This window comes from Rattus norvegicus, chromosome 3 (assembly GCF_036323735.1).
Source record: "Rattus norvegicus strain BN/NHsdMcwi chromosome 3, GRCr8, whole genome shotgun sequence".
NCBI classification, from domain to species: Eukaryota; Metazoa; Chordata; class Mammalia; order Rodentia; family Muridae; genus Rattus; species Rattus norvegicus.
Genome location: NC_086021.1, coordinates 27,151,044 through 27,221,281, shown reverse-complemented (window position 1 = coordinate 27,221,281; position 70,238 = coordinate 27,151,044). Strand labels below are relative to the sequence as shown.

The 70,238-nt window shown below is 39.8% G+C and overlaps 1 protein-coding gene and 1 pseudogene across 2 annotated transcripts; both read left to right on the top strand.

Annotated features, from left to right (window-relative positions):
• The first annotated feature begins 26,955 nt into the window (after positions 1-26,955).
• Positions 26,956-28,326, top strand: Hnrnpk-ps4 (heterogeneous nuclear ribonucleoprotein K, pseudogene 4; annotated as a pseudogene).
• Positions 28,327-29,616: 1,290 nt separating this feature from the next.
• Positions 29,617-51,073, top strand: Tbpl2 (TATA box binding protein-like 2). 2 transcript variants are annotated; one of them, NM_001099361.2, is made up of 7 exons: positions 29,617-29,735; positions 31,163-31,626; positions 32,449-32,536; positions 35,374-35,465; positions 37,383-37,550; positions 47,680-47,774; positions 50,403-51,073. In NM_001099361.2, the coding sequence occupies exons 1-7, from the start codon at positions 29,685-29,687 to the stop codon at positions 50,477-50,479; spliced, it is 1,035 nt and encodes a 344-aa protein (NP_001092831.1). In that variant the 5' UTR covers positions 29,617-29,684; the 3' UTR covers positions 50,480-51,073. The 2 variants fall into 2 exon arrangements, with proteins under 2 accessions (NP_001092831.1, XP_063140609.1); XM_063284539.1 differs by having other exon boundaries at positions 29,673-29,735; positions 47,677-47,774; positions 50,403-50,479.
• Positions 51,074-70,238: the final 19,165 nt, after the last annotated feature.

Here is a 70,238-nt window from a genome sequence, read left to right as displayed (position 1 = left end):
CATTCAGAAATGTCAGAGCAGGGGAGGAAGTACAGTGATGGTGCCTTCTTGTCCCCTAGCAGAGCTGGTACTGAGATGAATGAAGCCTAGGGGAGTGGTGTGTGGTATATTCAAGATATAAAGCCATGTAGGAATCAGCAGAGACCCTGATTTCCCCGATCTTTCTCAATCTTTAGACATGAACTGTTGAAGATAAGAATCTTGTGGTAAAGGCCTGTAACCCCAGCTACTCTGGAGGCCAAATTATGTGGGCCAGCCTGGGAAATATAGACTTAATTCATCTAACAAAACATTTTAAGAGTAGAGTACTATACAGCTGACTGAGTGCTTGCCAAACATGTAGGAGGTTCTAGGTTCAATCCCTGATAGCAGATCAACAAATCCACAAACCAACCAACCAAACAATTAACCTCCTTAACTTCTACAACATACATTGTCCTTCCATTCTGTAGCTCTTCCGAGAATGTCAGCTCACAGTGTTGGCTAGATCAGCATTAAAAATACAAACTGCAGTTGAAGCATTTGACATATCCTTTCTCCTTTCTTTCCAGTCACTGGCTTTCGCTGAAGTTTCTAAATTTCCAGTCAAAACTTAATCATTGTTGTTGAAAGATATATTTTATGTTTAATTATATAGGTAGCTACATATCTGTGGGAGCATATGCATCGGACTGCCCATGACAGAAGCTAGAAATGGGTGTTGGATCTCTTGGAGTTGGAGTTGCAAACACTTGTGAGCCACCTGGTGTGGGTTCTAGGGACTGAGCTCAGGTCCTCTGGAAGAACAGTGTCTTCTCTCAATCACTGAGCCATCTGTCCAGCCCTCCAGTCAACACATTTGAGAATTAATCTTTGTGCTTATCTCAGTCTTACTCTCCATGCTGAGGCCATCAGCCTAATATGCAGCAAGTCAAAACTGGGTTAGCTCTTCTGTCACAATGTATATCTTCCCTTTATCCCCAGATCTCATGATTCTGTTTCCGTCTCTTTTAGTTTACTCTAATGGCAGGAGGTATCCCCTAAGACCCTGGAACAATGATATAGAAGTAAAAGATTTGAAACTTCTTTGCTTGGTCATGGGGTATGAAGGGATAGGTAGATTATAAACAAGCATGGGGCACTTTGGGACCAGGTAGATATGTTTATTTGATTGTAAAGAATACTATATGTCCACAGCAAAGCTCCTGAAACTATGACAATATATTACTGGTGTCAGTTATAGCCCAAAGAAGCTGTAATAAACATGAAGAAAAGGCATACACATAAAGTTAAGTTTACCAACCTATGTTCTTAGCAAATCTATATAGACACAGGTATTCTCAATAGTGTTGTCAGAAATACAAAATAATATCCTCTCAGGAAAAATCAGGTCATAATCACACAGATGACAAATATGTTTAGTCTTTGACCACTTTGTTTCCAGAAGAGATGTGAAATACATACAGGTAGAAATACAAAGAATGCTTGTATGAAACAGTTCAGCAAAGTACTATTTGTAAGAGTAAAATAATTGGCAAATGGGACCTCGTAAAATTGGAAAGCATTTTTAAGGTAAAGGACACTGTTATTAGGACAAAACAACAACCAACATATTGGGAAAAGTTCTTTACCAATTGTACATCTAATAGAGGGCTAATATTCAATATATAAGAAGAATTTAAGACATTAAACTCCAGAGAATCAAATAACCCTACTAAAAATGGGGCACATAGCTAAACAGAGAGTTCCCAACTGAGGAATATCAAATGGCCATGAAGCACCTAAAGAAATGTTCAACATTCTTAGTCATCAGGGAAATGCAAATCAAAACAACCCTGAGATTCCACCTCACACCAGTTAGAATGGCTAAAATAAAAAAAAAAAATCAGGTGACAGCAGATGCTGGTGAGGATGTGGAGAAAGAGGAACACTCCTCCACTATTGGCAGAATTGCAAGCTGGTACAGCCACTAGGGAAATCAGTCTGGCAGTTCCTCAAAAATTGGACATAGTACTACCTGTGGACCCAGCTATACCACTCCTGGGCATATACTCAAAAGATTCTCCAATGTATAACAAGGACATGTGCTCTGCTATGTTCATAGCAGCCTTATTTATTTATAATAGCCAGAAGCTGGAAAGAACCCAGATGTCCTTCAACAGAGGAATGGATACAAAAAATGTGGTACCTATAGACAATGGAATACTACTAAGCTAGTAAAAACAATGACTTCATGGAATTCTTAGGCAAATGGATGGAACTAGAAAATATCACCCTGAGTGAGGTAACCCAATCACAAAAAAGCACACATAGTATGCACTCATTGATAAGTGGATATTAGCCCAAAAGCTCAGAATACCCAAAATAAAAATCACAGACCAGATGAAGCTCAAGAAGGAACACAAAAGTATGGCTGCTTTTATCCTTTCCAGAAGGGGGGACAAAAATACTCCCAGGAGGAAATATGGAGAAAAAGTGTGGAGCAGAGACTAAAGAAAAGGCCAAACAGAGACTACCACACCTGACGATCCATCTCATATACAGCTACCAAGGCCAGACAATATTGCAGATGCCAAGAAGTGCATGCTAATAGGAGCCTGATATAGCTGTCTCCTGAGAGACTGTGCCTGAGCCTAGCAAATACAGAGGAGGATGTTCATAGTCAACCATTGAACTGAGAACTGGGTCCCCAGTGGAGGAGTTAGAGAAAGGATTAAAGTAGCTGAAGGGGTTTGAAACCCCATAAGATGAACAACAATATCAACCTACCAGATACCCCAGAGCTCCCAGAGAATAAACTACCATCCCAAGAGTACACAGGGATGGGTCTACAGCTCCAGCTGCATATGCAACAGAGGATGGCCTTATTGGACATCATTGGCAGGAAAGACCCTTGGTCCTGTCATGGCTCCAGTGTAGGGGAATGTCAGGGCAGGGAGGTGGGAAGGATTGGGTAAGTGGGTGGGGGAGCACCCTCATAGAAGCAGGGAGAGATAGCAGGTTTCTGGAGAGGAAAGCAGGAAAGGGGATAACATTTGAAATGTAAACAAAAAATATCCAATAAAAAATTGAATCAAGGGGTTGGGGATTTAGCTCAGTGGTAGAGTGCTTGCCTAGTAAGCGCGAGGCCCTGGGTTCGGTCCTCAGCTCCGAAAAAAAATTGAATCAACAAAAAGAGAGTAAAAGAATAAGCCAATTAAATATCTATGAATGACAGTTTAGCTGATGAGTACAGCACCATTCAACTTCAGAGAAATAAGGACACTTTCAAATTACTGTTATGAAAGGACTGGAGGGATGACTCAGTGGGTAAGAGCAGATACTCCTCTTGCAGGTGAGTTCCATTCTGAACACCCTCATTTGCCCCAGGGACCAAACATGTTTTTATAGGAGTCTTATGCACCTGCACTGACATTGGCAGAGACACACATAATTAAACATAAATTGAAATTTTTATTGAATATTTTACATTTCAAATGTTATACCCCCTTTCAATTTCATGTCCATAAACCCCCTATCCCATTACCCCATCCCCTTCTTCTATGAGAGTGTACCCCTTCCTGAACCACTCACCCCTTTCTGCCTCCCTGCCCCGATATTCTCCTACAGTGGAGGGTCCAGAAATGGAAGGACCAAGGACTTCTCCTCCAATTGGTGCTCAATAAGACCACATTCTGCTACATACGCAGCTGGACTCATGGGTCTGTCCATGTGTACTCTTTGGATGTTGGTTTAGTTCCTGGGAGCTCTGGTTAGTTAGTATTGTTGTATTTATGGGGTTGCAAGTCCCTGAATCTCCTTTAATCCTTTCTATAACTCCTGCAATGGGGACCCAATTCACAGTTCAATGGTTGGCTGCGAGCATTCACCTCTGTATTTGTCATGTTCTGGCAGAGCCTCTCAAGAGATAGCTATATCAGGCTCCTGTCAGCATGCACTTCTTGGCATCAGCAATATTGTGTGGGTTTGGTGACTATATGTATATGGGCTGGATCCCCAGGTGGGGAAGGCTCTAAATGGCCTTCAGTCTCCGCTCCAAACTTTCTCTCCATATCTCCTCCTATGAATACTTTTATTCCCCATTTTAAGAAGGACTGAAGCGACTGAATGAACAGGTCCCACAGCTCCCTGCATGCAAATCCTGTGGGGGAGATAGCTGAACACCCAGAAGTGCAGACAATCCTGAGAACTCAGAGGAGACAACTACTTTCTGCCCATATTTATGACCCAAGAGAAACTGCCTAGTGCTATCTGTCCCCACTGGGTACAGGGACCTAGGAACAGTCAAGGGTAGGACCCTTAGGGTTTCTGCCTGCACCAAGAGCTGAAATCCAGTCACCAGGAGCACTTACACTCCTGGGAGCAGAGGTAAAACCAACTCTTCTGTGTCAAGCAACCCACCTGGAGGTTCAGGTCACACAAACCCAGGAGCAGTTCTCTGTTCCCAGATCTTGCTCTAGGTAAACAGGTCTACAGGAGTGCTGACGCACAAATCTATAGGAGGGTCAAGCCACTGTAAGAGACAGCAAGACAAACTAACACCAGAGACAACCTGATGTCAAGAGGCAAGCATAGGAACCTAAGCAACAGAAACCAAGACTACTTTGCATCATCAGATCCCTGTTCTCCCACCAAAGAAAATACTGGATATCCAAACACACTGGAAAAGCAAGATTTGGATTTAAAGTCACAACTTATGATGATGATAGAGGACTTTAAGAAGGACATAAATAACTCCATTAAAGAAATATAGGACTGCACAAATAAACAAGTAGAGGCATTTAAAGAGGAAACACAAAAATCCCTTTAGGAATTACAGGAAAACACAACCGAGTAGGTGAAGAAATTGAAAAAACCATCCAGGATTTAAAAATGGAAATAGAAACAATAAAGAAAGCACAAAGGGAGACAACCCTAGAGATAGAAAACCTAGGGAAGAGATCAGGAGTCATAGATGCAAGCATCACCAACAGAATACAAAGGATAGAAGAGATAATCTCAGGTACAGAAGATACCATATAAAATACTGTCACAACCACCAATGATGATGTAAAACACAGAAAGCTCCTAGCCCAAAATATCCAGGAAATCAAGGACACAATGAGAAGATCAAACCTAAGGATAATAGGTAAAAAATAGAGAGAAACTCCAAACTTCAAGGTCCAGGAAATATCTTCAACAAAATTATAGAAGAAAACTTCCATAACCTAAAGAAAGAGATGACCATAAACATACAAGAAGCCTATAGAACTCCAAATAGATTGGACCAGAAAAGAAACTCCTCCCATCACATAATAGTCAAAACACCAAATCTATAAAACAAAGAAAGAATATTAAAAGCAGTAAGGGAAAAAGGTCAAGTAACGTATGAAGGCAGCCCTATCAGAAGTACACCAGAATTCTCACCAGAGACTATGAAAGATCCTGGGCAAATGTCATACAGACCCTAAGAGATCAGAAATGCCAATGCAGGCTACCTTATCAAGCAAAACTCTGAAGGAACATAGATGGAGAAACCAAGATATTCCTTGACAAAACCAAATTGATACAATATCTTTCTACAAATCCAGCCCTACAAAGGATAATAGAGGGAAAACGCCAACACAAGGAGTTGCTGTAGGAGGAGGGAAACTACACCCTAGAAAAAGCAAGAAAGTAATCTTCTTGCAACAAAATCAAAAGAAGAAAGATACACAAACACAATTCCACCTCTAAAAACAAAAATAACAGGAAACAACAATCACTATTCATTAATATCTCTTAACATTAATGAACTCACTTCCCCAATAAAAAGACATAGACTAACAGAATGGATATGTAAAGAGGACCCGGTATTTTGCTCCATATAGGAAACACGCCTCAGAGACAAAGGCTGGAAAACAACTTTCCAAGCAAATAATCCCAAGAAGCCAGCTGGAGTAGCCATTCTAATATCGAATAAAAGCAACTTTCAACCAAAAGTTATCAAAAAAAGATCAGGAAGAATGCTTCATATTCATCAAATAAAAAAACTACGAAGATGAACGCTCAATCCTAAATATCTATGCTCCAAATGCAACAGCACATACATTCAAACAGGAAGCCTTACTAAAGCTCTAAGCACACATTGCACTTCACAAAATAATAGTAAATTTCAGCAACCCACTCTCATCAATGGATCATGGGAACAGACATTAAACAGATAAACTAACAGAAGTTATGAACCAAATAGATCTTACAGATATTTATATAACATTCCATCCTAAACAAAAAGAATATACCTTCTTCTCAGTACCTCATGGTATCTTCTCCAAAATTGACCATATAATCAGTCACAAAACAGGTCTCAACAGATACAAGAAGATTGAAAGAGTCCTATGCATACAATCAGATCATCAATGGTCTAAGGCTGGACTTCAATAACATCAGAAACTACAGAAAGCCCACATATACACGGAAGTTGAACAACACTGTAATCAGTGAAAACGTGGTCAATGGAAAAAAAGAAATCAAAGACTTTTTACAATTTAATGAAGGCACAGCATACCAAAACTTATGGGACACAATGAATTCAGTACTAAGAGGAAAATTCAAAGCTCTGATTTCCTCTAAAAAGAAACAGGAGAGAACATACATTAGCAGCTTGACAGCACACCTAATATCTCTAGAACAAAAAGAAGCAAATACACCCAAAAGAAGTAGAAGGCAGGAAATAATCAAACGCAAGGCTGAAATCAATGAAGTAGAAACAAAAAGCACTACACAGAGAATCAACAAAACCAGGAATGAGTTCTTTGAGAAATTAAACCAGAGAGACAAACCCTTAGCCAGACTAACCAGAGGGCACAGAGACAGTATCCAAATTAACAAAATCAGAAATGAAAAGGGAGACATAACAGAATCTGAGGAAATTCAAAACATCATCAGATCCTACTACAAAAGCCTATATTCAACAAAACTGTAAAATCCAGAGAAAACAGACAATTTTCTAGACAAATACCAGGTATCAAATTAAATCAGGATCAGATATATCATCTAAAGAATCCCATAAGTCCTAAGGAAATACAAGCAGGCATTAAGTCTCCCAACCAAAAAGAGCCCTAGACCAGATGGATTTAGTACAAAATTCTATCAGTCCACAAAATAGAAACAGCCTGAGCGCTACCTAATTCCTTCTGTGAAGCCACAGTTACACTTATACCTAAACCACACAAAGACCCAACAAAGAAAAAGAACTTCAGACCAATTTCCCTTATTAATATTAATGCAAAAATACTCAATAAAATTCTTGCAAACGAAATCCAAGAACACATAAAAATGATCATCCATCATGATCAAGTAGGCTTCATCCCACGGATGCAGGGATGGTTCAATATATGGAAATCCATCAACATAATCCATTATATAAACAAACTCAAAGAAAAAACCACCTGATCACTTCTTTAGATGCTGAGAAAGCATTTGATAAAATTATATACCCCTTCATGAAAAAAGTCCTGGAAAGATCAGGAATTCAAGGCCCATATGTAAACATAGTAAAAGCCATATACAACAAACAAGTAGCTATGCATTAAACTAAATGGAGAGAAACTTGAAGCAATCCCGCTATATATAATCAAGGACTAGACAAGGCTGCCAAATCTCTCCCTATTTATTCAATATAGTACGTGGAGTCCTAGCCAGAGCAATCAGACAACAAAAGGAGGTGAAAGGGATACAAACTGGAAAGGAAGAAGTCAAAATATCACTATCTGCAGATGATATAATAGTGACCCCAAAAGTTCCACCAGAGAACTACTAAGCCAGATAAACAACTTCAGCAAAGTGGTTGGGTATAAAATTAACTCAAACAAATCAATAGCCTTCCTCTACTCAAAGTATAAACAGGGTGAGAAAGAAATTAGGGAAACAACACCCTTCACAATAGTCACAAATATTATAAAATACCTTGTTATTACAGTACTCATGCAAGTAAAAGATCTGTATGACAAAAACTTCAAGTCTCTGAAGAAAGAAATCAAAGAGGATCTCAGGAAATGTAAAGATCACCCATGCTCACGGATTTGCAAGATTAATATAGTAAAAATGTCCATGTTGCAGAAAGCAATCTACAGAACAATGCAATCTCCATCAAAATATTAACTCAATTTTTCATAGAGTTAGAAAGAGAAATTTGCAAATCCATTCAGAATAACAAAAAAACCTAAGATAGGGAAAACTATACTCAACTATAAAAAACTTCTGGGGGAATTACCATCCCTGACCTCAAGCAGTAGATCAGTAGAATAGAATTAAAGACCCAGAAATGAACTCACACACCTATTGTCACTTCATCTTTGACAAAGGAGCTAAAACCATCCAATGGAAATAAGACAGCATTTTCAACAAGTGGTGCTTGTTCACCTGGAGGTCAGCAGTAAAAGAATGCAGATCAGCCCATGCTTATCACCCTGTACAAAGCTTAAGTCCAAGTGGATCAAGGACCTCCACATCAAACCAGATACACTCAAACTAACAGAAGAAAAGGTGCGGAAGGGTCTCCATCTCATGAGCACTGGAGAAAATTTCCTGAACAAAACACCAATGGCTTATGCTCTAAGATCAGGGATTGACAAATGGGACCTCATAAAACTGCAAAGTTTCTGTAAGGCAAAGGACACTGTCATTAGGACAAAACAGCAGCCAACAGATTGGGAAAAGATATTTTCCAATCCTACATCTGATAGAGGGCTAATATCCAAAATATACAATGAACTCAAGAATTTAGATTCCAGAGAGCCATATTAAGAAATGGGATATAGAACTAAATAAAGAATTCTCGGCTGATGAATATAGAATGGCTAAGAAGTACCTAAAGAAATGCTCAACTTCCTTAGTCATCATGGAAATGCAAATCAAAACAACCCTGAGATTCCACTGATTTGTTTGAATTAATTTTATATCCAGTCACTATGCTGACGGTGTTTATCAGGCTTAGTAGTTATCTGGTGGAATTTTGGGGGTCACTTAAGTACACTATCATATTATCTGCAAGTAGTGATATTTTGACTTCTTCCTTTCTAATTTGTATCCCTTTGACCTTCTTTTGCTGTCTGATTGCTTTAGCTAGGACTTTGGGTACTATATGGAACAAGTAGGGAGAGAGTGGGCAGCCTGGTCTAGTCCCTAATTTTAGTGCAATTGCTTCAAGTTTCTCTTCATTTAGTTTGATGTTGGCTAGTCATTTGCTGTATATGGCTTTTACTATATTAAGTATGGGCCTTGAATTCCTGATCTTTCGAAGTCTTTTAACATGGAGTGGTGTTGAATTTAGTCAAATGCATTTTCAGCATCTAATGAGATAGATGATCATGTGGTTTTTTCTTTGAATTTGTTTATATAATGGATTATGTTGATGAATTTCTGTGTATTGAACCATCCCTGCATCCATGGGATGAAGCCTACTTGATTGTGATGGATGATTATTTTGATGTGTTCTTGAATTCGGTTTGAGAGAATTTTATTGAGTATTTTTGCATTAATATTCATTAGGGAAATTGGTTTGAAGTTCTCTTTCTTTGTTGGGTCTTTGTGTGGTTTAGGTATAAGCGTAACTGTGCCTTCATAGAAGGAATTTGGTAGTGTACCTTCTATTTCTAGTTTTTGGAATACTTTGGTCAATATTGGTATTAGGTCTTCCTTGATAGTTTGATTGAATTCTCCACTAAACCCATTTGTTTCTGGATTTCTTTGGTTGAAATCCTTTTAATAACTGTTTCTATTTCTTTAAGAGTTATGGAACTGCAGTGAACTAGATTGTTGGGGGGAGGGCGGCAAGCGGGGGAGGATGGAGAGGGGGGAGGGGGATGTTTGCCCGGAAACCGGGAAAGGGAATAACACTCGAAATGTATATAAGAAATACTCAAGTTAATAAAAAAAAGAGTTATGGGACTGTTTAGATGACTTATCTGATCCTGATTTAATTCTTAGGGTCTGTGTGACATCTTCCCAGGATCTTCTGGCTTTCAAAGTCTTTGGTGAGAAGTCTGGTGCAATTCTCAAAGTTCTGCCTTTATATGTTACTTGACCTTTTCCCCTTACTTCTTTCAATATTCTTTTGTTTTGTGCATTTGGTGTTTTAATTATTTGGAGCAATTTCTTTTCTGGTCCAATCTATTTGGAGTTCTGTAGGCGTTTTGTATGTTTACGGGCATCTCTTCTTTAAGTTAGGGAAGTTTCTTCTGTAATTTTGTTGAAGATATGTACTGGTCCTTTAAGTTGGGAATCTTTGCCCTCTTGTATACTATTAGCCCTAGGATTGATCTTCTCATTGTGTACCGGATTTCCTGGATGTTTTGTGTTAGGAGCTTTCTCCTAGTGGGGTCTGGGTATAGAGATTTGTGGGACTGGGTCAGCTCTGGGTCAAAGCAGAAACTGGAAGGGTCCTGTCCCAGACTGCTCCTCAGTTCATGTGTCCTGAGGGCTCCTGGCGGGTCCCTCTGAGCAGAAGTGGTGGTCTTATCTCTGCTTTCAGTTGTGTCAGTGCTCCTTTTGACTGCTTTCCAGCTCTTGGTGCAAGCAGAGACTGGAAGGATCCTCTCCCTGACTGCTCCTAGTTTCCTGTGTACAGATGGCTCAAGTGGGTTCTTTTGGGGTCAGGAATGTGGGCAGAAGTAGTGATCTTCTGTGAATTCTCAGGATTGTCCACACTTCTAAGAACACTGCTCTCTTTCCCAAGGGATTTGGGTAGAGTAGTGTGGGACTAGGTCAGCTCAAGTGTAGGCAGAAACTGGAAAGGTCCTGTCCCCGACTGCTTCTAGGTTCCTGTGTCCAGAGTTCACTAGGCAGGTTCCTCTTGGTCCAGAAATGTGAATAGAAGTGGTGGTCTTTCCTGAGCTCTCAGGATTGTTCAAACTTCTAAGAGTCCAGCTCTCTCGCCTACGGGATTTGGGTACAGAGAGCTGTGGGAATGGGTCAGATCTGGGCGCAGGCAGAAAACAGTAGGGTCTCGTTCCAGACTGCCCCTGGATTTGTGTCCTGAGGGCTCTGGGTGGGTCCCTTGGAGCAGAAGTGATAGTCTTACCTCTGGATAGTCTGTACCTCAGGTGTGTCAGTGCTCCTGGTGACTGGCTTTCAGCTCTGGGCTCAGGGAGAGACTGGAAGTATCCTCTTTTTGACTGCTTCTTGGTTCCTGTGTCCAGAGTACTCTAGTCGGGTTCCTCTTGCCAGGAATATGAGTAGAAGTGATGGTGTTCCCTGGGCTTTCAGGATTGTCTGCATTTCTGAGAGTCCAGCTCTGTCCCCCAAGGGATTTGTGCTGTGAGACCAGTTCAGCTCTGTGTTCAGGCAGAAACTGGAAGCACATAAAGTGAATCTTAAAAGGATACTCCATTGCAGAACTGTCTCCCAGGTGCGTTATCAAGTGGATATACAAGGTTTGGAGACACTAATTATCTCACATTCCTGAAAATATCACATATGTTGTCGTGGTCTGTAAATGTATAAACCTTTAGTGAACTGCACCATTAAGATCAGTGTGCTTTATATATAGTTGCACCTCTGTGAGTTTTTCCTTTCTTAGATAAAAGGTAATAAAAGAACTAGAGAACAAAGCAGATGCAGTCAGTATATAGGTGATCTGTTGGAAGAAAGGACTGGCTAGCTAGAATTTATGAAGTGACAGGAGAGTTCTTTTTCTCAGCCTCCCTCTTTCCCTTCTCCTCCTCCCTTCTTCCCTCTACCCTTCCTTCTTCCATCCTTGCTTTCTTCCTTCCTCTCTACCTTCCTTTTTGTAATGGGAAGACTTAAGCATGTTTAATTGCCAATGGTAATGAGAAGATCAATTAAAGAAGAAAATTGATTTAGATATTTGTGGTGCTACATGCCTATAATCCCAGTGCTTAGAAGACTAAGGCAGAAGGATTATAAATTCAAAGCCAACCTGAGCTACCAGCTAGCCTCAGCTACACAATGAGACCCTGGCTCTTAAACAAAACAAATAGAGTAGGATGTGTTCACATCAGAAAGAAGAGGAATAACCATGAGGAAAGTCCCAGGAAAACTGAGAGTCCAATCTAAGCAGAGTTGTCTGTAGACAGGGAGAGACATCCCCACTGTCCCAGGCACAGGGGCCTAGGTAGGGACAGACATAGGACACTCTTAGGATTAGGAACATCATACACATTTGCTCTCTATAAAAAAGCTAGATCAATATAGCAGGAGGTAGCAAGAGAGTGGAAGTGGAATTGAGAAAAGAGAAATACTTGAAATATTTGAGAAATGGGATGAATATGTTAAGAACTTATTAGGAAGATCATGTGACTTTTTCCATCAAGGTCAATTGGAAGCAAAAAGCTGAGATTTGCTAAAGGGCACAAAAAGAGATAGGACAGAGACAATTAAGGTCATTTGTCAAGGGTGTTAGTAAAGTAACATGTCATGCAGCGTAAGGTGAGGAGATGGGGAAGTCAGGAAAGCAGAGGGCTGGTTAATATAAAGTCAACAGAGGATGTGAAGTACTGTCCTGGAAGATGGCAGGCAGGGTAGGAGGACATGGCCAGAAAAGCATGCAGACCTGCCTGCTCAGTGATGACTCATTGTGACAGCTGGGGTAACAGGAAAGCACCTGTCACCCAGAGGTTAAAAGCTGTGTTTGTCAGCACTCCCTGTATCTACCCAGTCACAGGCTTGTGTAGTAACAAGGCCATATTAGAGTTTAGATGCTTCTTTTATCAAAAAATAAAAAAAAATCCTGCTTTCTGTATTTACCAAGCATCTTCCAAGCCTGTGTCCTGTGTCTCTCTTCCTGTAATTATTTATATCATATGCTAACCTAATGTTCCTCGACATGCATTTCAGCAACTGTCTCATCAGTTCACATACTGAACCTCTCACCTGAATACATGAACAATCATCACAGCACACAGTCCTTTTTAAACCTATGTACTTTAATGTATTTCCAAAAGAAAGGACTGTCTATCAAAAGTATTATGAGAGTATAGACCACTTTAAAAAGGATATCATTAGATTAATACAGTTAGGCTTAGCTTGTCTTCCTAAGAAGGTAAACAAATAAACTAACTAAAACCAAACAAAAAAATAACCCAACCTCCTATTTTGTTGAATAGTTGGGAAACTGGAAAAAATTTAACTGCTAAAATAATCCTAGTTTGTATTAATATGCCTCACCTTGACCATTAAGCAGTCTTCCATTAAAACTAAGTAGTTTTCCAAATTGGTAAAGACATTAAGTACCAAAGGTTCTGATGCTATCCAAAGAGAATATGTATTTCTATTCTTTTTTTTTTCAGTTGCATCTTTCTTTTTATTTATTTATTTATTTTTTTTATTAACTTGAGTATTTCTTATATACATTTCAAGTGGTTTCCGGGCAAACATCCCCCTCCCCCCTCCCCTTCCTTATGGGTGTTCCCCTCCCAACCCTCCCCGCATTGCCGCCCTCCCCCATAGTCTAGTTCACTGGGGGTTCAGTCTTACCAGGACCCAGGGCTTCCCCTTCCACTGGTGTTTTTACTAGGATATTCATTGCTACCTATGGGGTCAGAGTCCAGGGTCAGTCCATGTATAGTATTTAGGTAGTGGCTTAGTCCCTGGAAGCTCTGGTTGCTTGACATTGTTGTACTTTTGGGGTCTCGAGCCCCTTCAAGCTCTTCCAGTTCTTTCTCTGATTCCTTCAACGGGGGACCTATTCTCAGTTCAGTGGAGCACGTGTCTCTTTTATATGTTGAGGCATCTTTTGGGTATATGCCCAAGAGAGGTATAGCTGGATCCTCAGGCAGTTCAATGTCCAATTTTCTGAGGAACCTCCAGACTGATTTCCAGAATGTTTTTACCAGTCTGCAATCCCACCAACAATGGAGGAGTGTTCCTCTTTCTCCACATCCTCGCCAGCATCTGCTGTCACCTGAGTTTTTGATCTTAGCCATTCTCACTGGTGTGAGGTGAAATCTCAGGGTTGTTTTGATTTGCATTTCCCTTATGACTAAAGATGTTGAACATTTCTTTAGGTGTTTCTCAGCCATTCGGCATTCCTCAGCTGTGAATTCTTTGTTTAGCTCTGAACCCCATTTTTTAATAGGGTTATTTGTTTCCCTGCGGTCTAACTTCTTGAGTTCTTTGTATATTTTGGATATAAGGCCTCTATCTGTTGTAGGATTGGTAAAGATCTTTTCCCAATCTGTTGGTTGCCGTTTTGTCCTAACCACAGTGTCCTTTGCCTTACAGAAGCTTTGCAGTTTTATGAGATCCCATTTGTCGATTCTTGATCTTAGAGCATGAGCCATTGGTGTTTTGTTCAGGAAATTTTTTCCAATGCCCATGTGTTCCAGATGCTTCCCAAGTTTTTCTTCTATTAGTTTGAGTGTGTCTGGTTTGATGTGGAGGTCCTTGATCCACTTGGACTTAAGCTTTGTACAGGGTGATAAGCATGGATCGATCTGCATTCTTCTACATGTTGACCTCCAGTTGAACCAGCACCATTTGCTGAAAATGCTATCTTTTTTCCATTTGATGGTTTTGGCTCCTTTGTCAAAAATCAAGTGACCATAGGTGTGTGGGTTCATTTCTGGGTCTTCAATTCTATTCCATTGGTCTATCTGTCTGTCTCTGTACCAATACCATGCAGTTTTTATCACTATTGCTCTGTAATACTGCTTGAGTTCAGGGATAGTGATTCCCCCTGAAGTTCTTTTATTGTTGAGGATAGCTTTAGCCATCCTGGGTTTTTTGTTATTCCAGATGAATTTGCAAATTGTTCTGTCTAACTCTTTGAAGAATTGGATTGGTATTTTGATGGGGATTGCATTGAATCTGTAGATTGCTTTTGGTAAAATGGCCATTTTTACTATATTAATCCTGCCAATCCATGAGCATGGGAGATCTTTCCATCTTCTGAGGTCTTCTTCAATTTCTTTCCTCAGTGTCTTGAAGTTCTTATTGTACAGATCTTTTACTTGCTTGGTTAAAGTCACACCGAGGTACTTTATATTATTTGGGTCTATTATGAAGGGTGTCGTTTCCCTAATTTCTTTCTCGGCTTGTTTCTCTTTTGTATAGAGGAAGGCAACTGATTTATTTGAGTTAATTTTATACCCAGCCACTTTGCTGAAGTTGTTTATCAGCTTTAGTAGTTCTCTGGTGGAACTTTTGCGATCACTTAAATATACTATCATGTCATCTGCAAATAGTGATATTTTGACCTCTTCTTTTCCGATCTGTATCCCTTTGATCTCCTTTTGTTGTCTGATTGCTCTGGCTAGAACTTCAAGAACTATATTGAATAAGTAGGGAGAGAGTGGGCAGCCTTGTCTAGTACCGGATTTTAGTGGGATTCCTTCAAGTTTCTCTCCATTTAGTTTAATGTTAGCAACTGGTTTGCTGTATATGGCTTTTACTATGTTTAGGTATGGGCCTTGAATTCCTATTCTTTCCAGGACTTTTATCATGAAGGGGTGTTGAATTTTGTCAAATGCTTTCTCAGCATCTAATGAAATGATCATGTGGTTCTGTTCTTTCAGTTTGTTTATATGATGGATCACGTTGATGGTTTTCCGTATATTAAACCATCCCTGCATGCCTGGGATGAAGCCTACTTGATCATGGTGGATGATTGTTTTGATGTGCTCTTGAATTCGGTTTGCCAGAATTTTATTGAGTATTTTTGCGTCGATATTCATAAGGGAAATTGGTCTGAAGTTCTCTTTCTTTGTTGTGTCTTTGTGTGGTTTAGGTATAAGAGTAATTGTGGCTTCGTAGAAGGAATTCGGTAGGGCTCCATCTGTTTCAATTTTGTGGAATAGTTTGGATAATATTGGCATGAGGTCTTCTATGAAGGTTTGATAGAATTCTGCACTAAACCCGTCTGGACCTGGGCTCTTTTTGGTTGGGAGACCTTTAATGAGTGCCTCTATTTCCTTAGGAGTTATGGGGTTGTTTAACTGGTTTATCTGTTCCTGATTTAACTTCGATACCTGGTATCTGTCTAGGAAATTGTCCATTTCCTGCAGATTTTCAAGTTTTGTTGAATATAGGTTTTTATAGTAAGATCTGATGATTTTTTGAATTTCCCCTGAATCTGTAGTTATGTCTCCCTTTTCATTTCTGATTTTGTTAATTTGGACGCACTCTCTGTGTCCTCTCGTTAGTCTGGCTAAGGGTTTATCTATCTTGTTGATTTTCTCAAAGAACCAACTTTTGGTTCTGTTGATTCTTTCTATGGTCCTTTTTGTTTCTACTTGGTTGATTTCAGCTCTGAGTTTGATTATTTCCTGCCTTCTACTCCTCCTGGGTGTATTTGCTTCTTTTTGTTCTAGAGCTTTTAGGTGTGCTGTCAAGCTGCTGACATATGCTCTTTCCTGTTTCTTTCTGCAGGCACTCAGCGCTATGAGTTTTCCTCTTAGCACAGCTTTCATTGTGTCCCATAAGTTTGGGTATGTTGTACCTTCATTTTCATTAAATTCTAAAAAGTTTTTAAATTCTTTCTTTATTTCTTCCTTGACCAGATTATCATTGAGTAGAGCATTGTTCAATTTCCACGTATATGTGGGCATTCTTCCCTTATTGTTATTGAAGACCAGTTTTAGGCCGTGGTGGTCCAATAGCACGCATGGGATTATTTCTATCTTTTTGTACCTGTTGAGGCCCGTTTTTTGACCAATTATATGGTCAATTTTGGAGAAAGTACCATGAGGAGCTTAGAAGAAGGTATATCCTTTTGCTTTAGGATAGAATGTTCTATAAATATCCGTTAAGTCCATTTGGCTCATGACTTCTCTTAGTCTGTCGACATCACTGTTTAATTTCTGTTTCCATGATCTGTCCATTGATGAGAGTGGGGTGTTGAAATCTCCCACTATTATTGTGTGAGGTGCAATGTGTGTTTTGAGCTTTAGTAAGGTTTCTTTTACGTATGTAGGTGCCCTTGTATTTGGGGCATAGATATTTAGGATTGAGAGTTCATCTTGGTGGATTTTTCCTTTGATGAATATGAAGTGTCCTTCCTTATCTTTTTTGATGACTTTTAGTTGGAAATTGATTTTATTTGATATTAGAATGGCTACTCCAGCTTGCTTCTTCTGACCATTTGCTTGGAAAGTTGTTTTCCAGCCTTTCACTCTGAGGTAGTGTCTGTCTTTGTCTCTGAGGTGTGTTTCCTGTAGGCAGCAGAATGCAGGGTCCTCGTTGCATATCCAGTTTGTTAATCTATGTCTTTTTATTGGGGAGTTGAGGCCATTGATATTGAGAGATATTAAGGAATAGTGATTATTGCTTCCCTTTATATTCATATTTGGATGTGAGGTTATGTTTGTGTGCTTTCATTCTCTTTGTTTTGTTGCTAAGACGATTAGTTTCTTGCTTCTTCTAGGGTATAGCTTGCCTCCTTATGTTGGGCTTTACCATTTATTATCCTTTGTAGTGCTGGATTTGTAGAAAGATATTGTGTAAATTTGGTTTTGTCATGAAATATCTTGGTTTCTCCATCAATGTTAATTGAGAGTTTTGCTGGATACAGTAACCTGGGCTGGCATTTGTGTTCTCTTAGGGTCTGTATGACATCAGTCCAGGATCTTCTGGCCTTCATAGTTTCTGGCGAGAAGTCTGGTGTGATTCTGATAGGTCTGCCTTTATATGTTACTTGACCTTTTTCCCTTACTGCTTTTAATATTCTTTCTTTATTTTGTGCGTTTGGTGTTTTGACAATTATGTGACGGGAGGTGTTTCTTTTCTGGTCCAATCTATTTGGAGTTCTGTAGGCTTCTTGTATGTCTATGGGTATCTCTTTTTTTAGGTTAGGGAAGTTTTCTTCTATGATTTTGTTGAAGATATTTACTGGTCCTTTGAGCTGGGAGTCTTCACTCTCTTCTATACCTATTATCCTTAGGTTTGATCTTCTCATTGAGTCCTGGATTTCCTGTATGTTTTGGACCAGTAGCTTTTTCCGCTTTACATTATCTTTGACAGTTGAGTCAATGATTTCTATGGAATCTTCTGCTCCTGAGATTCTCTCTTCCATCTCTTGTATTCTGTTGGTGAAGCTTGTATCTACAGCTCCTTGTCTCTTCTTTTGGTTTTCTATATCCAGGGTTGTTTCCATGTGTTCTTTCTTGATTGCTTCTATTTCCATTTTTAATTCCTTCAACTGTTTGATTGTGTTTTCCTGGAATTCTTTCAGGGATTTTTGTGTCTCCTCTCTATGGGCTTCTACTTGTTTATTTATGTTTTCCTGGAATTCTTTCAGGCATTTTTGCCATTCTTCTCTGTAGGCTTCTACTTGTTCTCTAAAGGAGTTCTTCACGTCTTTCTTGAAGTCCTCCAGCATCATGATCAAAAATGATTTTGAAACTAGATCTTGCTTTTCTGGTGTGTTTGGATATTCCATGTTTGTTTTGATGGGAGAATTGGGCTCTGATGGTGCCATGTAGTCTTGGTTTCTGTTGCTTGGGTTCCTGCGCTTGCCTCTCGCCATCAGATTATCTCTAGTGTTACTTTGTTCTGCTATTTCTGACAGTGGCTAGACTGTCCTATAAGCCTGTGTGTCAGGAGTGCTGTAGACCTGTTTTCCTCTCTTTCAGTCAGTTATGGGGACAGAGTGTTCTGCTTTCGGGCGTGTAGTTTTTCCTCTCTACAGGTCTTCAGCTCTTCTTGTGGGCCTGTGTCTTGAGTTCACCAGGCAGCTTTCTTGCAGCAGAAAAGTTGGTCTTACCTGTGGTCCCGAGGCTCAAGTTCGCTCGTGGGGTGCTGCCCACGGGCTCTCTGCAGCGGCAGCAACCAGGAAGACCTGTGCCGCCCCTTCCGGGAGCTTCAGTGCACCAGGGTTCCAGATGGTCTTCGGCTTTTTCCTCTGGCTCCGAGATGTGTGTGCAGAGAGCAGTCTCTTCTTGTTTCCTAGGCTTGTCTGCCTCTCTGCAGGTTTAGCTCTCCCTCCCACGGGATTTGGGTGCAGAGAACTGTTTATCCGGTCTGTTTCCTTCAGGTTCCGGAGGTGTCTCAGGCAGGTGTCCTGCCGCTCCTGGGCCCTCCCCCACGGGAGCCCAGAGGCCTTATACAGTTTCCTCTTGGGCCAGGGATGTGGTCAGGGGTGAGCAGTGTTGGTGGTCTCTTCCGCTCTGCAGCCTCAGGAGTGCCCACCTGACCAGGCGGTTGGGTCTCTCTCTCACGGGGTCTGGGAGCAGAGAGCTGCTGCGGGCCGGATGTATTTCTATTCTTTAACCTTATGATGTACATTCAACCATAGACAGTAAGAAAACAATTTCGAGTCATTAAAATTGATGAAAAGAAAGGTCTCCATTTTCCTTTACTTTCCACGAATGGAAGAACAATAACAAAACATAGATACCTGATAGGTTGCTGCCCCTCCCTCTGGGAAAATGATCTTTTCTTCCTTGACCTTAACATTTTGGTAGATGGTACAATGTGGGTAGAAGTGACTTGGGTTACTTCCTCAAGTTTTACGAGGAACCCATTCATGATCCACCCATGTCTCATTTCCTTCTTCAGCAAGGAGAATCTGCTGTCTGCTCAAATCCACAAGAGACTATCAGCCCAATATGAGAGGACAGGTGTTATGGGCAAGACGTATAAATTCTTGTTATTTGGGGTTGCTTGCTATAGCAGAACCCAGTCTAAGCTGACTGGCAGATTCCACAGTCTCCAGGCTAGGTTTATGGTAACTGTTAATGAGGAGAAGCAATCATCTGGAGCATGAAATTAACACCACCTGACTGATCAGGATAGTTGGGCAGATTGGTTTCCTTTCTCTTGTCAACTTTAATAGGCTCATAAGGACAGCTTGAATCCAGTCCATGGAGAGGGATACTGAAGCTGTACTCTCAACTGTCAGAAGCGAATGCTCTGCTTATGAACGCATCTGCCAGGGAAGGGAGGCGTGCTGAGCTGCCCTTTTCAGCCTGTGCAGCAACATTCCTGCTCATGATCATTTTTATTTTCAGCATTGTATAGGAGGCCTTATTTTTTGAGCCAGAAATAAACAGTTCATGAAATATTTTTAATTAACAGTTTCTTTTAATTCACTGACTAGAGGGGAAATGTAACTATGGGATGTGACCACAAGATTCTTTCTCAGTCAGATACTAAGGAAGTGTGTGTCTTTGTCAGAGCATTGCTAGTGGACTTTTGACTTATTATGTTCAGGGTACAGGTCAAGCCTGAACATCTTGCAGCAGAAAGAACAAAATCTGCAAATAGATTTGTATAAAACAGCATGGTAGCTTTTCAGGGGAACTGAAGAATCAGAAACAGGTTTGGAAAGAAGGTCAGAGGGGCCTAACAACTTGATGGGAGGGTTGGGAGAGGAGAGGAACATGGTCACAGGAAGTGCTTCCAGGGGACAGAAGCACTGAGGATGTTAGAGAGCTGGGATAGGAAAATGTGACACAAATATTTTAAACCTGCCCTGGTTTGAATATGAGCTGTCTCCCACATGCTCATGTGTTCTTAGCACCCATCTGATGGTGCTATTTTGGGGCTTCTGGGAATTTTGGGATGTGGAGTCAAACTAGAATCTTGGGAAATAGAGTGAACCTCTGATCCAATATGACTGTTGTTTTTAGAAGGGAAGACAGTTGGACAAAGGCACACAGAGGGAATGGCATATGATGCATGGAGCTATGCCACCACAAACCATGAGCTACTAGAAGATAGAGAAAAGATGTAGGCAGAGCCTTGAAAGGGCCCACAGTTCTGCTGACACTTCTAGATGCTTTCAGAATCATAAGACAGTACATTCCTCTTAAATAGGCCATTAAGTTTGTAGTACTTCATTATTATAACTAGGAAACTAGCACTGCATAACACACACACACACACACACACACACACACACACTTCATTACAACACACATTTATCATAAGAACCTCAGTGCATATACATACCACATCATACGCAAATGCATCACATGAAACATGCACCCTACTCACATACACACATGGAATCACAGACCAAATTGTTTTAATTACACACATGCATAAAATACTACATATACATACCACACATACACAGGCCATTGCTAAAATCAACACAACCATGAATTGTGACACCCTAAGGACTGGACTGGAGTTTGTGGAGGAGTCCAACATGTAGTCAGGCTATACCAGAGGGTGATGACATGCAGGAGGCAGAATGCTGAGTGGGGAGATCAAGAAAGTGGCAGCAGCAACAGAGATAAGTAGAGGGGCTTGGACTCATCCATGTGCCTCTGTGCAAGAGTTCTCAAAGTCCTTGGGAAAGTAGTTTACTTCCTGAAGCATATGGGATGGCATTTGAAACTATCTTTACTAAATCACTTGCTGTAGAAGTTAGAAACATCTGGAAGCTGACATCTGGCTCCCAATTTCACTGTCAGGGAATAGTATAAATAATGAGTAATGGGAGGTAACAGGACCCACCACCACCTCCCAAAGAAGGCAGGCTCTTAGCCAGCCAGGCTGCCCACTCTTTGATCTCATTTTCACGACTTTCTGTGCAGAGGTAATGAGTTGCCCACGTTGTGGGGTCTTTGGGGGTAAGCTGATGGCAGCTTGATTTAATACCTACTGATTCCAAGGAGGAAGTGACCTTGGCTGTCTCTGATGGAGGTAAATTTCTATTTCTCCTTCAGCTTGGAGCTGTCTAAGGGAGGATAATCATTGACCTAGGAGTCTCACCTCCAATGCTGCTTGGATGAAAGCAAGAAGGAAGAAATGCAGATATTGTTTTCCAGCCCTCTTCTTTTAGCCTTTCTTTAAGCAAAGTACAGCTAGAAAACATTGGAGCTACTGTGGATTTCTTCCACATAAGAATTATACAGGCAGGGGGTGGGGGTGTCCAGGAAAGTCTGCCTGGATTGCCACTCATCAACCATTCTCCAAGCAGAAGAGAGAGGATATGGTCAAATATGGGACGAGTTGAAATCAAGTTCAGATTCAATTGAGTGCAAGTGGCTGGTATACAGCTAAAAAGGGGCTTTGAGTTGATTTCTGATTTCATCCTTTTAAATTTGTATTTTACTTCAAACACAGTGGAGGGAAATGTATGAGGTTTTTTTTTCTCTCCTTCATGAAACAAGGAAAATGACATACTTTGGGAAGATGATCTGTTTTCTAGAAATATATCTGCAATTCCCTGTGCCCTTGGGAATGGCTAGGCAATAAACTCAAAGTTTCACACATTATATTATTTGGGCAGTTGCTTTGTTCAGCTATCTGTCTGTTTGTTTTAAAGCCAAGTGTCACTATGTACCCAGGCTGGCTTTCAATTCATGATCACCTTGCCTCACCAAGTGCTGGGATTATAGGTATGTGTCACAATGCCTAATAGAACTGCTTTAAATGTTCTCTGTTCACAGATGGGAAGCCTAGGGCTTAAAAGGGTTAAACTTGGCCAGCCGGGTATCTGTCCAAGCCCTCTAAAGCCAAACCTTAGTCCTACTCTGCTTCCTCCACAGAGAATTCAGCTGGAGGGCTTTTCATTAGAAAAGGTTAAACAAAATAGAACAAAACAAACAAGTGAGTTTAAATTCTTCTATAAGCTTTGTTTATAACTTTTCTGTTTTCCATCATTTTTTTGCCAAAGTACAAAATACGATAAATTTCTATACAAAAATAAGCCAGACTTGAAAGAGATGAGATGTGTAATATCAATCTAAGATGTCGTATGTAGACTGTTGATAAAGGGTCACACAGAGAATATAGGTCTGAAAAGGAATTTATAAACCGAGGCAGGCTAAGTGCGCTTATTGACTTGGGGTGTAGCTCAGTGATAGAATGCTTGCCTGATGTGTATGAGGTGCTGAACTCAGTCCACAGCACTATAGAGGATGGGGAGGGTACTCACTCCAAGTTTTGTTGTGACACTAAAGTGAATCTAGACATGTGAAACACTTAACCTCCAGTAAAGGCCCTACTAAGGATGCTAGCTAGCAATCAGCTCTTGTTCAATGGAACAGTGACAATCTTTTATCCCCAGCAAAGAACAACTTAAGGTTTTAGACAAACTAATATGTCACCAAAAACAACTGAAAACACCCTGCAAACATCCCTTTTTTCTGAAGCTTTTCATTTGAAATAATTTCAAACATACAAAAGGTTACAAAGATCAAAGTAGAAGGAACATTAGTCTTCCCAACATTTGCTTATCATTAGCATCGAATTCCTCTGCTTGTCACTTGAATGCAAATCATAGAAACCTCTGTATCTGATTACTATTGATAACTCATTTGTTTGTTTGTTTTGGGGTTTGGGGACAAGGTATACTGTAGCCCAGGCTGACCTTTAATTTACTAGGTAGCTGAGGCTTGCCTTGATTTGATCCCTTACCTTTTGCCTGACGCTGGGATCTCAGGTATGCTCCACAATGCCTAACTCGTTTACAACTCACCCTTTACTCATTTATGACACTATCATCTCATAAGCTCACATTTGAATAAACCCCCAATTTGATGAAAATGTAAGGAGGAAAACTGCTAAAGGCAAAATCAAAGATATGTCTTTCTAAGTACAGGAGGAAATGCTCAACATTCTTTATATCAGTGAAGCATGAATCTAAACTATACTGAGTAAGGTGTGGTGTCACATACTATTAAGCCTAGCACAGGTAGGTGGATTGCTGTGAGTTTCAAGCCAGACAGGTCTATGTACCAATTATCCACTTCTTATGAAAATTAATATAGAGAGTCCTCAGGAAACTAAAAATAGAATTTATATATAATTCAGTTTTGTGTTCCTATGTTCATCCCTAAAAGAACAGAAGAACCAAAGGACAGAGATATTTACATACCTATACAATATTCACAGCAGCTAGGTTATAGCATCTGCCTGGGTGCCTATTAATGGTGACTGAAGAAGACAACATAGTGCATGTCCACAAAGAAGAACAAAATCATCTTATATATAGAATAAGGGATATCCAGGTAAAGAGAATAATAACCTAATGGTAAAATCTCTATTCAAACATAGAGGGTGATTTTAGCCCAAAGAATGGCATACAACCAGCATGAGATTAGGCCCATTATCTTTCGCTCATGGGGAAATGCCTAAATTAGTGAACTAATGCATTTGATGGGGTTACTTATAGAAATATGCACTACTCAAAGACAGCTACATCTCTAGGAAGTCTCCTGGGTAACTTCCAGGCAGCTACACTCCTGAAGAGTCCAACCTGCAGCATAGAGAACTTATAAAAAACTGTAAAGTTGTGCATAGCAGCCTTATTTATAATAGCCAGAAGCTGAAAAGAACCCAGATGCCCTTCAACAGAGGAATGGGTACAGAAAATGTGGTACATCTACACAATGGAATATTACTCAGCTATCAAAAACAATGACTTTATGAAATTCATAGGCAAATGGAGGGAACTGGAAAATATCATCCTGAGTGAGGTAACCCAATCATAGAAAAACACACATGGTATGCACTCATTGATAAGTGGCTATTAGCCCAAATGCTTGAATTACCCTAGATGCACAGAACACATGAAACTCAAGAAGGATGACCAAATTGTGAATGCTTCACTCCTTCTTTGAAAGGGGAGCAAGAATACCCTTGGGAGGGAATAGGGAGGCAAAGTTTAGAACAGAGGCAGAAGGAACACCCATTCAGAGCCTGCCCCACATGTGGCCCATACATATACAGCCACCAAACTAGATAAGATGGATGAAGCAAAGAAGTGCAGACTGACAGGAACCGGATGTAGATCTCTCCTGAGAGACAAAGCCAGAATACAGCAAATACAGAGGCGAATGCCAGCAGCAAACCACTGAACTGAGAACGGGACCCTCGTTGAAGGAATCAGAGAAAGAACTGGAAGAGCTTGAAGGTGCTCGAGACCCCTTATGAACAACAATGCCAACCAACCAGAGCTTCCAGGGACTAAGCCACTACCCAAAGACTATACATGGACTGACCCTGGGCTCCAACCTCATAGGTAGCAAGGAATAGCCTAGTAAGAGCACCAGTGGAAGGGGAAGGTCCTGCCAAGACTGAACCCCCAGTGAACGTGATTGTGGAGGGGAGGGAGGTAATGGGGGGAGGATAGGAAGGGGAAGCCCATGTAGAAGTGGAGAAGGAGGGGTTAGGGGGACATTGGCCTGGAAACCAGGAAGGGGAATAACAATCGAAATGTAAATAAGAAATACCCAAGTTAATAAAGATGAAAAAAACTGTAAAGTTGGCAATGGTTGTACTAAATCCCCCAAAAAAGGAGATAACAAAGCCAGATACAGAAAATGAGGGTGACATGTTTTCTGTCATATGTGTAGCCTAGGAAACACAGTGATGATGTGAAAGCAGAAGTAGCAATCAAGGAAAAGGAAACCAGACGGGCAGGTCCATGGGAATACTGGCGACAATCTATAATGGGAGAACGTGATGAGCACTATGAATGCGCCATCATGGAAATAGTATTTTGTACAGTTAATATGACTACCCAACATCACAAAGAGACTAGAGATCGCTCTAGCTATGTGACGAAACCAAATTTAATTCTTTATAACTGTAGAGCTGAGATATTCACTTGCTTGTCATATCACATTTGTTCCATTCTTAGGGTCTAGAAGTTACCCAGACTTCTTGTATCATGGTCCTATCTATCTTCAAAGTCAGTAGTGGAAACTCATCTCCATGGCAAAGTCATCTCCTGCTCTCAAATCCCTCTCAAAGAGTGGCCAAGTACTTCTTGGCAGCTCAGTCAGTAAGGCCAGACTTAGCCCTTTCCTAACAACAGACTTGGAATTTTAATGACATCTTCAAAGCTCAAGAGCTTCTGGATTTGTTTTTAGATAACTGGGAGTTGCATTTGGTTCATCTGGACAGGAATTTGGGGAGCCACCAAAACATTATGCCTGCAATATGAGAGATTATTATAAATCTATTTTGGAGGCCGAGAGATGGCCAAGCAGTCAAGAATGCTTTCTATCTTTTCATAGGATAGAAATTTTGTTGCTATTCTGTTACTAGCACCCACACTGATTCCAGCTCTCCAGGACCTGATGCCTTCTTCAGGCTTCCTTAGACACCAGTTTGCACTGGCATATACTTATGCACAGGGGAAGGCTCTCTCTCTCCCTCTCCCTCTCTCCCTTTCTCCTTCTCCCCCTCTCCCCCTCTCTCTCTCTCTCACACACAAGATGGTGAGATATAAATAATAAAGTAAAGTTTGGATCTGCTTTAGCCAGTTTGGGATGCCATAATAAAACATCACAAATTGGGCAGTTTAAACCACAGAAATTTCCTTCTTCATGGTTCTGGAGGTTGGAAATTCAAGATCAAGGTCCTTGCAGGTTTGATCTCTCCTGTAGCCATCCTCCCTCCACCCCCTGTAGGTAGCTGCCTTAATACTGTTCCTTTTACAGCTTTTTCTTTGTATATGCACACTCCTTGTGTCTGTATGTTCTAGCTTACTAGTTCTATGAAAATATCAGACATTGGATTGGGGCTTCCATTCATGATTTTTGTGGGACTGGGACAAACAGTTTAAGTGCAGTTAAGAATACAATAGTTACTGATTTATCAGGCTGGTTTTGAGGGTTCAGCTCAGTAGGCTGTCTCATTTACCACACACTTTTACCATCACATACCATTATATAAATCCCAGCTTTTTCAAAAGGATCCCCTTATTTTTATTAGAATGTCTGATGCTTAGAGTCATCTAACTCTAGTATAGGTTATCCAGGCTCCATTCTTAGGGCCCTTTCATCCACCAAGACTGATTGAGTAGATGAGCTAGGCACAGAGACATGATGAAGAATGATTCAAATTTCTCCCTTTAAACAGTAGAATCAAGTATGGAAGATTTAAACATACATTTTGCAATCTCTTACATCAAAACGTCTGTTTCTAGAACAGTTCAATATAGTTAAGCTAAGACATTTGAATTAAAACTTTAAAGAAAGAAAAGCTTTGGCTACAGACACCATTATCCTCTGCTTCTCCACTGCATGGACATTGCCATCGTGCTTGTCTCTCACTTGATTGCAGCTCATTGGTAGATCCATTTAATTCAAGAAAATGGAGACCAAACAGCCAGAAGAAACCTTCCCTAACACTGAAACCAATGGTGAATTTGGTAAATGCCCTGCAGAAGATATGGAAAAGGAACAAGCCTTTAAAAGATCTAGAAATATGGATGTGACGGTTGAATCGCACATTTTGCTTCACAGCAAGAATGCTGGGGCAGTGATTAGAAAAGAAGGCAAGAATATTAAGGCTCTCCATACAGTCTACAATGCCAGTGTTTCAGTTCCAGAAACACTGGCCCCGACTGCATACTATCAGTGTGGATATTGAGTTGATTGGAGAAATTCTGAAGAAAATCATCCCTACCTTGGACAAGAGCCTGCAGTTGCCATCACCCACTCCGATCAGACAGCTCCCGCTTGAATCTGATGCTGTGGATGCTTAAATCACCAGTATTATAAAGGGAGTGACTTTGACTGTGAGCTGAGACTGTTGATTCATCAAATCTGGCAGGAGGAATTATTGGTGTTAAAGGTGCTAAAGTCAAAGAACTCTGAGAAAACACTCAGACAGCAATCAAGCTTTTCCAGGAATGCTGCCCTCATTCTACTGACAGAGTTGCTCTTATTGGAGGAAAACCTGATAGGGTTGTAGAATGCAACAAGATCATCCTTGACCTTATATTTGAGTCTCCCATCAAAGGACATGCACAACCTTATGATCCCAACTTTTATAATGAAACTTATGATTATGGTGGCTTTACAATGATGTTTGATGACTGCCGAGGACATCCTGTGGGATTCCCCATGCCAGGAAGAGGTGGTTTTGACAGAATGCTTTCTGGTCGGGATAGGCACCCCATACCTCCTTCTAGAAGAGATTATGATGATATGAGCCCTCATCGAGGACCTCCTCCATCTCCTCCTGGTTGAGGTGGAAGCCTGGAATCTTCATCTTCCTCCTCCACCACCCACAGGGGGAGATCTATTGGCTTACAACAGAACGGGACAGCCTGGAGACCACTATGATGGCATGGTTGGGTTCAGTGCTGATGAAACTTGGGACGCTACAATTGACACATGGAGCCCATCAGAATGGCCAATGGCTTATGAACTACAGGGTGGTTCTGGATATAATTATTTTTATGCAGGGGGTCGTGGGTCACACAGTGATCTCGATGGACCTGTTATCACTACGCAAGTAACTATTCCCAAAGATTTGGCTGGATCTATTATTGGCAAAGGTGGTCAGTGGATTAAAGAAATTTGTCATGAGTCTGGAGTGTTAATCAAAAGTGATGAACCTTTAGAATGATCAGAAGATTGGATCATTACCATTCCAGGAACACAGAACCAAATACAGAGCACATAGTATTTGCTGCAGAACAGTGCAAAGCAGTGTGCAGGTGTTGAAGGATTCTAATGCAAGATATTTTTCTCTTTTATACTGTGAAGCAGTTTTCTTGAAGGTTTTTCTAAGACTAGCAAAGAACTGCAGGAGTCCTGCATATTTTTTTTAATTTGCTTCTGTTTAAAAGACCAACTTTCCTCTGCTTCATAGGTGTTCTGCATTTGAGGTGTAGTGAAATCTTTGCTGTTCACCAGATGTAATGGTTTAGTTCCTTACAAACAGGGTTTGGGGGAGGGCATGCAAAGAAAACCTATCATTGAAATTCTGAGATAGCAGCAGAGTGAATGACTTTTATTTTTTGTTTATTGTTGGTGGCTTGAAAAAAAATCCCCCTGTGTAATTATTGTGAACACCTTGCTTTGTGGTCACTGTAACATTGGGGGGGGGCAGGGAGAAAAGTAATAGTCCACATGTCCCTGGCACTTGTTCAGAGAAATGTGCAGAATGTAATGCTCTTTTGAAAGAAATGTTTTATGATTTTTAAAATAAATTTAGTGAATCTAAAAAAAGAAAGAAAGAAGAGCTTTTCTAGATATTTGGTTTTACATTAACTTCTTGAGTTGTTTGAATCCTAACTGTAGAGCAACACAGCTGTAGGCAAATTCTCTGTAACAGGTGAAAATCTACCTGGGATGTGAAGGTGAAGAATAATTACAGAAATATCACATGTGAATAGATGAGAAGACTCAGTGAGTAAGGGTGTTTGCCACCAGGACTGACACTCTGGGCTTGATCCTTTGGTTTCGTCCAAAGCGGGAAGGAGAGAACCTAGTCCATGTGTCCATGCACACATGCCAATGAAGATAAATCAATATTAGAAATATCACATCTGAGAATCTGGGTATGGTAGTGCACACTGTAATCCTAGCACTCAGGAGCTGGAGGATATACAAGTTTGTGGCTAGCCTGGCCTACACGAGAAGGGGAAAAGGAAAGAGAAAGTAAAGAAGAAAAGGGAAAGAGAAAGGAGAAGGAAAAGAAAAGAGGGGGAGAGAAAAACATTCTTTTCTCATTGTGCACTGCACTAACCTTACCATGCTGTTCTCCTGGAGGCACGGGCAACACCTGGTTGCCCTGCAAGCACCACTTGCAGTCCTATCCTGGCCTGCCCCATCCAGCTCAGCAGCCTTCCTCTTCTGGAAGAAGCTGTGTCTTGCCTGGTTCATCAGCTTCTTCTGTGTATCTCACCTGACTCCTAAGCTCATTCATAGCATCTGTGCAAGGTGGCAGAGCTGGCCCCACCTCACTGCGTGCTGCCTGATAAAGGGCATGTGCTCCCACAATCAGGAAGGTTCCCATAAGGCGCCTCCCACGTGCCTGGACGCTGATGCCTTGCTTGCCCCTAGCTTTACATAGCGGGCTCTCCCCTCATGGAGGAGGACATGTACGTGGACATTTTCCTGGACCCTTATACCTTCCAGGTGAGCCTGGCAGACACATTGCTGAGAACCAGGGCTGCTGTTGGCCTTGGGAATCTCTTTGAAATGCCAAATCCTCACTAAGAGGCAGGGTTTTAGGGACCCTTCAGGTGAACTTGAGCAAGGTGATCAGGGCTGTCAATCAGACACCCTAGCCACAAAGCTAGATGACCTGGTTATGGTGGTAAAGTGACATGCTGCCTGCAGTCACCTGGGTGTCAATGCTTCAGCTTTTGCTTTGCTCTGTCCAGGCCAGGCCCATGGCATCTGACTTCTTAAACCAACAGTGAACAACTAGGTTTACAGAGATCTGCCTACCTCTGTCTCCTGAGTGCTGGGATTAAAGTTAATAATCCAGCACTATAGAGGCTGATGCCAGCCTGGGCAACAATGAGATTCCATTTCTAAAACAAAACAAATATCAATTTAAAATTCTCTTGACATTTAAATCTCAGTATCTTATTTATCTGCCCTAGATTTATTTTTAAATCTTACATTTTTAAAATCTTTCCCCTGAATTAGAAAAAGCATGCAGAGTCTTTAATTAGTGTTTATTAGTCAATTAAGATTATGTTCCAATGTTCACTTGCTTGCTGTAAAATGTGAGTTTTCTTGGGCCATGGAGATAGCTCCATAGTTAGGAACAATTACCAGTCTTGCAGACAACCTGAGTTCAATTCCCAGCACCCATGTCTGTGGCTCATGACTTTCTGTAACTTCATGTCCAATGAGGTCCGATGCTGCCTTCTAGATTCCTTAGACTTCTGCACTGATTGCACATATCCCCTTCACACATATACATAATGACAAAATAATAAAAATAAATCTTTAAAAATTAAATGTGAATTTAAGACTGAAGGACCATTTAAGTCAACTGATGCTCATAATTAACTAATAGAGTGCAACTGCTCTCTTTAACAGCCGGGGCTAGGGACAGCTTAGTAGGCTATAACTGAAGTAGGAAAAAACCATATGATAAATGCTTTTTCTATGTTTTAAGATATACTTACAAAAGATTCATTTGCCTTTATTTTCCATGTATGAGTGTTCTGCCTTCATGTATGTATGTGTACCATGTATATGCCTAGTGTCCAATGAATGAGTCCAAAAGAGGATATCAGATCTCCCAGACCTGGAGTTACAGATGGTTGAGAGTAGCCATGTGGGGCCCACAAACCTGGGTCCTCTGGAAGAGAGCTCAGTCATCTGTCATCAGTCTCTGGTCATCTGTCCAGCTCTAAGATACACTTTTAAGCATGCTGTAACTCTGCAGTAGAACATTGGGTGGTACTTTGTAGTAGGAGGTGGGGTATGGATTTAAGCAATCTTGGACCACCTTCTAGACTGAACCCATTGCCTTCCTCCATAGTGGAATACCACTGGTGTAAGACACTGGTGTTTTGATTTCTTTTGCTTTGCAAACTTCCTAGGATGACTTTCCTCCAGCTACGTCTCAACTATTCAGCCCAGGAGCGCCTTTAGATGTGCACCCACTTAATCCATCCAATCCAGAGACTGTATTTCATTCACATCTTGGTGCAGTCAAAAAGGCACCCAGTGACTTTTCATCTGTGGATCTAAGCTTCTTACCAGATGAACTTACCCAAGAAAATAAAGACCGAACTGTCACTGGAAACAAAGTCACAAATGAGGAAAGCTTTAGGACTCAAGATTGGCAAAGTCAGTTGCAGTTGCCTGATGAACAAGGCAGTGGGCTGAACTTGAATAGCAACAGTTCACCAGATACCCAGTCATGTCTGTGCTCTCATGATGCTGACTCCAACCAGCTCTCTTCAGAAACACCAAATTCCAATGCCTTACCTGTGGTATTGATATCATCCATGACACCAATGAACCCTGTTACAGAATGTTCTGGAATTGTGCCTCAATTACAGTAAGTGTACTTGTTTTTAAAGTGAGGGATGCTTCTAGAAACACAGTTTATATTTCAGAACGTGACAGCTAATTTCAGGATAATGGTGTGAAGGCAGAGAAGTTCAGATTGCTGTATTCTTTTTAAGTTATAATCTTAAGTTTAAGTTTTAATCTTTATTAAATTAATTAATTCACTTTATACCCCAATATCAACACTCCCCTCCTCTAAATATCCTCTTCCTATTCCTCTGTCCCCTTCTTTTTAGATTGTAAGAAGATACAGTCTTACAATCTTCTTAGATTGTGGGTGGTCTGGTAACTTATAAAAGGAAGCACCAGTTCTTGACACATTCTTGAAAGATTGTATTGATTATACCAAAAGCACAAAAGTTTTAACAAGTGGGAGATTGTTTGGTGGCTGCATGTATATGGGCTGAATCTCCAGATGGTGCAGGCTCTGAATGGCCATTCCTTCAGTCACTGCTCCAAAGTATGTCTCCATATCCCCTCCTATGAATACTTTTGTTCCCCTTTTAAGAAGGATTGAAGCATGGGCACTTTGGTCATGCTTCTTCTTGAGCTTCATGTGGTCTGTGGATTATATCTTGGGTAATTTGAGCTTTTGAACTAATATCCACTTGTCAGTGAGCGCATACCATGTTTTGTTTGTTTTTTGTTTGTGGTTTTGTTTTTTGGGGACTGGGTTACCTCACTCAAGATGATATTTTCTAGTTCTATCCATTTGCCTAGCAAGTTGCTCAGGCAGAGTCTATGAAATAAGTTAAGAAGTTGGTATTGAAACTACACCTATATGATTTTCTGCGTTGACTTCTTTGCTCAGGAATGTAGTTTCCACTGCAAATCTGGCCTGTAAATTGGATCTGAGAAAAATAGCTTTGAATGCCAAAAACACAGAATATAATCCAAAGGTAAGATTCCTTGGTGTTCCTTTGATCATTCATTTTCCCTTAGGTCGTTTCCATTGTATGATTTTGGCATTATTTTTTCCTTCAGTTATTTTTCTTGTATGACTTTGACAATGCTTAATTTTTTTAAAATAAATTCTTAGTGAAAAGTTTTGCTATTCAGAAGTTTAAGTCTTTAATTTTTTTTTATGTTGAAGTTAAGAAAAAAGCATTCTCCACACCGGTTAAAGCAGTAACTCAGGGATCCTAACACTGGGTCTGGGCACTGTTCCTGGTGGAGCACTAACTCTCTCTGTAACTGCCATGACATCTGTGGAATTTTTTTCTTTTTCTTTTAATTGGTTATCTTATTTACCTTTCAAATGTTATTCCCCTTCCTAGCTTCTCCTGTGCAATCCCTCTAACCTATCTCCCCTGCTTCTATGAGGGTGCTCTCCCAACCCACTCCCACCTCACTACCCTAGCATTCCCCTATGCAGGGGTATTAAGCCTCTACAAGAATTTTTAACATTTTTGACAATGTCTTGATATGTAATAAAGGCTTGGCTTGATCTTCGAATCCTCCTGTCTCTTCTCCCAGGACCCACAGGTCTGTGTAACCCTGCCTGGTCAGAAATCCTATTTTTCTAAATGCTGGCCCACTTAGCTGACATATCTGCTTTCCCAGTTACAGTTTTGCTTATACCAAAAGTAAACTCATTCTAAGGTTCAAGCTTCTATTTACTGGAGGATAATTCTGTGATTCTCTACCTAAAGTTTTTCTCACTGTCTAACCAAGCTGGCCTCCAGCTCATAGGAACCTCCCTGCCTGTGCCCACTGACTGCTGTTTAGTTAAAATCTGTTCCTTGTGTCTCAACAAGGGTAGGCACTCTTTTTCATTGGCTTGTTTGCATACAGAATGTGGATTTGTTAGCTACATCAACATTTAATAATTTCTTAGGGCCTGTACCTTGTAGAAAAAGACAGGATTTGAAGCCAAGTCCTGTACTAGGAGTGCAATAAGCAATATTTTGACAAAGAATTTCAATAGAAGAAGAGATGACATGCATTAAGTCTTTATAGATAAGCATTTGCTTTTGCTGACATTGGAATTTAGGGCTACTTATTATCCAGATACATTATAGCTTCCCCTTTTATGTCGTATATCTCTGGCTCAAGTACAGGTGGAAATAACTCTTCTGGGCATGGTGGTGCACACCTTATAATACCAGTACTTGGGAGGCTGAAGTAGGCATGTATGTATCTGTGAGTTCAAGGCCAGCCAGGTCTACAAAAAGAGTCAAAAAGCCAGCCAGTGTGACATAGTGAGACCCAGTCTCGCAAAACAAAATTGGTCATCTGCACTTACAATTCCAGCACTGGAGAGGCAGCAGCAGAAGGCTGTTTGCCTGGGTCACGTAGAAGAGGGTATGTACATTTTTCACTCTTCATCCCTTACTCACCCCTCCCCTTTCTCTACCTTTTCCTTTTCCTCCTCCCCCCTCTCCCTTTCTCCCTCCCTCCCTCCCTTTGTCCCTCTCTCTTATTTTAATGAATACCAGGAAAAGTGATATATTTTAGTATGCACATGAACAACACTAACAGGACTTATCAACTCCCTGGTTGGTGACTGAGGGATGTGTGTGTGTGTGTGTGTGTGTGTGTGTGTGTGTGTGTGTGTGTATGTGTGTTGACAGTTCAAATTGCAATTGCTTGTCAGAGCTTGAAGTCATCTTTTATCTTTTGGAATAGCTGGAGTTGTCTTGCATGGGACCCACTCCAATGCTGTTACTGGCCTACTGGGTAAAGGAAAGTTGGAGAAGAGAATGTAGGACCAGTAAGAGGTTATTTAGTGCCACATCAATGTGATAGGCTGACTGGTCTCGAGGGTGTCCTTGAAAGGTTTACGGAAGAGCAGGCCCAGGAGCACACATTGCATATGGAAATGGATTGGGAAGACTGGAACATGATGAAACAGGTTTTCTTTTAATTTTAAGTATGTCTGTCATTATGTATACTGTGTTCTGTATTTCGATTACTTTGTAGAATTCTACAGTATAGAATCTTGGCAATAACATACATGATAGCATACTTCTATTTTCTATGGTGGGTTTGTTTTGTCTTGAAGTAGGATTTAGCCCTGTGATTTAGGCTGTTCTTGAACTTGGAATCCTTCTACCCCAGTCTCCCAAGTGCTAGACTTATAGGCATGTCCCACCACATTGAACTTGTACAATTTTTTGTACTGAGATGAGATCTCATGTATTTCAAACTTGCCTCAAATTTTTTTATGCTGCCAAGGATGATCTTGAATTTTCTCTTTCCATGTTTCATATTCAGGGTGCTGGGAATCCAAGTCTGCACCACCAAACCTGGATTATTTGCATCTGGGCAATGAAACTCAGGGCATCGTGTGTGTTCAGAATTACTCTGCCAACAGAGCCGTATCCTCAGCTCCCCATCTTTACTCTTCCTTTTAAAACAGGGATTCTGTAAGAGAAGAAGGAAGTATGTCAGCATAAATCTTACTAGTTGTAGTTTTGCACCCTATCCTTACCAAGTTCTGATAACATTGGAGGTTACTTAATTTCTTGTGTACTAAATAAGGGCAACAATTAACTCAAGTTACTCTTGTTATACTAAATGAGAGAAATTGGATAGGCACTGTTACATTAAGAATGACTGTGAAATAACAACTATAATTCTTGTTAATGTGTTGAAAACAGACCTAAGCATTATCTGGTTTTTTTTCCATCTAGTTTTAGTTTTCTCAAGATGTTCATATATAAAGCCACAGTTTCCAACTGTGCTAGTAATAACTTCCAGGAGAGACTAATCTCCCATTGGCTTTGGTTTGCAGAGGTTTGCTGCAGTCATAATGAGGATCCGAGAGCCAAGGACCACAGCTCTTATATTTAGCTCTGGGAAAGTGGTCTGTACAGGAGCCAAAAGGTATGAAGATGAAGTTTCCACTCCTACCCTATAGGCAACTCATTATGTAAGAAAAGAAGCATAGTATTTGTGTGAAAATTCATACTAGGAGCAATATATTTTTCACTGTCTATTAATATGGAGTTGAAAGTTCAAGAGACAGCAGCATAATTGTCCAAACTCTATACAAATCTATTTTCCTATAATAAAGATGAAGAATACATATTTACTTAGGGCTATGTGCAGAAGGTAAAACTTAAATTTTAAAAGGGATCACATCCAAAGATCTGATCTGACCAGAGACTTTAGAATTTTTAATCTATTTTCTAATGTTTGTGCAATGAATATATGTACAGACTTTGAGCTGTGGTAAAATAGGAACTTGTTTGTGAAATTTTCAGTGAAGTAAGCCTTCCTTTATAAAATGTCCTTATTCCATGGCTAACCTGGGACACTGTTGAAGTTAGGCTCCAGTTCTGCCTCTCAGCCCCATGTTCCTAGAAATAAGACTCAAATTATACTTACAAATACCTGGGCCACATAGCTATGCCCTACTCTGACTAAATCATAACTTAAGATGCCCATTTATTTTAATGTATATTTTGCCACATGGCTAATCACCTATGCTCAGGTACCATAGTCTGTCTCCTCACTTCTTTTCAGGCTCCTCCTTTTCCTCCTAGAATTCTTTCTCCTCCTCATGTCTCACCTCTTATTTCCTGCCTAAGACAGAGGTTGTAAGCTTTTTAATTGACATTGAATGCCATACAAGACACAAGATAATCTCTCTACAGGACATAGCAGTGTCAGGAGTTAGAATTGGGAAGAGGAAAATGGGGATAATTGAAGTAAAGCACATGTAACAGAGTTCCCAGAAGAGGACAGTGAGGGATTTAAAGACTCCAACATCTCCCTTTGTCCAGGCAAGCTGCGTCACACTGACTTTTCTTTTAGAAACTGCTCATTTACAATTTAAAGATGGGATATGTCCCACAAGACAGCTGTGTTCCCATAACTTACTCATTAGGTGTGGCTCCTGTCTAGCAGCCACTGCTGCTCACGGAGTATGTTTTATAGCAGTTGGGTGAGAAAATCTGAGAAAACTTGGTCAAGTTTTAAGCAATTTAAATTTGTCCTTGGCAATTTGTCTGGTAAAGATGGAAGTCTATTCCACTTACTTGGCACATATCTTTCTTCCGTGTGTTGTTTCTCTAAGCGTTCTTTGTACTTATTTTTGTTCCTATATAAATGGCTCCACACATTTAGACCAGGGCAATTCTCAGGCTGTGGTGAGGAACAGAAGCATTTGGGAGGCTGTGGACAGCAGTTTGTTGGGCCTCAGACAAGACTGTGTGTTTGACAGAAGGCAAACCTGGGTCATGGCTCCTCTAACAAGATTTTAGGACTGTGGACACACTTTAAGAAATGGCACAGTAGTTAATTTTCCAAGTAACATTTAAGACAAGTAAAAGAAAAAGTGCCTTCTAGATGAGAGATGACCAATCAAGGTTTTTGGTGGTTGGTTCAGCTCAACAGTTCATTGTGCACTGAATCAGACCTTTGACAAGACATCACAGGCACAAGCATTGGAGGGAGGTCCCTCTCATGGAACCTCTCTTTTATCTTATTTTTATAATTCTGGGGACCAAACCCAGAGTCTTGTACACATTAGGCTAGTGAAGTCACTGAGCCCCATCCCAGTTTACAGAGTTGTTAGGTGCATTAGAAGCTGAGCATAGGCTGCAAGTGTAACACAAATAGTAGAGGAGACAAACTGTCTAAGATGCCATTGGTCAAGTAGGTGTGGTGATGACTGCCAGTAGTTTCAGGCAAGGGAGGCTGAAGCAGGAACGTACAAGTTCCCACTAGCCTGGGCTGCAGAGCCAGATTATCTCAAAAACAATATGAATGCCTTTAATCATGCTTGCATCTCCCCAGTGAAGACGAGTCTCGGCTGGCAGCAAGAAAGTATGCTCGCGTGGTGCAGAAGCTGGGGTTCCCCGTCAGATTCTTCAATTTTAAAATTCAGAACATGGTTGCAAGCTGTGATGTGAAATTTCCCATCAGGCTGGAGATTTTGGCACTAACCCATCGGCAGTTCAGTAGGTATGATGGTATTAAGCTTAATGTTGTACTTACTAGGTTATAGCAGTTAGAAAATTCATGCTGATAATATAAAATAGCTTTCAGAGAAAATGACCATTTACCAAAAAATGCTTTACAGGTAGAGGCAGGGTATCTGAATGAATCAAGATGCTGTGCCCAAGTTATCAAAAGTTACTATATGAAGCCAGTGTTTCGAAATAGTGTTTTTCACAGAAAAACTGCATAGTTATCACTAGCAAAACTTTAGCTCACAACTTTGATTGGACAGCCTCACCAGTAGAGAGTCAGCTTGGAGTCCTGCAAAGTTCATAACTGACTCTGGTGCTTCTGACCTGGAACTTTCTTTTCTTTTCTTTTCTTTTCTTTTCTTTTCTTTTCTTTTCTTTCTTTCTTTTTCTATTTTTCTTTTTCTTTTCTTTTCTTTCTTTCTTTTTCTATTTTTCTTTTCTTTTCTTTTTTTAAATGGGTATAGCCTTGAAACTTAGAAAAGAGAAAATCAACAATTGGGGAGACTAGACTGATTGCTTTTTTTAATATGCTTTCATTATTCTTATTTTGAAGATCATGAATACAACTAACATTTGTGTGTGTGTGTGTGTGTGTGTGTGTGTGTGCATGTGCGCACATGCTTTAGCACATGCTTTATTTCTTTTAATTTTTTATTGGATATTTTTTATTCACATTTCAAATGTTATCACCTTTCCCAGTTTCCTATCCATAAACTCCCTATCCCATTTCCTCATACCTACCTTCTTCTATGAGGGTGTTCCCTCATAGAATGGATGAATGGGTATTCATCCACCCCATCCTCCCTCTCCACCCTGACATTCCCTTACACTGGGAGGTTGAGCCTTGACAGGACCAAGGGCTTTTCCTCCCACTGGTGCCAAACAAGGCCATCTCTGCTATGTATGGAGCTGGAGCCATGGGTAAGTCCATGTGTACTCTTTGGATGGTGGTTTAGTCCCTGACAGCTCTGGTTGGTTAGTATTGTTGTTCTTATGGGGTTGCAAACCCCTTCAGCTCCTTCAATTCTTTCTCTAACTCCTCTAATGGGGACCCTGTTCTCGGTTCAGTGGTTGGTTTATACAGTCTGCCACTGTATTTGACATGATCTGGCAGAGCCTCTCAGGAGACAGCTATATCAGGCTCCTGTCAGCATGCACTTCTTGGCGTCACCAATATTGTCAGGGTGTGGTAGCTATATGCATATGGGATGGATCCCAAGGTGGGGCAGTCTCTGGATGGCCTTTTCTTCAGTCTCTGCTCCAAACTTTGTCTCTGTTCCAAATTTTGTCTCTGTATTTCCTCCTATGAATATTTTTGTTCCCCCTTCTAAGAAGGACTAAAGCATTCCCACTTTGGTTGTCCTTCTTGAACTTCATTTGGCCTGTGGATTGTATCTTGGGTAATTGGAGCTTTTGGACTAATATCCACTTATCAGCGAGTGCAGGCCATGTGGGGTTTGTTTGTTTGTTTTTGTGATTGGATTTCCTCACTCAGGATATTTTCTAGTTCATTTATCTATGAATTTTATGAAGTCATTGTTTTTAATAGCTGGGTAGTACTCAATTGTGTAAAGGTACCACATTTTCTGTATCCATTCCTATGTTGAGGGACATCTGGGTTCTTTCCAGCTTCTGGCTATTATAAATAAATGTGCGATGAACATAGAGCATGTGTCCTTGTTATATGTTGGAGCATCTTTTGGGTACATGCCCAGGACTGGTATAGCTGGGTTCTCAGATACTACTATGTCCAATTTTCTGAGGAACGACCAGACTGATTCCTAAAGTGGATCCTAAAGCTTGCAATGCCACCAGCAATGGAGGAGTGTTCCTCTTTTTCCACAGCATCACCAGCATCTGTTGTGAACTGACTTTTTTATTTTAGCCATTCTGACTAGTGTGAGGTAAAATCTTAGGGAATCTTGTGATTCCCTGATGACTAAGGATATTGAACATTTCTTTAGGTACTTTTCAGCCATTCGATATTCCTCAATTGAGAATTCTTTGTTTAGCTCTGTACCCCATTTTTAATAGGGTTATTTGATTCTCTGGAGTCTAACTTCTTGAGTTCTTTGTATATATTGGATATTAGGCATCAGATGTAGGATTGGTACAGATCTTTTCCCAATATGTTGGTTGCCATTTTGTCTTAATGACAGTGTCCTTTGCCTTACAGAATTCTTGCAATTTTATGAGGTCCCAGTTGTTAATTGTTGATCTTAGAGCATAAGCCATTGGTGTTCTGTTCATGAAATTTTCTCCAGTGTGCATGTGTTCGAGGTTCTTCCCCACTTTTTCTTCTATTAGTTTGAGTGTATCTGGTTTATGTAGAGGTCCTTGATCCACTTGAACTTGACATTTGTACAGGGCAATAAGAATGGATGAATTTGATTTCTTCTACATGCACCATTTGTCGAAAATTCTCTTTTATCCACTGTATGGTTTTAGCTCCTTTGGAAAGATCAAGTGACCATAGGTGTGTGGGTTCAAATCTATTTCATTGATCTATCTTCTTGTCTCTGTACCAATATTATACTGTTTTTCAACACTATTACTCTGTTATATAGCTTTAGGTCAGGGATGGTGATTCCCCCAGAAGTCCTTTTATTGTTGAGGATACTTTTCGCTATCCTAGGTTTTTTGTTATTCCAAAGAAATTTGCAAATTGCTCTTTCTAACTCTATGAAGAATTGAGTTAGGAATTTGATGAGGATTGCATTGAATCTGTAGATTGCTTTTGGCAAGATGACCATTTTAACAGTATCAATCCTGCTTCAATTGAACCAAAGACATGCCTAAAGTGTTTTACATCAAAGCTCTGATGCTCCTCTAGTTTCTTATTGTTTGCCTCTCTTTGAAGAAATATATGAACACAAAGATGAAATTCAACTAGTTTCAGTGCCTTTTTCTTTAAAATGATGAAATGCTGGAAATGAAGCATTTTCTGTTTTTAAAAAACAAACAAACAAACAAACAAACAAACAAACAAACAAACAAAAAGCAGTATCAATCCTGACAATCCATGAGCATGGGAGAACTTTCCATCTTCTGAGATCTTCAATTTCTTTCTTCAGAGACTTGAAGTTCTTATTGTGCAGATCTTTCACTTGTTTGGTTAGAATCACACCAATGCATTTTATATTATTTGTGACTCTCATGAAGGGTGTTGTTTCACTAATTTCTTTCTCAGCCTGTTTATCCTTTGAGTAGAAGAAGGCTACTGGTGTGTTTGAGTTAATTTTATATCCAGCCACTTTGCTCAAGTTGTTTTTCAGGTTTAGAAGTTCTCTTAAGGAATTTTTGGGGTCTTTCAAGTATACTATCATATCATCTACAAATAGTGATATTTTGACTTCTTCCATTCCAATTTGTATCCCTGTGACCTCCTTTTTGTCTAATTGCTCTGGCTAGGACTCCGCAGTACTATATTAAGTAGATAGGGAGAGAGTGGGCAGCCTTCTCTAGTCCCTGATTTTAATGGGATTGCTTCAAGTATCTCTCCATTTAGTTTGATGTTGTCTACTGGTGTGCTGTATATGGCTTTTACTATGTTTAGGTATGGGCCTTGAATTGCTCATTTTTCCAAGACTTTTAACATGAAGGGGTGTTGAATTTTGTCAAATGCTTTCTCAGCATCTACTGAGATGATCATGATGATCATGTGGGTTTTTTTTTTTGAGATTGTTTATATAGTGGGTTATGTTGATTAATTTCCATATATTAAACCATCTCTGCATCCCTGGGATGAAGCTTACTTGATCATGATGAATGATCATTTTGATGTACTCTTGGATTTGGCTTGCAAGAACTTTATTGAGTATTTTTGTGTTGATATTTATAAGGGAAATTGGTCTGAATTCTTTCTTTGTTGGGTCTTTGTGTGGTTTATGTATAACTGTAATTGTGGCTTCATAGAAGGAATTGGGTAGTGTTCCTTCTGTTTCTATTTTGTGGAATAGTTTGGACTGTATTAGTATTAGGTCTTCTTTGATAGAATTCTACACTAAACCCATCTGATTCTGGGCTTTCTTTTTTCATTTTTTGTTTTACTTGTTTGTTTTTTGTAGGAAGACTTTTAATAACTGCTTCTATTTCTTTAAGAGTTATGCGACTGCTTATATAGTTTATCTCATCCTGATTTAACTTTGGTACCTGGTATCTTTCTAGAACATTGTCCATTTCATCCAGATTTTCCAGTTTTGTTGAATATAGGCTTTTGTAGTAGGATCTGATAATTTTTTGAATTTCCTCAGCTTCTGTTATATCTCTCTTTTCATTTCTGATTTTGTTAATTTGGAGACTGTCTCTGTGCCCTCTAGTTATTTTGGCTAAGGGTTTATCTATCTTGTTGATTTTTTTCAAAAAACAAGTTCCTGGTTTTGTTGATTCTTTGTATAGTTCTTTTTATTTCTACTTGGTTGATTTCAACTCTGAGTATATTTCCTGCCATCTACTACTCTTGGGTGTATTTGCTTCTTTTTGTTATAGTGCTTTTAGTTGTACTTTCAAGCTGTTAGTATATGTTCATTCCAGTTTCTTTTTGGGGGCACTCAGAGCTATGAATTTTCCTCTTAGCACCAATTTCATTGTATCCCGTATGTTTGGGTATGTTGTTCCTTCATTTTCATTAATTTCTAAAAAGTCTTTGATTTATTTCTTTATTTCTTCCTTGACCAAGTTGTCATTGAGTAAGTCATTGTTAAGCTTCCATGTGCATGTGGGCTTTCTGTTTTTTTTTGTTACTGAAGACCAGTCTTAGTCTGTGGTGATCTGATAGGATGCATGGATTATTTCAATAGTCTTGTATCTGTTGAGAGCCCTGTTCTGTGACCTATTTCTCCATTTTTGGAGAAGGTACCGTGAGGTGCTGAGAAGGTATATTCTTTTGTTTTAGGATGAAATGTTCTATAGATATCTGATAGATCCATTTGGTTCATAACTATTAGTTTCTCTGTGTTTCTCCTTAGTTTCTGCTTCTATGATCTATCCATTCAAGAGAGTAGGGTGTTGAAGTCTCCCACTATTATTGTGTGAGGGCAATGTGTGCTTCAAACTTTAGTAAGGATTCTTTTATGAATGTAGTTACCCTTACATTTGGGACATAAATATTCAGAATTTAAAGTTCATTTTGTTGAATTTTTCCTTTGATAAATATGAACTGTCCTGGAGCTTTCTATGTTCAGGTGCATTAATTTATAAAAATAGGCCCAAGTAACTTTGGAGATGGTAGTAGAAGAAATGAAGGGCTGAGGCTGTTAGCTGGAGCGTGGGAGGAAGATAGAGAGAGCTAAGGCACAGACTCTGAGTCTGACCCTATTTGGAAGGGGCATCTTTGTGTAGTTGTAAAGGCCACAATAATGCTCTATTTATAGGATTCCTGTCCTAAGGGAGCCTTGTAGCCTCCTGGCTTCTTTAATCCTAATCTCCATAGCCAGAGTGGCTCCCCATCCTCAACTCAGCCCTCAGAGAGGGCAGCTCAGGCTTCAGGGATCCCTTGAATACACATTGGAGTCAAAGCTCCTAACCCAACGTATGATGGCAGATGCTTTTACATCCTCTTGATCAGTTCAGGCTCATTCCACCCTTCTTCTTTCTTTGGGTAAACAGTAAGTCTGTTCAACAGTGTGGGTAAGGACAGTGGGAAGGGGCTTTGTTAGTTTTCCTTGCAGATCCATTCCCAAGAGAAGTTTAAAGTGTCTTGACTTTTCTTAACTGTCAAATTATGGTTCATTCCTAGATCTAGCTTGGACAATGCATTCTCCCTCCTCCTAATTGTTTTCTTTTCCTCTTCCATACAGTCTGCTTATTGAGTAACTATGCTGTCTGTTATTATTTATTTCAAAAGTCTGAGTTTCGTGGACAGCTTCATCCCTTCCTCATACAATATCTATCATCTCTAGGTGTGTTTTCTTTTTCAGCCCGGGGGTAATTTACAGACTTAGTACATACTCCATTTTAAAATATGTGAACACTGCCATTTATTGTCAAGAATCTTGAGCTACAGGTCTCCAACTCCATTCTTAGAACACACCAATGAGCTCTACCTCAACTCAAAGCATGGCTGAGGTAGACTCTTGGTTCTCCTCTCAGGCTACTTGGGGCTCGACATGCTATGTGCCTTCTTTCTTCCCTTCCCATCTTCCTTCTTTCTTCCCTTTCTCAATAATATGCAGAGGGATCTCAGTTGATAATGACAGTTACCTGTCACAGTTTTCACTTTCTGTAAAACAAAACTGCTGGAAGAGCAAAAACAGAGTTAGCTGCCTGGCTTATCCTTTTTGGGAGCAGCCCACACCCACCTTGTATTCCCAACCAGCCAGGTTTATAGATCCAGTCATTTTTGCTGCGTCTGGTTGGAAAGGTGTACTTTGTCTTCCAGAGACTGTCTGTTTCCAGTCTCACTCCCTCAAAAGCCTCCCTCAAAAGCACTCTGTCAGGCCTTTGTCCACAGGATATAGATATCAACACTAATATGGCTGTATTCTTCATGTTGGGAGTCTTGAAATTTTTTTCTATGCAGAGAAAGAGATTTCTTCTTAGCTCTTTTTCTCAATGGCCAGAGCTTATGGGAAGCATGATCAGGTCAAGTGTAATTTAGGGCCTGAAAATTTGCATTTCAACATCTAATTTTGAAATAAGGTAACACAGGTTGGCCTCACACTATAGTGATTCTCTTGTCTCAGCCTCCTGAGTATTAGGATTATAAGCATGTACTACCATGTCTAGGCTGTTAAAGCCAGTGCCTCCTCTCTCTTAGGCAAGTGCTCTACGGCTGAGCTGCATTACCACCATAGTCTCCCCCTTGCTACCTTCTCTATCAATCTATATTACAATCATCTTTATAGCTTTCTATGAGCATTTCCACCTTAGTTTTAAACTAAAAATCTATGCTAATAAATACTTGTTGAAGGTCTAAAATCCAGGCTAGTATTGTGTGGTAGCTGATAAGGTGCTACTGGCCACCTATGCAGTCTTAGTCCTTTGCCCACATGGAATTTGCTGACAAAAATAAAGACAAACTGTCACTGTTAGTCTTGAACTGTGGTAGGCACTATGGAGCTGAGACAATTCTCTGTGCTATGGGACTCTGAACAGGGTGCTTTGTGTTTCTGTGGATCTAGAGAGTTAGAAAAGTTCTTCTGGAGAGGTGGTGATGTAAGACGATTCAAGGGTGAATTGGTCAAGAAATCGACAGAGATGTGAAGTTCAGCTTCTCTTGGGTGGTCTGTGACTTTTGTCCTTTCTCTGTGTTAGCTCTCTTTATTACACTGACACACAGAGTAAGGAATGCATCTCTATTCAGGAGTTCATCATGCCTGTCATTTTAAAAACATGGTTTGGGGAGTGACCTTCCTACTCTTCAGGACAATCCCCTTTCTGTCTCCAGCAAGGGCTTCTACAGTTTTAGTGGTTGAAGAGCTGTGGGTGTTATCAGTGTGGTCTTGTTCATCCTCTATGCACACACAGAGAGTCAGGCAGTTCTTAGTGTACCACTTTTCAGATGTCTTACTTTCCTTATACCTGTTCTCCATGAGCCACTACTTTGAGAACAATTGTATTTTTGTATTACTCTCTGGAGCCAACATATCAACTACTTTTATGACTCTATGCCCTTCTCTGGGACAGACTGTGGAAACACAGTTTTTATTTTTTTAATTTTTCTCATCTTTATTAACTTGAGTATTTCTTATTTACATTTTGATTGTTATTCCCCTTCCCGGTTTCTGGGCCAACATCCCCCTAACCCTCCACCTCCCCTTCTCTATGGGTGTTCCCCTCCCCATCCTCCCCCTATTACCGCCCTCCCCCCGACAATCACATTCACTGGGGGTTCAGTCTTGGCAGGACCAAGGGCTTCCCCTTCTACTGGTGCTCTTACTAGGCCATTCATTGCTATGTATGCAGTTGGAGTCCAGGGTCAGTCCGTGTATAGTCTTTGGGTAGTGGCTTAGTCCCTGGAAGCTCTGGTTGGTTGGCATTGTTGTTCATATGGGGTCTCGAGCCCCTTCAAGCTCTTCCAGTCTTTCTCTGATTCCTTCAACGGGGTCCCGTTCTCAGTTCAGTGGTTTGCTGCTGGCATTCGCCTATGTATTTGTTGTATTCTGGCTGTGTCTCTCAGGAGAGATCTACATCCAGTTCCTATCAGCCTGCAGTTCTTTGCTTCATCCATCTTGTCTAATTGGGTGGCTGTATATGTATGGGCCACATGTGGGGCAGGCTCTGAATGGGTGTTCCTTCTGCCTCTGTTTTAATCTCTGCCTCCCTATTCCCTGCCAAGGGTATTCTTGTTCCCCTTTTAAAGAAGGAGTGAAGCATTCCCATTTTGATCATCCATCTTGAGTTTCATGTGTTCTGTGCATCTAGGGTAATTCAAGAATTTGGGCTAATAGCCACTTATCAATGAGTGCATACCATGTGTGTTTTTCTGTGATTGGGTTACCTCACTCAGGATGATATTTTCCAGTTCCCTCCATTTGCCTATGAATTTCATAAAGTCATTGTTTTTGATAGCTGAGTAATATTCCATTGTGTAGATGTACCACATTTTCTGTACCCATTCCTCTGTTGAAGGGCATCTGGGTTCTTTTCAGCTTCTGGCTATTATAAATAAGGCTGCTATGAACATAGTGGAGCACGTGTCTTCTTTTGGGTATATGCCCAAGAGAGGTATAGCTGGGTCCTCAGGTAGTTCAATATCCAATTTTCTGAGGAACCTCCAGACTGATTTCCAGAATGGTTGTACCAGTCTGCAATCTCACCAACAATGGAGGAGTGTTCCTCTTTCTCCACATCCTCACCAGCATTTGCTGTCACCTGAGTTTTGATTTTAGCCATTCTCACTGGTGTGAGGTGAAATCTCAGGGTTGTTTTGATTTGCATTTCCCTTATGACTAAAGATGTTAAATATTTCTTTAGGTGTTTCTCAGCAATTCAGCATTTCTCAGCTGTGAATTCTTTGTTTAGCTTTCAACCCCATTTTTAATAGGGTTATTTGTCTCCCTGCAGTCTAACTTGTCTAACTTCTGGAGTTCTTTGTATATTTTAGATATAAGCCCTCTATCTGTTGTAGGATTGGTAAAGATCTTTTCCCAGTCTGTTGGTTGCAGTTTTGTCCTAACCACAGTGTCCTTTGCCTTACAGAAGCTTTGCAGTTTTATGACATCCCATTTGTCGATTCTTGATCTTAGAGCATAAGCCATTGGTGTTTTTTTCAGGAAAATTTCCCCAGTGCCTATGTGTTGGAGATGCTTCCCCACTTTTTCTTCTATTAGTTTGAGTGTATCTGGTTTGATGTGGAGGTCCTTGATCCACTTGGATTTAAGCTTTGTACAGGGTGATAATCATGGATCGATCTGCATTCTTCTACATGTTGTTTATAAATGCATATAAAATGTGTGGTTATTGGGAAGTCAGAAAATCAGAAAAACATTTTGTATACTGTTACTGGCAAGCTTTAGCTCAGAGTAACAAGCAGAGAGTGTTTAACAAGATATTCAAGTACCAAATCTGATAATGAAGTTAATCTCGATTTTTGATCATCTAGGGTAGCTTACAAATGTGAGAAACATTAACCAAAAGTTAGCTCTTAAGCTGGTCATGGTGGCATATGCCTGAAATCCTAGAACTCAGGAAGCTGAGGCAGGAAGACCACAAGCTCAAGGCCGGTCTGAGTTATGTGTAGCAAGTGTTGAACTAGTCTTAGAAACTTACAGGGAGACCCTGCTTAAGAAACCAGTAAAATGTAATGATGTTTAAGGCAGTTTTATTATGTAGTCCAGACTTGTCTTTAAGTCTCAATTCTCTCTTGGTCTCATGATTGCTGGGATTTACAGACATGAGCCACCAATCCCCAATCAACTAAAAGCTCTGTTTTTGGATGTCTTAAGTGTCTATAGTTAGGGTCAAGGGTGTAGCCCAGTGTCATAGCACATGCCCACAACGTGTGGGGTTCAGGGTTTAATCCTAGCAGAGAAACAAAGTTTACACTCAAGCACTACTCTTGCTGAGAGAGGCTTTTAGTAAAATGGTACTTGTCTACAACTGTGAGGTAAGGTTTAACATGTGGGACCTTGAAATGTTCTAGAAAAGCAGTGGATTTATCACTTTGTGTGTCTCAGCAGTTATGAGCCTGAACTGTTCCCTGGCCTTATTTATAAGATGGTGAAACCGCAGGTTGTGCTGCTCATCTTTGCATCTGGAAAGGTTGTACTGACAGGTAAGTTCTCAGGTTACTGTCCCACGGCATACGATATCAAGTTATGTGTGTGCCTTTCCTTCAAGGAATGCTATGCATTTCATCCATAACAGGTAACTTTTGCTATACTGGAGAGAAAATGATGTCACTCTCAGATCGCAATTTCTAAAATTCCTACTACTTGATGTATATTTTCATCTTGCCATCTTGCTTTATATCAACCATTAAGGACTATGAGAGTAAGTTTTCCTTTGATGTCCATACTTTATTAAGGAAATGTTGGATGAGGTCAGGGACACAGTCAGAGGAGAAGGTTCTTCTTAGAATGTAAAGGACTCTCGGTCTAATCCTCATCACTAGAACTAGTACTACCTTTACAAAATCTTGTTTTAACATGTGGGCATGAGTACAAATGGCACTTGTTTGATTGCGCTAGTGTTTACACTAGTGTTTACAATTCCTTTAGGAAGGAAGACGCTGGTTTTGTGTCTCTCCTAACTGCTGTTTTATGATGTAGGTAACTTCAATTTCTTGCTTCCCTGTCATTTATGAAATGAGGAAACTGTACAGAAATTATTTTTCTATGATACGAAATATGGCTTCCCAGTGCTTCTGCTTCCTGGGGTCTTTGGGTAGTATGCTCTTCATGTTTGAAGGGGATGTTCTTAGGCACAGTATTTTATATAAAGTCCTATGGAAAAAGATCAAATGCCAGATCTAGATTTTATGTTCCTCAAGGAATTGTGAAAAGAATGCCTTGCCTTTGGGTCTGGTTTAGTGTGCAAGTTTGTTTCACCTCTCACATGGCATTTTTGGATGGCAAGAAGCCTGTTCCACAAAGCCAGAGGCAAGTCCTCTGTCAGTAGCTTTGTACTTTTTGTATACCCCACATCCTGTTCGATTTACTCCAAACTGATCTACTTGGAAAGGAAAACTTGAATATTCTAAACTCTGATGAGACTCTGGGAGAATTTCCCACTCCAAAGACACAGTGTACCTTCTTCATCCTGCCAACTTTTGGGGTGCAGACCTACAAATTTCAAACTCCTTAACAACAAATAAACACAATTTTGTCATTATTAGTAGCCAAAAAACTTTTAGTCATTTAAGTACTTCCTTTTGACTAACAGGTTTTTAAAAACAAAATTAAGTTTGTTAACTTAATATTGAAAGTGGACTATGGAGGGCATTTATTTCATGTAGATTTCTGCAATGTGACTATATCATTACCTCCAGTTCTAAGACATTCCTATGACTCCAAGTAAATCCCTGTATCATCGAACAGTCTTTCATGTTCTCCAGCAGCCACCAGTGTCTGTTGTCTTCATGGATTCACCTTACCTCTTTTGGATGTTTCTTGTACATGGAACCCCTCCTGCCCTTTCTGGGGTGGTGGCTGGGGAGTAACTGGCCCTTTTTTCTCAAATTGTTTTTCTCAAATGTTCAAAGTTTGTCCTTTTTGTGACTGAGCAATACTCTGACTGTGTGTATATAATCCTAGTCTTATCCATTGATGGCCACATAGTCTGGCTTCACCTCTTTGTTTCCATGACTACCGTGGCAATTCCAGTCTGCATGAACACCTGCATTAGGTTTTGTGAGGGTTCCCCAGCTGGGTTGTGCAGTGATCCCTTAACTTTTGGGGACCCCGAATTTGGAGCTGAATCCTGTTTTACATCCCCTCTAGCAGTCCAGAGGCAGCTGAACTTCTGAATCCTGTCAGTTATTTTCCTCTTTAGTAAAAGCATTGTAGTTCATAGGTAATCCTGATTTCTGCTTAGTCCTCTTCTTGAATCATCTCCATCTTCATGCCTGGAGCTGAGCCAGACAATCTTTCTCATATCTCCTTTCTTTCATTCTTACTCCACATTTCTTAAGAAAGAGCTTATGACTCCAGATATTTTATTTTTTTCACACAATAACAGGCTATTTTGATGGTTTTGTTTATTTTTTGCTTTGTTTTTGAAATAGGGTTGGCTATGTGCTCAGGATGACTTCACATCATATTATACATAGTTAACAACTGCTGACACCTAAGACTCTTCAAGAGTAAAACTGGTATAAAATTTTCCCTCTAATTACTTCCTATGCATTAAAATTGGCAACTCTTAAGATGACTCTACCTACCCTAGTACATTTTGAAGACAAGACACTAGCCAGAAGTTAGTGGATCCATAGCAGTCATTTCTGATGGTAGTTAGCTTGATCACAGGTGCTGAAGATGTCAGTCTTAGGTCTCTTATAGAACGTTGCATCCATATCTCTACTGAACCCTGTATGACTGAAGACAAGACCCACAAAGAGGGGAAACTGAAGGAACTCTGCCCTAGGGCATGTATTTTGGGGAGACTATGACAATAGTGCCCCTCTTCCAATTCTTTTCTGTATTACAAAGAAATGTCACTTACTGTAAGCAACTAAGGAGGTGTCCACTTGAAACCATCACAAAGCTGGGCATGCTTGTAATCCCAGAACTAGGGAAGCAGACACAGATAAGTCTGTACTGAGGCCAATCTGTGATGTTTAGCTGGACCATTTCCCAAAATAAAAGAGGCAGCAATCGAACATGGTAAAATGAAATTTTAGTATGAAAAATGTTGGTGGTGTTCTTCTATTAAAGATTATATATACTTGGATTTTTTTTTATAGGTGCCAAAGAGCGTTCTGAGATCTACGAAGCATTTGAAAACATGTATCCTATTCTAGAAAGTTTTAAGAAAGTCTGAGGGTGTCATTGGGCTTCTAGCAATGATTTGGATATGTGCTTAAACTAAGTACAGCAAAGAGCAAGCTGATTCCTTCTATAGAAGCTTCTCATATTTTCTAGCAGCCATGGGCCTCTGTTATTATGCTAATAGATTATGTTTTCTGTTTGATTTTTGTCTTGTTTTAGAAACAGGGTCTGCTATGTAGCCTAAAGTGTAATTTGATTTATTACAGAATAATTCTGTGTGAATAGCCATGATTAAGAAATGAAAATTTCTTGCTCAAAATGAGTCTTGTATGTTATTTAATTATAAATAATAAGAACAAGTAAACTTATTTCAGAATTTGAAATATGTCAAGCCTTGCTAGACTGAGACATTAAGACCACACTTTATTTATTAAGTATATAATATATTAGTATATACTTCAAGTGACTGCATATCTTGATCATATCTGTAATATAACATCTATCAATAAAAACTCATGTTTAATTTTTTTTTTCATTTCAAGTATAGAAAAGACAGAATCCAGACCTTTTGGTAACAGAAACTGTGAAAAATCAGCTGGGGAGAACCAATAAAATATCTCAAACCTTAAAATCCTTTGTTTGAAATGACCATGTAAAATTGCAGCCACTAGCCATTATTATGCTAATGATTTTGTGGGTTTGGTTGGTTGATTTTGACATGTTTACAAGTCATCTACTCTTAGTCCAGAGTGCACTTTGACTTGTTACATTTTAAAATCTTCATCTTTCAAGAACAATTCTGGTTTACAGAAAACTATTTTGGAAAATGATATAGGTTGCTTCAGCTTTTTCTTCATTAATTAATCAATCAATCAACTTTACATCCTGATTGCAGCCTGTTCATCCTTTCCTTCTAGGTCCTCCCTTACAAGTCCTTATCCCCATTACCTCCTCCCCACCTTTTTTGTCAGAGAAGGGGAAGCCCCAGCAGAGGCTAGACCTAGGCCCAATATACATTTGTAGCAGTTAAACAGCTTGGTCTTCATGTGGGTCCCCTGACAATTGGAGCTGGGAGCTGTCATTGCCTGCTGTTGGATCCTCTTCCTCTAGCTGGATTGCCTGGTCGGGAATTTGGGCTTTTACCTTATTTTTCTCATACTACTACCTGATTGTATTTAATTAGACCCTGGAGAAGGAACAATGAGTTCAGGCCAAAAACCTACCCAGGTTGTAGTCACCAGGATTTGAAGGTTGATAGGCAACTGGCTCCTGTGGTCCAGGCTCTAGTCCTGACATGGACTACTGATATTGTCCTTTCTAAAGTAGATTTGAGTTTCTAGGTGAAATACATGGAAAACATTACTTGGTATATAGGGGGGCAATTTAAGTGCTGGGATGTGTGATATGGGGAGAAATCCCCACTGGAAAGTAGCCAGAGCTTTTGTCAGTAAATGGCCTACCAAAGATATCCTTGAAAATAATGTGTCCAACTGGACACATAGTCACATTTCTCTATCTCCACTATGATTTAGAGGCATATCCAACAAATATGATACTCCCCATCCCCTAAGGAAACTTAGAGGAAGTCCCAATGAATCCAGCTTCTCTTAAAGGATGGCCCAGGGATAGGAAAGAAAAAGAGCCATTTGACCTCAGTTTTCTGAATTTGCTGGTGGTACATACCAGTAATTCCTTCATTCGGAAGGCTGCCATAGCAGGTTTGGGACTCTAGGGCAACAGACTACATAGAACAGGAATTCAAGGCCCATACCTAAACATAATAAAAGCCATATACAGCAATCCAGTAGCTAACATTAAACTAAATGAAGAGAAACTTGAAGCAATCCCACTAAAATCATGGACTAGACAAGGCTGCCCACTCTCTCCCTACTTATTCAATATGGTTCTCGAAGTCCTAGCCAGGGCAATCAGACAACAAAAGGAGGTCAAAGGGATACAAATTAGAAAGGAAGAAATCAAAATATCACTATCTGTAGATGATATGATAGTATACTTAAGTGACCCCAAAAGTTCCACCAGAGAACTACTAAGCCTGATAAACAACTTCAGCAAAGTGGTTGGGTATAAAATTAACTCAAACAAATCAGTAGCCTTCCTCTACACAAAACAAAACAGGCTGAGAAAGGAATTAGGGGAATGACACCCTTCATAATAGTCCCAAATAACATAAAAAATTATAAAATACCTCAGTGTGAAAGATCTGTATGATAAGAACTTCAAGTCTCTGAAGAAAGAAATTGAAGATTTCAGAAGATGGAAAGATCTCCCATGCTCATGGATTGGCAGGATTAATACAGTAAAAATGGCCATTTTAACCAAAAGCAATCTACAGATTCAATGCAATCCCCATCAAAATACCAATCCAATTCTTCAGAGTTAGACAAAACAATTTGCAAATTCATTTGGAATAACAAAAAACCCAGGATAGCTAAAACTATCCTCAATAATAAAAGGACTTTTGGGGGAATCACCATCCCTGACCTCAAGCAGTATTACAGAGCATTAGTGATAAAACAAAACAAAACAAAACACTGTGGTATTGGTACATAGACAGGCAGATAGACCAGTGGAATAGAACTAAAGACCCAGAAATGAACCCACACACCTATGGTCACTTGATTTTTTGAAAAAGGAGCCTAAACCATCCAATTAAAAAAAAGATAGAATTTTTACAAGTGCTGCTGGTTCAACTGCAGGTCAGCATGTAGAAGAATGCAAGTTGATCCATTCTTATTGCCCTGTACAAAGCTGAAGTCCAAGTGGGTCGAGGAACTCCATATAAAACCAGATACACTAAAACTAATAGAAGAAAATGTGGGGGAACATCTCCAACACATGGACACTGGAGAAAATTTCTTGATCAGAACACCAATGGCTTATGCTCTAAGATCAAGAATCGACAAATGGGATCTCATAAAGCTGCAAAGCTTCTGTAAGGCAAAGGACACTGTTGTTAGGACAATCAACCAACAGATTGGGAAAAGATCTTTACCAATCCTACAACTGATAGAGGGCTTATATCTAAAATATAGAAAGAACTCAAGAAATTAGACTGCAGGGAGACAAATAACCCTATTAAAAATGGGGTTAAGAGCTAAACAAAGAATTGACTGCTGAGGAATGCTGAATGGCTGAGAAACACCTAAAGAAATGTTCAACATCTTTAGTCATAAGGGAAATGCAAATCAAAACAACCTTGAGATTCAACCTCACACCAGTGAGAATGGCTAAGATCAAAAACTCAGTTGACAGCAGATGCTGGCAAGGATGTGGAGAAAGAGGAACACTCCCCCATTGTTGGTGGGATTGCAGACTGGTACAACCATTCTGGAAATCAGTCTGGAGGATCCTCAGAAAATTGGACATTGAACTATCTGAGGACCCAGCTATACATCTCTTGGGCATATACCCAAAAGATGCTCCAACATACAACAAAGACATATGCTCCACTATGTTCATAGCAGCTTTATTTTAATAGCCAGAAGCTGGAAAGAACCCAGATGCCCTTCAACAGAGGAATGGGTACAGAAAATGTGGTACATCTACACAATGGAGTACTATTCAGCTATCAAAAACAATGACTTCTTGAAATTCATAGGCAAGTGGAATGAACTAGAAAATATCGTGAGCGAGGTTAACCAATCACAGGAAAGCACACATGGTATGCACTTACTGATAAGTGGATATTAGCCCAAATGCTCGAATTACCCATGATGCAAAACCACATGAAACTCAAGTAGGATGACAAAAATGTGGATGTTTCACTCCTTCTTTAAAAGGGGAGCAAGTGCTGGAGAGATGGCTCAGCCGTTTAAGGCTATTAGCGGCTCACAACCAAATATATAAAAGGGGAACAAACATATCCATAGGAGGGGATAGGGAGACAAAGTGTGGAGTAGAGACTGCAGAAACAGCCCTTCAGAGCCTGCCCCATATGTTACCCATATGTATACAGCCACCAAAACTAGATAAGATGGATGAAGTTAAGAAGTGCATGCTGACAGGAACCGGATATAGATCTCTCCTGAGAGACACAGCCAGAACATGTCAAATACAGAGGCAAATGCCAGCAGCAAACCACTGAACTGAGAATGGGAACCCATTGGAAGAATTAGATAAAAGACTGAAGGAGCTGAAGGGGCTCGTAACCCCAGAAGAACAACAATGCCAACCAACCAGAGCTTCCAGGGACTAAACCACTACCCAGTCTATACATGGACAGACCCTGGGCTCCAACTTCATAAGTATCAGTGAATAGCCTTGTTGGGGCACCTGTGGAAGTGGTAATGGGGGGTGGATGGGGAAGGGAACAACCATATAGAAGGGGATGGGGAGAGGTTAGGGGGCTGATAGACAGGAAACCAGGAAAGGGAATAATATTTGAAAGGTAAATAAGAAATACCCAATTTAATCAAAATGGAAAGAATAATAATTAAAAAAACCCTCGCAGAAAGAAAGAAAGAAGAAAGGAAGAAAGAAAGGAAGAGAGAAAGAAAGAAAGGGAGAAGGAAAGAAAGAAAGAAAGGGAGAAAGAAAGAAAGAAAGAAAGAAAGAAAGAAAGAAAGAAAGAAAATAACAGCAACCACCACATGCGCAGACAATAAAATAGCTGGGTGGGCCTGTCCTGAAATTACCATTCCTACCTTTACTGAGCCTGGACCAAAACTGCCTCTACCTCAAGCTAACCTTAAACTCAGGAATCTATCTGCCTTTGTAAGAATAAGCAGCAGCACAATAAACAACAAAAAAAGCTGGGTTGAATCTTGCCCTGTGATCACCACTTTCTAATCTCTTTATCTCCTTCTTTAGTATCTTTCTGAGAAGATAGTCATAGTTCAGCTGCCACTGTTCCTTTAGATTTGTGAATCTCCATAAACAACTCATATTTCATCATTATATTTTACATAATTGAGAAATTATCCATTTTGAACTCATGTTTTCAGCATTCATTCCCACAGCCTTATGGGCTGTCCTGACAATCACAGTACTCTATCATTTTGCTGAGACATAGATACACTCTCACCTCTTGGACTCATGAGGTCTTTGATTATCATGGAGATATTAACCTTGGCAGAGAGGATATTCTGTGAAAAAGGTACATGAAAATATGTACACTATTATACAAAAGAGCCTTTTGCCCACAGTAGCCATCAACACTTTTGGAGGCCCATGCCCCAATGTCTCTGTTTCAGGGGCAGGAAACCATGTCATATTGTCTGTTACATGGCCAAGCTGGGATTGCCAGGCATAGACAGATGTGATTCAGACTCTAAGAGACCTCAAAAGCTAGCTCAGACTACTATATATAGCAAAACTTTTAATCACCATAGATGGAGAAATAAAGCATTCCACAATAAAAAAAATAAGCAATATCTATATATTATAGATATATAAAATATAGATATATTAATCTATATATTAAAACTAGTAGCACAGCAGATGTTAGAAAGTAAAGTCCAACCTAAAGGGGTTAACTACTTCCAAGGAAACATGGGAAATAAATAATTACAGATCAGCAAAGTCAAAAGAACGTGTGTATATAAATACTCCCCCCCACACACAAACACCAGGACAGATTAATGGAGCATAAATAACTGGAGTGAGACTCAAACAGTAAGTACTTGGGGAGCTCAGCTGGGAAGTAACCATTACAGTGATAGAAAAGAGGGGCAATTCCCTGTAGTAATTGTGCTAAAGCTGACTAAGTAAATCTAGTAGTCACAGTTTCTCTTATTTATGAGCTAGATGGGGATAGAGATGAATATTTCTCTTTCAAAAACAGGACCTACACCTCAGTGACAAAGACAGACAATACCTAAGAGTAAAAGGCTGGGAAATTTTTTTCCAAGCAAATGGTTCCAAGAAAGAAGCCGGAGTAGTCATTCTAATACCAAATAAAATCGAATTTCCACCAAAAGTTATCAAAAAGATAAGGAAGGACAGTTCATACTCATCAAAGAAAAAAATCTACCAAGATGAAATCTAATTCTGAATATTTATGCTCCAAATGCAAGAGTACTCACATTCATAAAAGAAACTTTACTAAAACTCAAAGCATACATTGCACCACACACAATAATAATAGGAGACTTCAACACCCTACTCTCATCAAAGGACAGATAATGGAAACAGAGACAAAGTAAAACTAACGGAAGTTATGAACCAAATGGATTAGGTTCATCTATAGAATGTTTCATCATAAAACAAAAGAATATACCTTCTTCTCAGCACCTCATGATACCTTCTACAAAATTGACCATATAATTGGTCACAAAACAGGCCTCAATAGATATAAGGAAATTGCAATAATTCCATGCATCTTATCAGATCACCATGGAGTAAGGCTGGTCTTCAATAACAACAAAAACAACAGAAAGCTCACATACACACAGAACCAGAACAACACTTTACTCAATGCCAACTTGGTCAAGGAAGAAATAAAGAAATTAAAGACTTTTTAGAAATTAATGAAATAAAAGCACAATATACAAAAAATTATGGGATACAATGAAAGCAGTGCTAAAAGAAAACTGAGTGCCTCCAAAAAGAAACTGGAGAGAGCATACACTAACAGCTTGACTGCACAAATTTGGACTGTGTCCAAATTAACAAAATCAGAAATGAAAAGGGAGATATAACATAAGAAATGGAGGAAATTAAAAAAAAGTCAGATCCTACTGCAAAAGCAGATACTCACCAAAACTTGAAAATCTGAAGAAAATGAACAATTTTCAAGATAGATACCAGTTATCAAAGTTAAATCAGGATCAGATAAACCATCTAAACAGTCTGATAACCCCTAAAGAAATAGAAACAGTTATTAAAATCTCGCAAAAAAAGCCCAGGACCGGATGGGTTTAGTGCAGAATTCTATCAGAACCTCAAGGAAGACCTAATACCAATTCTCCTTAAACTATTCCACAAAAATAGAAATAGGAAGCCAAAATTATGCTTATACCTAAACAACAAAAAGACCCTACAAAGAAGAGAACTTCAGACCAAATTTCCTCATGAATATTGGTGCAAAAATACTCAATAAAATACTCACAAACCAAAATCAAGAACACATCAAAATGATCATTCACTATGGTCAAGTAGGCTTCATCCCACAGATGCAAGGATGGTTGAATATTCAGAAATCCATCAATGTAGTCCACTATATAAACAAACTCAAAGAATAAAACCACATGATTATTTCATTACATGCTTAGAAAGCATTTAGCAAAATTCAACACCCCTTCATGATAAAAGTCTTGGAAAGATCAGGAATTCAAGGTCCTTAACTAACACAATAAAAGCAATATACAGCAAACAAATAGCCAATGTCAAAATAAATGGAGAGAAACTTGAAGCAATTCAGGGACTAGACAAGGTTACCTACTCTCTCCATACCTATTATATATTGTCCTTGAAGTCATAGGCAGAACAATTAGACAACAAAAAGAGGTCAACAGTATACAAATTGGAAAGGAAGAAGTCAAAACGTCACTATTTGAAGGTGATATGAAAGTATATTTAAGTGAGCCCAAAAATTCCACCAGAGAACTCCTAAACCTGAAAAACAACTTTAGCAAAATGGCTGGACATACAATTAACAGAAACAAATCAATGACCTTCCTCTACTCAAAGTATGAATAGGCTGAGAAAGAAATTAGGGAAATGACACCCTTCACAATAGTTACAAATAATATAAAATACCTTGGTGTGACTCTAACCAAGCAAGTGAAAGATCTGTATGACAAGAACTTCAAGTTTCTGAAGAAAGAAATTGAAGATCTCAGAAGATGGAATGATCTCCCCTGCTCATGGATTGGCAAGATTAATATAGTAAAAATGGCCATCTTGCTGAAAGCAATAGACAGATATAATACAATCTGCATCAAAATTCCCACTTAATTCTTCATAGAGTTAGAAAGAACAATTTGCAAATTCATTTGGAAAGAGGAAAAAAACAGAATAGCGAAAACTATTCTTAGAAATAAAAGAACTTCTGGGGGAATCACCATTCCTGACCTCAAGCTGTATTACAGAGCAGTAGTAGTAAAAACTACATGGAATTGATACAAAGATTGGAAGGTAGACCAATGGAATAGAACTGAAGACCCAGAAATGAACCCAAACACATATGGTGACTTTGTCTTCTGCAAAGGAGCTAAAACTATCCAAAGGAAAAAAGACAGCATTTTCAACAAATGGTGCTTGTTCAACTGGAGGTCAGCATGTAGAAGAATGCAAATTGACCCATTCTTATCTCCTTGTACAAAGCTCAAGTCCAAGTAGATCAAAGACCCTCACATAAAACCAGATACACTGAAACTAATAGAAGAGAAAGTGGGGAAGAGGGTTGAATTCATAGGCACAGGGGAAATTTTCCTGAACAGAACACCAATGGCTTATGCTCTAAGATGAAGAATCGACAGATAGGGCCTCATAAAATTGCAAACTCTCTGTAAGGCTAGGACACTGTTAAAAGGACAAAATAGAAACCAACAGATTGGGAAAAGGACTTCACCAATCCTACATCTGATAGAGGTCTAGTATCTACTATATACAAAGAACTCAAGAAGTTAAACTCCAGCGAATCAAATAACCCTCTTAAAAATGGGATACAGAATTAAGCAAAGAATTCTCAACTGAGGAATACTGAACAGCTGAGAAGTACCTAAAGAAATGTTGAACATCCTTAGTCACCAGGGAAATGACAATTAAAGCAATCCTGAACTACCACCTCACACCAGTCAGAATGGCTAAAATTTAAAACTCAGGTGACAGTAGATGCTGGCAAGGATGTGGAGAAAAAGAAACACTCCTCCATTTTTGGTGTGATTGCAAGCCGGTACAACCATGCTGGAAATCAGTCTGGCCGTTCCTCAGAAAATTTGACATATTACTACGTAAGAACCCAGCTATACAACTCCTGGTCATATACCCAAAAGATACTCCAACATAAAACAAGGACACATACTTCACTATGTTCATAGCAGCCTTATTTATAATAGCCAGAAGCCTGAAAGAATCTGGATTTCTTTCAACAGAAAAATTGATAACAGAAAATGTGGTATATTTACACAGTGGAGTACTACTTAGCTATTAAAAACAATGACTACCAACATGTAGAAGAATGCAGATCGATCCATGCTTATCACCCTGTACAAAGCTTAAGTCCAAGTGGATCAAGGACCTCCACATCAAACCAGATACACTCAAACTAATAGAAGAAAAACTAGGGAAGCATCTGGAACACATGGGCACTGGAAAAAATTTCCTGAACAAAACACCAATGGCTTTTGCTCTTCGATCAAGAATCGACAAACGAGATCTCATAAAACTGCAAAGCTTCTGTAAGGCAAAGGACACTGGTTAGGACAAAATGGCAACCAACAGATTGGGAAAAGATCTTTACCAACCCTACAACAGATAGAGGCCTTATATCCAAAATATACAAAGAAGTCAAGAAGTTAGACCGCAGGGAGACAAATAACCCTATTAAAAAATGGGGTTCAGAGCTAAACAAACAATTCACAGCTGAGGAATGCCGAATGGCCGAGAAACACCTAAAGAAATGTTCAACATCTTTAGTCATAAGGGAAATGCAAATCAAAACAACCCTGAGATTTCACCTCACACCAGTGAGAATGACTTAGATCAAAAACTCAGGTGATAGCAGATGCTGGAGAGGATGTGGAGAAAGAGGAACACTCCTCCATTGTTGGTGGAGTTGCAGACTGATACAACCATTCTGGAAATCAGTCTGGAGGTTCCTCAGAAAATTGGACATTGAACTGCCTGAGGATCCAGCTATACCTCTCTTGGGCATATACCCAAAAGATGCCCCAACATATAAAAAAGACACGTGCTCCACTATGTTCATGGCAGCCTTATTTATAATAGCCAGAAGCTGGAAAGAACCCAGATGCCCTTCAACAGAGGAATGGATACAGAAAATGTGGTACGTCTACACAATGGAATATTACTCAGCTATCAAAAACAATGACTTTATGAAATTCGTAGGCAAATGGTTGGAACTGGAAAATATCATCCTGAGTGAGCTAACCCAATCACAGAAAGACACACATGGTATGCACTCATTGATAAGTGGCTATTAGCCCAAATGCTTGAATTACCCTAGATGCCTAGAACAAATGAAACTCCAGACGGATGATCAAAATGTGAATGCTTCACTCCTTCTTTAAAAGGGGAACAAGAATACCCTTGGCAGGGAATAGAGAGGCAAAGATTAAAACAGACACAGAAGGAACACCCATTCAGAGCCTGCCCCACATGTGGCCCATACATATACAGCTACCCAATTAGACAAGATGGATGAAGCAAAGAAGTGCAGACTGACAGGAGCCGGATGTAGATCTCTCCTGAGAGACACAGCCAGAATACAGCAAATACAGAGGTGAATGCCAGCAGCAAACCACTGAACTGAGAATAGGACCCCCGTTGAAGGAATCAGAGAAAGAACTGGAAGAGCTTGAAGGGGCTCGAGACCCCATATGTACAACAATACCAAGCAACTGGAGCTTCCAGGGACTAAGCCACTACCTAAAGACTATACATGGACTGACCCTGGACTCTGACCTCATAGGTAGCAATGAATATCCTAGTAAGAGCACCAGTGGAAGGGGAAGCCCTGGGTCCTGCTAAGACTGAACCCCCAGTGAACTAGACTGTTGGGGGGAGGGCGGCAATGGGGGGAGGGTGGGGAGGGGAACACCCATAAGGAAGGGGAGGGGGGAGGGGGATGTTTGCCTGGAAACCGGGAAAGGGAATAACACTCGAAATGTATATAAGAAATACTCAATTTAATAAAAAACAAACAAACAAAAAAAAACAACAAAAAAAAAAACAAACCAATGACTACATGAAATTCTTAGACAAATGGATGGGCCTAGAAAATATCATTCTCAGTGTGGTAACCCAGTTATAAAATAACACAGATGGTATGCACTCACTGATAAGTGGTTATTAGCCCAAGTTTTGGAATACCTAAGAAAAAAATTCACAGATTGTATGAAGCTCAAGAAGAAGGAAGATCAAAATGTGGATGCTTTTTTCCTTCTTACAAGGGAGAACAAAATACTCATGGGAGGAAAAACAGGGACTGAAAAAAAAGGTCATCTAGAGCCTGTCCTACCTGGGAATCCATCCCATATGCTGCCACTATTGCTGATGCCAAGAAGTGCTTACTGACAGGAGCCAGATACGGGTGTCCTGTGAGAGGGTCTCCCAGAGCTCTACTGATACAGATGAGGATGATTGCAGCTAACCATTTCACTGAACAAGGGGACCCCAGTGGAGGAGTTAGAGAAAAAAAACTGAAGGAGCTGAAGAGGTTTGCAATACCATAGGAAGAACAACAGTATCAAATAACCAGACCCCACCAGAGCTCCCAGGGAATAAACCACCAACCAAAGAGTTCACATGGGGTACTCTTGACTCCAGTCACATATGTAGCAGAGGATGGTATTGTCCAGCATCAATAGGAGGAAAAGCCCTTGATACTGTGAATTATTTCCCCAATGTATGGGAATACCAGGCATTGAGGTGGGACTGGATGGGTAGGAGGGAGTGAGATCATAGTCATAGAAGAGAGGGAGGGAGAGGGAGTATGACAGAGGGGGAAGGGGGCTAACATTTGAAATGTAAATATATAAATTATCCAACAAAAATAAAATTAAAAAAATTTCCAAAACCCAAAAGTTGAAACATTTATATTTGGCACCCAACAAACCATCAAGATGATACTTCTTAATATCTATGCCCTGAGCAGAAGGGTACCCAAGTTTTTAAAAGAAACACTTCAACTGCTTAACTCACATATTGACATGCAATATTGATAGTAGGAGACTTCAACACTTTGCTCTTGCCAATAGACAAAATAGACATCCAGACAAAAGTTAAACGGATAAATTCTGGAGCCAATTAAAGTTATAAATCAAATTGACCTAAGATATATTTACAGAATATTTCACCCAAACAGTAAAAGTTTCCCAAGGAAAAATCCCCAGAGCAAAATACTTTTAGTACTGAATTTTACCACACTTTCAAAGAAGACTTAATGCCATACTCCTTAACTTATTCCACAAAATAGAAACAGAAGGAACATTGCCTAATTTCTTTTATGAGGCCACAGGTATTCTGATACCCAAACCACATATAGACCTAACAAAGAAAGAAAACTACACATTTATTTTCCTTGTGAACATAGATGAAAAATTGCTAAATAAAATACTTGCAAATCAAAGCCAAGATCACATCAAAAAGATCATTCACCATGGTGAAGCAGGCTTCATCCCAGAGATGCAGTGAAATATCAATATACATAAATTAATAAGTGTAATCTATCATATAAACAGACTGGAAGAGAAAAACAGCAGAATCACCATATTAGATGCAGAAAGGGCCTTTGACCAAACTCAACATCCTTTCATAATAAAAGTCCTGAAGAGATTAGGGGATACAAGGGATATACTTGAACAAAGTAAAGAATTTACAGCAAGCCTTTAGCCAACACCAACTTAAATGGAGAGAAACTCAAGGAAATATCTTTAAAATCAGAAACAAGACAAGATAAGGCAGCCCATATCTACTCCATAATAATTGAAGCTGGGGCAATAAAACAACTGAAGAAGAGATCAAAGGGATATAAATTAAAAGGAAGAAGTCTGTAGCTGCCTGTATTATAATGCTAATTGGATTCCCCCAAAAGTCTTTGCACAAGAGTATGAATGTAGCTTCTGGGAACCTGTCCCCCAGATTGGTAAATAAAGATGCCACCAGACAATAGCTGAGGAGGAGAGTCAGAGGCAGGATTTAGTATTCCCATGCTTGGGACTTCAAGGAAGGGGAAGAGAAGGAGGAGGAAAAGGAGGAGGAGGAGGAGGAGGAGGAGGAGGAGGAGGAGGAGGAGGAGGAGGAGGAAAAGGAGGAGGAGGAGGAGGAGGAGGAGGAGGAGGAGGAAAAGGAGGAGGAGGAGGAGGAGGAGGAGGAGGAGGAAAAGGAGGAAAGAGGAAAATACTATTTCACTAGGAAAGAGAAATACTATTGTCCAGTGGATGGGGTTGGGACTAGAATAAAAGGATAAGTCTTAGGAGAAGGGCCAAGAGGGAAAGAATTAGAAGACAGCTAAAATTAAATGTCAACTCTAAATGGATCAAAGACCTCAACATAAAACCAGATACACTAACTCATTAACATTGGAGGAGGAGGAGGAGGAAAAGGAGGAGGAGGAGGAGGAGGAGGAGGAGGAGGAGGAGGAGGAGGAGGAGGAGAAAGAGTGGCAGGAGAATCAGAGTCTTCGTGCAAAGGGACCAAGTAAACGTTGACCCAGAGGGAGCTGCTCAATTGGGTCAAAAGCAGCCAAGATGGAACAAAGAAATTAATAAGTTTTATCAATGGGAGGTAGATTCTAAAGCATGGGGATTAGGCAGTTGCCCAGCTCTTGTGCTGCTTAAGGCATATTAAAATATAAAGACTGCCTGTGTGTCTGTCACTCAGAAACAAAACCCATTAAGGTGGGAAGGACCCCATGCCAGGACTATTAAAATATTACTGCAGAAGTCAAAAATGTCTTTATTTTCATATGATATGATAGTATATATAAGTGACCCTAAACATTTCACCTGGAAACTCCTACAGCTGATAAATCCTTTCAGCAAAATAGATGGATATAAAATTAATTCACAAAAATCAGTAACCTTCCTAAATACAAATGACAAATGATCTGAGAAAGAAATCAGATCACATTTTCACCATAGCCTCAAATAATATAAAATATCTTGGGAATATCTCTCATCAAGCAAGGGAATGACATATAATAAAAACTTCAAGTCATTGAGAAAAAAATTAAAGATAACACAGATGAAAAGATCTCCCATGATCATGGACTGGTAGGATTAACATAGTAAAAATGGCCATTCTACTAAGAGCAATATACAGATTTAAACAATCCCCAACAAAATTCAACCACAATTCTTCTCAGATCTTGAAAGGACAATTTTCAGCTTCATATGGAAACAACATCAACACCAAAAAACCCACAATATCTAAAAATTTTAAGTAATAAAAGAATTGCTGGAGGTATCACCATCCCTGATTTCAAGTTTATTACAATGCTAAATAATAATAATAATAATAATAATAATAATAATAATAATAATAATAATGCATGGTATTGCCACAAAACAGATAATTCAATCAATGGAATAGAATTGAAGACCCAGTCATAAGTAAGTTCACACAACTATGGACACCTGCTTTTTGACAAAGAAGCTAGAAATACACACTGAAAAAAAGACAGAATCTTCAACAAATGGTGCTGGTCTGCATTTAGAGGAATACAAACATCCATCCTCACCACCCTGTCACAAGTCAACTCTAAATGGATCAAAGACCTCAACATAAAACCAGATACACTAACTCATTAACATTGGAAAAGACATTCTAAACAGAACATGGACAGTGTACTAAAATTAATAATTAATAATTGGTACCTCATGAAACAGACAAGTTTCTATAAGGAAAAGGTCACAGTCATTTGGAAAAAGCTGCAACCTAAAGGTTTTTTTTTTTTTCCAACTCCACTTCTAATTGAGAGGTAACATACAAAATAAATAAAGAACTCAAGAAGGTATATATCAAGAAAACAACTCAATTTGAAAATGGAGTACAGATCTAAACAAAGATTTCTCAATAAAGGAAACTTAAAGAGCTAAGGAGCACTTAAAGAAATGTTCAACTCGGGGTTGAGGATTTAGCTCAGCGGTAGAGCGCTTGCCTAGGGAGCGCAAGGCCCTGAGTTCGGTCCCCAGCTCCGGGGGAAAAAAAAAAAAAAAGAAATGTTCAACTTTTGTAGCCATCAGGGAAATGCAAATCAAATCTACTCGGAGATTCTACCTTACACCTGTTAGAATGGCTGAGATTAGCATAACAAATAAGTGACAGCTCGTGCTGGTGAGGGTGTGGAGTAAGAGGAGCACTTACACATTGTGGATGGGAGCAAAAATACAAGCAGCTACTATGAAAATTACTGCAGCAGTTCCTTAGAAAGATGTGAATAGATATACATCAAGATCTATCTATACCGTTCTTGAATATTTACCCAAGGAAGCTTCATTCCACCACAGAGACATTTGCCCAAACACTGTATTCATAGCAGCCAGAAATTGGAAACCTACATGTTCTTCAACAGAAGAATACAAAAATAGCATGTTACATTTATACAATAAAATATTAGCCATTTAAAAAATGACATCATGAAATTTGCAAACAAATGAAATGGAACTAGAATAAAACTATCCTGAGTGAAGTATCCTAAACCCAGAAAGATAAATATGCTATCTATTCACTTACATGTGGATATCGGCTGTTAAGTCAACGATTATCAAGCTGCAATCTATAGAATTACACGATGGTAGGTAGACAGTAAGGGACTTGAGAAAATAGATCTCACTAGGAAAGAGAAATACTATTGTCCAGTGGATGGGGTTGGGACTAGAATAAAAGGATAAGTCTTAGGAGAAGGGCCAAGAGGGAAAGAATTAGAAGACAGCTAAAATTAAATGTCATTTGATGGGTAGTATAAAAACCCAATCCACTAGAAACTTGCTAAAATATATGCATATGTGAAGGTGATCTAAATTGCCAAATGTTGGTGAAGACATAGTCCCAACCGGCCATCTCTTGTCACTAAATGAAACCTCCAGTACTAACCTTGGGTTACATCTGATTGAGTTGTTGACCAAAAACGATCCCATAGGAATCTACAAACACCCCAGACTGTTGCTAGTACTATAGGTTTCTCTTCATAACTGACAGCAAGGTCACATTGCTGAAGACCACACCGATACAACTCATTGAACATGGTGAACTTCAGCTGTTGTCTTTACAGAGCCTTTACCACTACATTCTAGTGATTTTGGTACAGAAAGGTATAATACACACTATCAAAAAGTAATGTAAACACCAACCCAGCCATAAACCCTTTAATCTACAGTGGTGTCCTACCGGCAAGATAGGTAATGGTGATGGTGGCAAAAATCTTTTGGGAGTAATCAACCAATATCTTATTTGACTCAAGGCTAATTTTACCAGATGAAATATGGGACTTGCACTACTTGTATAAACAAGAACCCGAGACTGGACAACCCAGAAATCTAGGGGAAAACTAAATATTAATGGTCTACAATAACAACAACAACACAAAGACACTGATGCTCTTACTAGGCTATTCATTGCTACCTATGAGGTTAGTCCAGGGTCAGTCCATGTATAGTCTTTGGGTAGTGGCTTAGTCCCTGGAAGCTCTGGTTGGTTGGCATTGTTGCTCATATGGGGTCTCAAACCCCTTCAAGCTCTTCCAGTCCTTTTTCTGATTCCTTCAACGGGGGTCTCGTTCTCAGTTCAGTGGTTTCCTGCTGGCATTCGCCTATGTATTTGCTGGATTCTGGCTGTGTCTCTCAGGAGAGATCTACATCCAGTTCCTGTCAGCCTGCAGTTCTTTGCTTCATCCATCTTGTCTAATTGGGTGGCTGTATATGTATGGGCCACATGTGGGGCAGGCTCTGAATGGGTGTTCCTCCTGCCTCTGTTTTAATCTTTGCCTCCCTACTCCCTGCCAAGGGTATTCTTGTTCCCCTTTTAAAGAAGTGAAGCATTCACATTTTGATCATCCGACTGGAGTTTCATTTGTTCTAGGCATCTAGGGTAATTCAAGCATTTGGGCTAATAGCCACTTATCAATGTGTTCATACCATGTGTGTTTTTCTGTGATTGGGTTACCTCACTCAGGATGATATTTTCCAGTTCCAACCATTTGCCTACGAATTTCATAAAGTCATTGTTTTTGATAGCTGAGTAATATTCCATTGTGTAGATTTACCACATTTTCTGTACCCATTCCTCTGTTGAAGGGCATCTGGGTTCTTTCCATTTTCTGGCTATTATAAATAAGGCTGCTATGAACATAGTGGAGCACGTGTCTTTTTTATATGTTGGGGCATCTTTTGGGTATATGCCCAAGAGAGGTATAGCTGGGTCCTCAGGCAGTTCAATGTCCAATTTTCTGAGGAACCTCCAGACTGATTTCCAGAATGGTTATACCAGTCTGCAATCCCACCAACAATGGAGGAGTGTTCCTCTTTCTCCACATCCTCACCAGCATTTGCTGTCACCTGAGTTTTTGATCTTAGCCATTGTCACTGGTGTGAGGTGAAATCTCAGGGTTGTTTTGATTTTCATTTCCCTTATGACTAAAGATGTTGAACATTTCTTTAGGTGTTTCTTAGCCATTCGGCATTCCTCAGCTGTGAATTGTTTGTTTAGCTCTGAACCCCATTTTTTAATAGGGTTATTTGTCTCCCTGTGGTCTAACTTCTTGAGTTCTTTGTATATTTTAGATATGAGCCCTTTATCTGTTGTAGGATTAGTAAAGATCTTTTCCCAATCTGTTGGTTGCCGTTTTATCCTAACCACAGTGTCCTTTGCCTTACAGAAGCTTTGCAGTTTTATGAGATCCCATTTGTCGATTCTTGATCTTAGAGCATAAGCCATTGGTGTTTTGTTCAGGAAATTTTCTCCAGTGCCCATGGTTTTGGCTCCTTTGTCAAAAATCAAGCGACCATAGGTGTGTGGGTTCATTTCTGGGCCTTCAATTCTATTTCATTGGTCTATCTCTCTGTCTCTGTACCAATACCATGCAGTTTTTATCACTATTGCTCTGTAATACTGCTTGAGTTCACAGATAGTGATTCCCCCTGAAGTCCTTTTATTGTTGAGGATAGTTTTTAGCTATCCTGGGTTTTTTTTATTCCAGATGAATTTGCAAATTGTTCTATCTAACTCTTTGAAGAATTGGATTAGTATTTTGATGGGGATTGCATTGAATCTGTAGATTGCTTTTGGTAAGATGGCCATTTTTACTATGTTAATCCTGCCAATCCAAGAGCATGGGAGATCTTTCTGTCTTCTGAGAGACCTTTCTTCAATGTCTTTCTTCAGAGGCTTGAAGTTCTTATTGTACAGATCTTTTACTTGCTTGGTTAAAGTCACACTGAGGTACTTTATATTATTTTGGGCTATTATGAAGGGTGTCATTTCCCTAATTTCTTTCTCGGCTTGTGTCTCTTTTGTGTAGAGGAAGGCTACTGATTTATTTGAGTTAATTTTATACCCAGCCACTTTGCTGAAGTTGTTTATCAGCTTTAGTAGTTCTCTGGTGGAACTTTTGCGATCACTTAAATATACTATCAAATCATCTTCAAATAGTGATATTTTGACTTCTTCTTTTCCAATCTGTATCCCCATGATCTCCTTTTGTTTTCTGATTGCTCTGGCTAGGACTTCAGGAACTATATTGAATAAGTAGGGAGAGAGTGGCAGCCTTGTCCAGTCCCTGATTTTAGTGGGATTGCTTCAAGTTTCTCTCCATTTAGCTTAATGTTAGCAACTGGTTTGCTGTATATGGCTTTTACTATGTTTAGGTATGGGCCTTGAATTCCTATTCTTTCCAGGACTTTTATCATGAAGGGGTGTTGAATTTTTTCAAATGCTTTCTCAGCCTCTAATGAAATGATCATGTGGTTTTGTTCTTTCAGTTTGTTTATATAATGGATCACATTGATGGTTTTCCGTATATTAAACCATCCCTGCATGCCTGGGATGAAGCCTACTTGATCATGGTGGATGATTGTTTTGATGTGCTCTTGGATTCCGTTTGCCCGAATTTTATTGAGTATTTTTGCATCGATATTCAAAGGGGAAATTGGTCTGAAGTTTTCTTTCTTTGTTGGGTCTTTGTGTGGTTTAGGTATAAGAGTAATTGTGGCTTCATTGAAGGAATTCGGTAGTGCTCCATCTGTTTCAATTTTGTGGAATAGTTTGGATAGTATTGGTATGAGGTCTTCTATGAAGGTCTGATAGAATTCTGTACTAAACCTGTCTGGACCTGGGCTCTTTTTGTTTGGGAGACCTTTAATCACTGCTTCTATTTCGTTAGCAGTTATGGGGTTGTTTAAATGGTTTATCTGTTCCTGATTTAACTTCGGTACCTGGTATCTGTCTAGAAAATTGTCCATTTCCTGCAGATTTTCAAGTTTTGTTGAATATAGGCTTTTGTAGTAGGATCTGATTTTTTTTAATTTCCTCTGATTCTGTAGTTATGTCTCCCTTTTCATTTCTGATTCTGTTAATTTGGACACACTCTCTGTGTCCTCTCATTAGTCTCGCTAAGGGTTTATCTATCTTGTTGATTTTCTCAAAGAACCAACTTTTGGTTCTGTTGATTCTTTCTATGGTCCTTTTTGTTTCTACTTGGCTGATTTCAGCTCAGAGTTTGATTATTTCCTGTCTTCTATTCCTCCTGGGTGTATTTGCTTCTTTTTGTTCTAGAGCTTTTAGGTGTGCTGTCAAGCTGCTGACATATGCTCTCTCCTATTTCTTTCTGCAGGCACTCAGAACTATGAGTTTTCCTCTTAGCACAGCTTTCATTGTGTCCCATAAGTTTGGGTATGTTGTATCTTCGTTTTCATTAAATTCTAAGAAGTCTTTAATTTCTTTCTTTATTCCTTCCTTGACCAGGTTATCGTTGAGTAGAGCATTGTTCAACTTCCGCGTATATGTGGGCGTTCTTCCCTTATTGTTATTGAAGACCAGCTTTAGGCCATGGTGGTCTGATAGCACGCATGGGATTATTTCTATCTTTCTGTACCTGTTGAGGCCCGTTTTTTTGACCAATTATATGGTCAGTTTTGGAGAAAGTACCATGAGGAGCTGAGCAGAATGTA

Excerpts from the sequence above, each read along its gene's own strand:
- Tbpl2 (XM_063284539.1), top strand. The coding sequence starts at position 29,685 with ATGGAGGAGGACATGTACGTGGACATTTTCCTGGACCCTTATACCTTC. Across the intron at positions 29,736-31,162 it reads TGGACCCTTATACCTTCCAG|GATGACTTTCCTCCAGCTAC; the intron begins GTGAGCCTGGCA and ends CAAACTTCCTAG. Across the intron at positions 37,551-47,676 it reads ACCCATCGGCAGTTCAGTAG|CAGTTATGAGCCTGAACTGT; the intron begins GTATGATGGTAT and ends TGTGTGTCTCAG.